We start from the raw sequence: 63,585 nt of genomic DNA, 5'->3' as shown, positions 1-63,585 counted from the left end.
TGTGGTATGCGGTGGCCAAGCTGTGTAGCGATTAAGTTGCCAAGTAAAATATACAAAATATGAAATAAACAAATAACCCAAATGGGAGACATACAGGAGGAACTGCAGGAGAGAATGGTTCTCCGATAACCGGCTGGCGGGTGATATCCTCGCTGTGCAGAACAGGAACGTAGTATCTCTCTCTCAGCATGTGGCTTATCTCGGAAATGAGCGCAGTATTGTTGCTTTCGGCGCGCTGACATATTATCTGAAAATATTTATTTAATATTTTAGTGAATTGCTAAGAAATAATTAACACTACATTTTTTCAGTTCACAAAGGATAAAATAAATTACACTAGGACCTGTTTTCACACAGTTTTGAAATAACACAATGCAAAAATTAAGGAAAAAATAAATAAAATAAACATTAATTTGAAAATGCGTAAAAGTAATAAAACACTGCAATTTCTTTTTTAAATTCCCTGCATCGCCCATACCTACTACATAGGAGTATAATATATGCTAGTGATAGTATTTTGTTATCATGTTATACTATTAATAAAATGAATATACAACATAAAGTAAATAATTTCATCCCGAATTGATTTTTATACAAGAATACCTATCCTATTTATATACTAAAACAATTAGTAATGAGAAAATGTTTAAAATTGCTATTAAAAAATGGATAGTGGAGGTAGGTAGAAGTAAAATGGATTGCATCATTCGGCCAAACCAATTTTAAAATACCTGCTCCACAAATGTAATTTCCTCTTTGTCCATGTCATTATTGAGCTAGTCTGGGCCCCACATAGTGAATCGAAGCGGATGGTCTTTTGCTTTAAACTCCTGAGTCATCTGGACCTTGTAGGCGAATAATCCGAGGTCTTTGTGCAGTATTCTCCTCAGGCTGGTGCGACTAATGGCCAGTTGAGGTCGATGGATTCTGTCTCGGCGTGCGCAATGTCCGAGCTCGGGACCACTTCTGTTATCCGATAGCAAGCCTGTCTCCCGAACTTCCTTCACCAATTTCACTACAGCGGTTCCGCTTGGCGCTTTTTCACAATCCATATTTATTTTTTAAATCGCATGGTTTCGGCTACACAACACTGACGTTGAAAATAAGTTTTTAATATTTCGAAACGCTCCTCAAGTGAAAACATGTTTATTTCGTGCAGCGGAATATCAGACTGACGAGTTGTCCAAATTTCAAGAAAATCGGTCACTCCAGTGTTGCCGTACCCTATAATTTAAAAGCAAACCACTAGATGGCCCACCCTGTACAAAAATTAATGGTTTGTAATATTCTACTCCTGGTTTTATTTTATTTTATTATTTTATTTTTTTTATTCCAGTAAAATGGCTACATAGTGCAGAGCCAATTCTACCATATAAACATAAACATAAATATAAACATAAAACAAAATTTTATATTTGCAGCACTTATGGTGGTCTTAGCATATCCCATTATTTGAATTGTGGATTTGGGATAAGCTTTCAACTTTAAAAGTGCAACATCTTACGACTAGTGTAATGTTGGTTACCAACTTGTGCCAGAAACACAACGATATAATGCAAAATAAAACAAAATATTACTATTCATACGTTTTTAGGCAGATCTCCAAACTTGTTCTTCACATTAAGGCTGCACTGCGGAAAGGACACTAGTAAGTCTACTATTTCCTTAGCACCGTATTTGACAGCAAAATGGAGTGGCGTCTCATTCATTGCTTTATCTGGCATGTTCAAGTATAGATCTAACAACACACCAGCTCTCGTCTGAAAGAAAAAAATTATCCATGTAAATGCTAAAACTTCCATATTCCTTCTCAAGAATATTCTTCATCTTTGTTGTAGTATCGGTTTATTTATTTACTTAAAGACCCGTTTATTACACATTTTTTGAGACATAAGTCCCAACTCCGTGGGACTAAAAGTCCTGTGTTGAGTTGGGACTATAAAACTCAAATAAACTGTTACAAACTCGGCGTAACCCGGTCGAAAAAGACAGACCGAAAGGGTGAATTAAAAGGGTAGACAGGGGGTGAAAAATTCGATGAATAGGTATTTGAACATTGTTTTACTGTCACTCTCTCACAAATACCTCAAAAAATTTACAAAATTGATGTTTTGCTGTCCCATTTTCCACACCCCAAAACTGAGTTGATTTGGTTGGTTTTTTTAAGAAAGAGTATTAGAATTATCGGGTTGTGGTCTCGTGACTAGTGTCTCGGACTCACTGACGAAAGGTCCGTGGTTCGAATCCCACTCTACCCTAACTTGATTCCATTTTCTAATAGTGAGTTATCTACAACTCGTTGAAAACGGCCCTCAAAATTAAATATTTAGGTAAATCATAAGAACGCAAATATTTATTTAAAAAAAAAAAGAATTAAATTTTCTTTGTCGGTATTTTTTGCTTTTTTCAAAAACAGTTATCACATTCGTTTACCGTACTTCTGAAGACGGCAGATAAAACTGGGCGTTTTTAAGGGTTTATGTATGGTCCCATCTTTCGTAAGAAATAATTTATCAAAAAAATGAAACGATAAGGACACGCTAATGGTAAATATCTATTGTATCTTAAAAAAACACTGCTCTAGTGCCATAATCCAGGGAGGAAATACAGGAATACGTCTGTATGAAGAAAAGTCAAACCACCTTTCTTCTGAAGAATTAAAAAATTAAAAATAATTTAAACATAACTTACCTTCGAGCTCTCTATATTCTCATCACCATACAGTAATTGTATGAAATGAGGATCACTAATTGTGGAGAGAAGACAGTCGCACATGAGGGCATTAGAGGACCTCACTGCTATGTGGAGGGAATTGTATCTAGAGCCTTCCTGTGGGAACAAAATACACAACAAATAAAATATTAATTACATCTGCAAAATATGTACTGTGACCCGGGACAGAAATATTTAATTATTTTACTGTTTGGTCAGGTCCTGACTAGCTTGGAATTTCCTGTGTTAAAGCAGGACTTTTTCATTAGATGTGTTTTTATTGAATGATGCTAAAACTAATAATAATAATAAAATTTTAATCATAAATACAAAGTTTGTATATTCACTGTTTTACGCACCCAAAAGCCGTACAAATGTAAGCCAGAATTGCTTGACTTATTTATTTCTTTACGGACATTGTCCATTTATACAATTTACAGGGATAAATATTACAATATAAGAACAGTTGAAAACATAAAAAAAATAAGAAAAGAAGCATTGACAAATATACGGAACATCGAGACAAGATCTGGACTATTTCTATCTGGATTATTTAGTGCTCGTTTAAATTGTTGTAAACTTAAACCAAAAAAGTCCAGATCTTGTCTCGATTTAAGAATTTGACAAAGGCGGGTCATTGGAGAATTGGGGCCATAGTTTGTTCTAGGCTGATCGATGAATAGCACTTCATTGTATGAGATTGCTTCGGGAATAAATGCATAACATCGCTGCTGTTTTCATTATTATCCATATACGTATATCGTATATGTGTATGTCATCACTGTCATTCGTATTATTATATAACTTTTGATTCCATTTTCGACATGTATTATAAATTTTTATTATTTTTATTTTTCTATTATTATTTTGTATATTTTGTATACTGTTTTGATTATTTTGCATATTGTTTTGATTACCTGTATATTGTTTTAATATGTAAATAAATATTTTTGATTTATATATCGAAGAGTCCTGACTTAACACGGAATTTTCTAACAAGTCGGGATATAAAAAACATATAATTGTGTCTATGTAAAATTGTGTATTTTGTGCATTAAATAAATAAATAAAAATTGTTTCTCAATCTACGAGTCGGAGTATGGAATTTTACCTGCCCCAGTAATGATAATATGGATAATTGTCATAATTGGACATAATTGTCTGTACGCAATCGGCAGTTAAGCATATTTTCATTGGCTTTCGCCATTCTCCCTATGTTTGAACATCTATTTATCTACAAAAATTTGGACAAACTCAAGATGTTGTTCGATTCCCGGTAAGAACACAGAAATTATTTTTTTCTCGTGCCTGGGTAATTTACCACTGTAATTGGGCCTCCGGGCCTGTAGTGGTGCAAAAAAAAAAATCAAATAGCATTTTTTTTATATCACTAAAATAAACCAGATCTTGTCTCAGAGTAGTTATTACTATTTTTTTTGTGGTAGCTTTAATTTTCTTTAGTTTTAGTTTAGTTTTTATTGTACATGTGTACAATTTTTTTATGTATTTATCGTAACGGACAGATCAGTCCGTAAATAAATAATATAGCTCTATACAGAACTCACCCGAAGTATTGAGGGAGTGTCTCCACTGCTGACCAGGTATCGTGGGTTGCCCCACACCGTACTCCGTACTTCCTCCACGTCCCCAGATTCTATCAGCTTCCGGAATTGGATCATATCTTGACACTTTGGCCCTTTGAACTGCGATGGCTTCTCGCCTCCAGCGAGCTGGGAAACGGGCTGCATGGCTGGAAAAATTTCAATCATTAATAGAATTCAAAATATGTACAGGTTTTTCACTTAAATTAAATCTTTTTCAAATAAATATAACCAAATTACAACTGATTTACATAAAAAATTGCTATTTCTTTACGGAAATCAAATGCAGGTAAAAAACACATCAACAATGTTTTTAGTATTTATTTATTTAATTATACATTCAACCATATTTACATATTTTTTATTAGAAACTTTGCACAGCTTACAAGAGTACATAGCTAGGCAATTATGTCTAAAAGTTTGTAGATAAGGGATTTCACTCCCAAGTTAAGGAAGTTATCAAGATTCAAATTTGTTGCAACAGAGAGGGAAAACATGTTTTTAAAAGGTTATATGGAAGTTTAGGTATTTACAGGGCCTATGACCTGTCACTGTGTGACATTATCTTGATAAATATCTACTGAGTGAAATCCAGCCATGTATACAAACGTATGAACATACTCAAAATATTGTTGATTAAAGTAAATGGTATAAAAAGAAGTACAAAATTTTTTCAGTCATTGCCACATCACTTGCATTTTAATTTATGTAATTATAGATTATATAGTCATTATTTATTATTTATGAGCTCTTGTGTGGCTATGATATCACATAAGTCTACACAGAATACAAGACTTATATCTATAACTTAAAACCTTACATCTGTAACTTAAAACCACGGGAGTCACATTGAATGAAATGTTCAGGAAACAAGATTTAGGGATTTTTCCATTTCCAAAAGATCATAACTTTTGAACCAAATGGGAATTTCATAAGCAACTTTTAATGTAAGAAAATGATTATTTTGATAATAATAGTGGATAAATATTAAAACAGTATATCTGGGACTATTGATGTCTTTTGCATTGAAACAAAGTAAACTTAAGATTTTTATTTCAACTTGAAAATGCATTTTTATGATGAAAGCGGCCATCGGTGTTTTATTCACATGTAAAATGGCTTATTGCGATAATTTCTGAATTTTAGCTTCAAAACAGCAAAAAAGTGGACTCCCGTGCTTTATCTTCTAAGATACACATAAACAGGGTGTTCTTTAAACCCTGTCACATCCGAAACCAGTATGACCAAGAAGACATATTGACACATTAAAATAAATTTTTAGAACTAATAAAATTTACAAAAATAAAATATTAAAAAAAACAAATGGTTGCTTACTTCTGCAGGGGAGAAGCGAGGGGGGCACGGCCGAGCAGTTAACGGTGTATCAGACTCTTCCCTCCCCTCTCCTCGCTTCTCCCTTGCAGAAGTAAGCAACCATTTGTTTTTTTTAATATTTTATTTTTGTAAATTTTATTAGTTCTAAAAAATTATTTTAATGTGCCAATATGTCTTCTTGGTCATACTGATCATCGTGGTTTCGGATGTGACAGGGTTTAAAGAACACCCTGTATATATCTTTTTTTTTAGTACAACAAACTCAGAGTAATACTTGACTAGAGAAGCCCTTTAGCTCTATTGCATAGAACAAAAGAATTCCAAATTTTTGGTTTGGTTTTTAGACAAACAACAAACGTGTAGCAGACAGTTTTAGTTTGCGCTTGCAATTCTTAAACCGAGTCCCTACAGCCAGTTGTATTGCTGTAATCTGTGGCTAACTTCGTGGTTAATAATTATATAATGGTTTTTCTTCGTATGGGCGACTATATTAGCCAGTGGGTGTTATTACTCTAAGATTACAAAGAAATACAAATGTTTATATAAATTTAACTGATACATTTATATTAATGTTTCCCATTATGTAAAAGAAAAAAAATATTTTGTACATAAAGGGATGTGACGCCTTACAAAAATGTGTTTTTTTTTCGATTAATAAATATTTTCAATGTAAAATATAAATTACAAAAAAATATACAGTATCTCTCTTATTTTTTTTAAATAATGAAGCCGTATTTTGCTCTAACGGGCCTAAGTTAGATAATTATTTTTATAAATTGTGGAAAATAGATTATTAAACAGCATATTATGTGTGTATTATTTTTTTGTTTTTAAATATCTGTGTTTAAAAATATCTCGTCATTTGCTTAACATAACACAATATTACGGCACCGTTTCCATAGGGATTTTTAGCACAGTCTTTTAATAGTTAAAATCAATCATTTTTTCAAGATAAATTTTACAGATTTAAATGAATTTCATTTAGAAAGCATAGCTTAACTACCGTCATTGTTGGCATCGACCAGGAGACTGTCACCGATACTTTGGTTAGTTTTGTCCGAGGAAGGTTCCGCCCCCCTCAGGGCGAAGACAACAGCTTCCCTTCTATTCCGAAGGGCCTTAAATCGAGCTTCCTTGTATTTCTTAGCAACTTTAAGGGCAGCCACTCTATCAGTGTACACGTGCAGCTCATTTGCTTCTGAAAAAAATAAATTGTTAGTGAACATAATTATCATGTTATATTGGTACAGCAGACGGAAAACAATTTTGAGAAAGGAATATGGAAGTCTACGCATTTACAGGGCTTATGACTTGTCTTTGGCTGGTTTAAGTCTTCACTTTATACACTTTGTTACATTCATTATTCTGACAATGTGTTTTTTCAACATTCTGACATTCTAATAATTGTGCTACAATAAAATTGTGTATTACATTAAAAAGCAATGTTTAATTAATTTTATTTTAAATCTTGAAATAGTACACACGTGAACATTCTTATGTGTGCTCTAAAAATGACATGATAAACGCTATGATACATTCTCACCTATCCTATTTATGCTGTATTTGGGGTTTCGCTAACAAAAACCAGATCTCTGAGATTCAAGTTCTTCAAAACCGAGCTCTGAGAAGCATTCTTGGTTTGAAATGGGATTCCCATGTCAAGGATATTTATCGTAACACAAAAATACTTCCTTTCAAGGTAATGGCACTGTATGACATCACTAACACTATTTCAAACATCATAAACTTTTCTGCTCACACAAATTTAAAACTTACATTTAATCATGAAATTCACAACTATAATACACGACATGCAAAAAATCTTCACATTTCTAAATTTTGTTCCACGAAGTTCGGCAAAAGGTCTCTGGAATACATTGGTCGTATACAATTTAATAAACTGCCTGATGACCTTAAAAATGAAATGTCGAGTGGTAAATCTCAAAGACCAGAAATGAAGACCTATTTCTTGAATCTTTTTGAAAGTGATAGTTTTTAGCTCAGTTTCTGTGAATAGTCTATATATTGTGTTTTAGGTTTAAATGTTTTTCTTTTCTTTTTTTAATATTAAGTTCACAGAATGTTTAAATGTTTTTATTTTCTTTTTTAATATTTATTTCACAGAATGTTTAAATGTTTTTCTTTTCTTTTTTAATATTAAGTTCACAGATTGTTTGAATGTTTTTATTTTCTTCTTTAATATTAAGTTCACAGATTGTTTAAATGTTTTCTTTCCTTTTTTAATATTAAGTTCATAGATTGTTAAAATTTGTTTAAATTTTTATTGTTTAAATGTATACTATGTATTGTTACAAGAAATGTACTATTTTTTTTTATGTACCGTCCCAAATGAGTTTTCTCGTACAACTCCTGGGAATATAATATCATGATATTCATGTCTTATATGTTTTATTAATAAATAAAAAAAATATATACTATTTATAAATTATTCCAACACATAGATGTCACGATAAGTTTGAATTCAGATTTTTTTTTCTTCATAAATGTTTTTCCCATTTTGTGATAAATTTTTTTCACCGCCTTGCATAAAATTTAATTTTGTGAGTTCGCCTTCTTTCCAAATGGGAGTCTGATCTTTACTTTTTCTCTGGTATTGTCTGATTGTGTCCAAATTGACTTTCTTTAACATTCATCTTATGTATATGTTCTCCATCTCTTTTGTAATATTCATTTATTTATTACACCTAAGCGGATGCGGCGAATAACTTGAAAATTTAAGAAGAATATTTATTTTATTTAAAAAAAAATTATAAGTATGAAAATAAATGTGCAAATATTACTGAAATTCTCATAGATAACTTTTGGGCGCTTGCGATTACCTAGTTCAAACAATATTTTCCCGAAATCAAACAATATTTTTCCTATTTTAAACGAGTGAAAAGGGGCTTAAAAAACAATATGAATAGATTTAGTTGCTTGAAAATTAATTTGGAATTTCAAAAAAAATTGATTGTCTATTTATTGTTCCTTAATTTTATTGAATAATAGAACATGACAACCAAATACTTTTAAAATCCTAACAAAGATTATTCACTATCAGACAATAGACATGCCCGTTTACGCACATTTGGTAAAACATCACATTCATCGCTCAAGATGTCCAAAGCCTGAGCGTAGCGTTTGACGTGACTAGGGTTCGATTCCCGACATAGGTGACTTAAAAATATTTATTTAAAAAGATGCTTTCACATTGGAATATTGCATAGTCCCTGGACTGGCACCGGAAGCGTGAGACTGATCATCTTACCTTCATGTAACAAAAAAATATTAAGATATGATGCGATTGGTGTGCCAATGTAGTACCCTATGAAACAGTAGGTGCTGAAAGGGAATGATTATGATGAGTAATATTTTCATTCAAATAAAAAAAACGAATAGTATAATATTCCTAATATATTACAATAGAGATGAAGAACCTTTTTTGGAAGTCTAGGCATTTACAGGGTTTATGACCTGCCATTGGCTGGTTTAAGTGGCCACTTTCAGACAAACATTCACCATTCAGACAATGTTTGAACATCTATGTTCCTTCAATTCCTCCACCTGTTGATCTTTGTAAAGTTAAAGAGCTGAAACCTTTATTGATGCGGGTGACATCCTGACCGAATTATTTCACCTACATACTAGGCAATGCCTGAAAATATTTTTCAATTTTTATACTTCTTTTTGAACTAGCTGGTTTTATCATAAATACTTTAAATCCATCGATTTTTTGTAGACAAGAACTGGATTCAATCCCTTTAAGAGTTATTGATATTAAAGTGGCCACTCCAACCAGCCACAGACAGGTCATAAGCCTTTTAAATGCCTAGACTTCTATATTACCTATTACAAAATGTTCTTCATCTCTGTTGTAATAAATAAATATTAATAACTACCAAGAGGGTTGAATCCACTTCTTGTCTATAAAAATTTGGATGGACTCAACATATTTATTTATTCATATTTTTTGTCTTACAAACTATAATTAATAATAAAAATAATGTGACCTCACTGGGGTTACCCGTGCCGGGGATACTTAACAATATATTGTTAAATATAATAGTATATTACTACTAAGCATTGTTAAATAAACATACAATTTTATTTTATTCATTTTTTGCACCATTTAATAAGAGATTTTGGTATATTTTTAAAATATTTTTTTTGTACAACGAAAATTTGCTATAAATTGAAACATATTCTCTGTACCGTCCAGGGCGGTGTACTACGCACCATTTGGTGCAGATAAAAGAAGATTATGATATTTATTCATTTAAATATAAATAATAATAGATAACATTGTTGTGATTATTAGCACATTATAAACAAAATCCGGATTTTTTGATAAGAAAATTTTGTCAAGGATCATATTGATAATGAGTCAATATATTGTAAACACATTAACTGTATGAATGCGTTTGTTTATAACCTATAAAATATGCAGACTAAATCATTTTGTGTTTATCGAGTTAATTTATATATTTAAAAAAAATATATTTGAACGCCTGTAGTTGGTAGCCTTATCGTCGCTTCAGTTCGTTTTTGTTCAACAAACCAACACACAAATCTGCAAAAAAGAGCTGTAAAGCTTTTTTTTTTACTAAATAGGCATAAATAATGACCACAACTCAAGACAAAATTTATTAAAAAAGCCCTTAAAACATTTTTTTTTTCATTTGAATTTTATAAAATAAAGACTTTCTCAGAACTCCCGTACACTTAACTCAATTTTGTTAAAAATGGTCTGTTGGACAAAAACGAACTAAAGCAACGTTATGCGTCATGTACTACAAGACTATGGTTCTGTGAAAAAATTTACTATTTATACTCTTTGCAATGGGAAGAGTGATCATCAATTCTGGTTAATTACTTTAATGCGTTGAATAACCATCGTTGCAAAGTCCAAGAACAATGGGTTGCGGTCCCGTGGTATTGTGGACTCACGGACCAAAGGTCCCAGATTAAAATCCCACTCTACTACAACTCGATTTCCATTTTTCCAGCACAAGTTACTTACGACTTTAAGAACTCAAGTATTTTTCTTTATTTTTTTGAAAATGGCGTTTGGTAACTACTTTCAATAACAATGTGATATTCCATCTTTCCTGCATTCCGCTTCGAGATCATGGCGTTGCAAGCTGGAAAACCAACATTGAAATGACCGATGTTTGATGCTCTGTAAGGAGATATTATCGCATGGGCAAAAGTCATAATTCCTTATTTTAAACCTATGTAGGTAACTCCTCATATCTCCATGTCAGGTAAAGATTTGTATGATCTCGGGGTTGGTGATGACGACGGGAGTTAGCTGCATCTGCCAGCGTTGGGAAAAACATTTTAGTGATGTTGCTTGTAGGAGAAGCGCAGTAATGATCCTCCCAATGTTCCTGCATTTTTTCTTTTATACAGAAAAAATCACTAACAGAGATGGAGTTTTGATATTATGATATATATGTAATTCCAGGCGTTTACAAAGCTTGTTAGTATATCCGCGTTACAAAGTTATCACTTTACAGACTGTACCATTCACAATTCTCATTATGGAGCATCCATATTATATACCTTGAATTTCAAACTAAAATGTCCTCATAAAACTAGAACTCCATGTTCTCTTCTCAAAACATATCCTGTATTTGTTCAGATAAATCCCTTAAAAATATAAAACTTTACTACACAAATTTTGACACAATAATATTGTAAAAAAATCTATTAATAAGATTATTATTACCTTCTCCAATTCTATTCTCGCAGGGGATGTAGACTCCATAGTATACTTGTGAAGGATCTTCACTTTGAGGGGATTTTAGAGCTGGATTAGGCCCGAGTGGACTGAATGAGAGCAAACCAGCCTTTGGACTGAATGATAGCAAACGCGTAAAAAATCCCACGGGCTTCTGTGTGGGAGAAACTGATAGACTGTTGTCTTCACTACCCTCCGGGGCAAGCTGCTCATCCCCGGCACTACCCGACATAATACAGAAATATTTACAAAAACACGAGCAATGATAAACAAACGCTTTGTTCGAAATATGTAAACACAGGGACGCAAAAGCTAAACGTCAGAGACGAATCGTCATGCAATCGCGTGCGTTTTAATTTAAAACAAAACAAACGTTACGAAAATATTATGGCAGACGTTCACAAATTGGCACAAACCGTCTGCGCCCTGCCTTTGCCTCGAAACTAGAAATAAAACAGTTTGTCAGTTTTATTTTAAACGACACATCGCAGAAAGTCCGTTTAGTTCCATAACAATTACACTATGTAAAAAAGAATTTGTAACATTGTCTGCATTCATAGAAATGGTTTTCATTTTTTCGATTTTTTTATGCGGTTCCTCTTAAAATGGCGGCCACAGCTGATGCGACGTTGTCACATCGAATGCTTTTTACTTTTTACTTTACGTAAACGCTGAAACCCAAATCTACACTAAGGAAATGTGACGCATAAAATGATACTAAATCAATGAAAACAGTGCGAAATCGTAATTCAGGAGTTGAATAGAAATTAGTAGCAATGCCGAAAAGTATTTTTTGTGCATCATATGTACACTCGCCAAACTTATTACTTTTTTCTCAATGTTTTTTTTTCTTGTAAACTTTTTAAGAATTTCACTTTTCTGTAGCCTTCGTAGCTGCAAGACTTTTAGAAATATTATAGCTTTCATATTATATAAATAAAATAAATATAAAATTATTTTTAATGAAAACTTATGCTGGAAATAGGGCCTAGATTTTCAACCACCCGTGTGCCCTATAGCTATTCTTAATTTATGGCTGTGGTAATTTGGATTCTATTAGAAAATAATTGATCATAAAATTAAAACTCTTCTTAGTTATCTTTTGTGCAATGTAAGTAGGGGCTAGATTTTTAAACTTCCATGCGTTCCGTAGCTGCAAGACGCGTTTTAATCTTACTCTCATTTAATTATTAAAAATTAACCTGATTTGAAATGAGGAACTAGAATTTCAACCGCCCATGAGCTCTACGGCTGCTAGGCGTGTTGGGATCTTATTGTACAGCGTCCCAGAGATAATGTAAACTATGACTAGTTCAGCGCTCTTAAAGGAATTTTCACAAAAAAAGCGCTGCGTAAATTATCCTTAATAAATCAAATAAAAGAATACTGTATCATGTTAAACAATTTTCTTAAAAATATAGTTAAACACCGAAACGACAATTCAACATCGTAATGTCAGTTGCTTTTTTCGGAATTCGGTAATAAATTGATTTTCATCCGTACAATTTATTATACTTACACTTTTAAAGAACTGTAGATAATAAAATATTTCGTTTGGTTTTTCACATTTCTGAAACATAATCCATCTGTATTTAATACAGGTTGTTAAGTAATTTATTTCATAATAAAATCGTTGAAAATAATCGGCTATCCACATCCACCGTTTTTGATAGCCCTAGATTTTAGATTCTTGCCTTTTTTTTTCAATTTCGCCCTTTATTATCGTTGCCATTGTTGCCAATATTGTCATTTTTGTACAATTAATCAGTGTTGCCATTTGCTCTGCCGATTTTGCCATCGCCAATCTGTTTTGTGTTTTGTAAAGAGATGAAATAATCGACTAAATTTACTAATCGAATGATTGGTAATCGAATGAAGAAAATAATTGAATTAATCATTCGAATGAATCATTTATTTCCGGTATACCATAGACAATAGACCCAGAAATTTATTTAAAGACAAACTCCGTTTTTCGGGAGAAACATCCATGCTTTGGAAATGTTAGGTACTTTTTTTCCTTTATAAGAAAAAGAGCCTTCTATCAAAATGTGATAACATCGGCCAAAAACAAGTGACATAGACTTACAAATTAAAATTAAAAACAACACAAATATAAAGGAATAACAATATGAACACAAGCAAAAAACGATACCCACATTGTATGAAAACTTAGAGTTGGTTACATTCTAGAATATTTTCAAATGTTTTGAATTTTTATTTTACTTAAACTAATAATAATATATGAAAAACAGAAGTCACGTTCTATTACGGATTTTATTTCTAGAAAACCGGGACGTGAATATAAAAAAAAGTCGTGTGTTTATTGTATGTCACCCTAATAAAAAAGTAATTTAAAAAAACTTTTTTTTTTAAAAACAAATTAATACTGATTTTTTAACAAACAAATGGGAAAATTGAGACATAACAACAACAACAACAAACCATCACGCCGTTTCCCCGTAGGGGTAGGCAGAGAGGATAGAACGCCATAACACTCTATCTTGGCATACAGACCTCGTTTCCTCTACATTCATACATCTTCTTATGCACGCACGCCGATTATTCCTACTTTCGACATGTCCATCTTCAAGTATTTGATGGACTTGATCGTGCCATGTCTTTCTCGGTCTTCCTCGTTTTCTGCATCCATCAACATTTGCATCGTAGATCCTTTTAGTCGTTCTTTCGCTGTCCAAATGGAGACATGGTTAGAAAATTAAAAAATACCACCCGTAGAGCAACAAATTATAAACCTACATAGGAGGTGATTTTCACAAAAATGGCGCTATATAAATTATCCAAACATTAGGTACATCAGTTTGTTTTTTTTTACATGGGTATAATTATAGTCTGTGGTTATCATTACTTGATATTTATTACTTTTTATTTATTTATACAACCTAATATTTATCTGCCAAAGAAAGGATGAAAATTAAAATATTTTTGTTCCATATTTATTGTTTAGGTCCTTAGAGTATATACTTTAGGTCACGCATGTAAAACTACAATCAGCTGTTATTGTGTTGATATTTCAGATCGGATGGATTTGATATAAATTTTATAATTATTAAGTACACAAATAGGCTAGCAGCAGACCTATAAACAAACGTCACTTTATTTTATTGTTATTGTAAAATGATGCACTTTATATATTAATTATATTAATATACATTTTTATTTTATCTGTGCTGACATAACTACAAAAAACAAAAGCATTTTAACTGCACATCCGCCAGATCCCAGCGCCCATTACGTAATAACGAATTAGTTAAGCTAGGGTTTCCTAGGACAGCGGTGCCCGTATTTTAACGGCCGTAGTGAACGGTGATGCAGTGGACAGCCGTCGTAAAGGTGATTAGAGAGTGGTTTCCCAGGAAAACGGTGTTAAATGGTGTTGATAACACCGTTTTCCTAGAAAACCACACTCTAGTCACCTTTACGACGGCTGTCCACTGCATCACCGTTCACTACGGCCGTTAAAATACGGGCACCGCTGTCCTAGGAAACCCTAGCTTTAGCGATGAAAGTAGTCGATGAAAGTAGTCGGCGTAAAGCTCGCCAATTGGTCTATTTGAAGTCGAATGAATTTAACGCACGCCTATTGGTCTATTTGTAGTCGAGTGAATTCATTAGTTTGGAAATTACTAATTCATTCGATAGTCAGCGTGAGACTCGCCCATTGGTCTATTTGTCAAACAAACAAACAAACCATCACGCCGTTTCCCCGTAAGGGTAGGCAGAGAGGATAGAACGCCACAACACTCTATCTTTGCACACAGATCTCGCTTCCTCTACATTCATACATCTTCTCATGCACGCGCGCCGATTATTCCGACTTTTGACATGTCCATCTTTAAGTATTTGTTGGATTTGGTCATGCCATGTCTTTCTCGGTCTTCCTCTATTTCTGCATCCATCAACATTCGCATTGTAAATATTCTTAGCCGTTCTCTCGCTGTCCATTCGTTCTACATGTCCAAACCAGCGCAGAGCTCCTTTCTTGATTTTGTCGATAATGCTTGTCTCAGCCTTACATAATGTACGGATCTCAACATTTGTGCATTTATCGTACATAGTTTTACCACACATTCGCCTGAGAGATCGCATTTCGACAGTCGAGTGAATTCATTCTTCTTCTTCTTTTTCGTATTTTCATGGCCTTTTCACATCTCAACTTGGGTGTTCTGGCCAGTGTCGAGTTTTTTTTATTTTTTTTTTTACATATATACACATGTGTTAGTAATATAATATGTACAAGTTAGCATGTTAGTATTTAATATAATATATACATATAATAATAAAACGTATTTACAGCTTAACACCATTTTCAACTAGATATTCACATAGGATTTTAAATACACGTTAATTGGGTGGGGACAGGAGAGTTAGAATATGAATAGGGAATGGGATATTAATATCAGAGAGGTCGGATAGGAAATCAGGATAACAATCATTTATGGGGCATCCAAAAAAAATATGGTTTAAAACCTCCTCATCTAGCTGACATTCGCAAATGGCAGAGTCCCGGACATGGATTCTGAACAGGTGAGAACCATTGCAGCAGTGCCCAATGCGCATTCTGCATATGGAGGATGTCTCAAACTTGTTCAGAATCACTTTGGAAAACCAAGGCTTTTCTGTTACATTTGGTTTCAGTTGGAAAAGATGTTTACCCTTGGCTTGGGAGGAGGCTACCCAATATTCTGAGTGAATTCATTCGACTACATTACTGCATTCGGGCTTTCAGTCGACTACATTTACCCATCGAATGTAGTCGACTACTTTCATCGGTAGTTTTGACAGTTTTGTGAGTTTTGTGTTTGTTGGGCGGGTGAATTGTCACAGTCAATTTCTAATAAAAAGTACCACAAAACTCGTTGTTTAAGCAGACACTGTGACGGTTAGTTTTGCATAATAATAAACTCAACTTTATTTAAATAGTAGTACGTGAAAACACAATACTACATGTATTTATCTAAACAACAACACACCCGCAGTATGAATCATCTTTCAAATTTGTCAGTGAACTGTCACTGACTGTCAAATTCTGATGTTTTGTTAGTTTTCAGTAAATTCAACAATGGAGTGGTTATTTGGAAGGAAAATGTCTCCCGACGAGATGCTTAGGAAAAATCAAAGGGCATTAAACAAAGCAATGCGAGATTTAGATAGAGAAAAAATGAAAATGGAACAGCAAGAAAAAAAGGTCATTGCAGACATAAAGAAACTTGCCAAGGAAGGTCAAATGGTAAATTGTCTGCTTTTCTTTTGATTTTAGTGAAGTAGATGGGAGGATTGACGAAATGTGGGTAAAATTATCACTGAAATCAGTCAATAACATGTCATCATCGACCTATTAATACACATAGACGCCCCCTGGGCCCTCAAAAGTGATGACACTTAACTGATGCCTAAATCTTCAGTAACGCCCGATGCGTTATTAGCCGTTTTTTGACTGCCAGCCGGGTGTGATGTGAGTTTGACATTTAAAACCAAAACCAAAATGCCTCCTTGTAAAAACTGTTCGAATAAACATTACAAATAGGATGGTGTAACTTTTCATTGGGAAGTATTTGTTCATATGTGATTAACAAAGCTTAAAATTATTCTTATTCAAATATGTTTAAATGTGCCTTACTTTCAAGATTCAAAATAAAAATAAATAAGTATTATTTTCAATATTTTGAGTTTGTCCATCTTTTCTATTAATATATTTAATTATAAGTATTATTTACATCGTTTCGGCACAAAATATATATATATATATTTTTTACTGGATATGTAAACTTTTTTATTTTTACTGTGAAAAATTTAATAGCGTACTATGTATTTGGTATTGTTATTTTTTTTAAATGTTCTAGTGTTATTAATATTCATGTACCTATGCTATTTTATCTCCTTAAATGAATCAAATACCAAAACTGTACAATTTAATACCAGCCAAAAATCGTGAAGAAAAAAACCTAATTTCATTAAAAAAAATAGTCAAAAAATTATTAAACAGCAAGTGAAACTTAAGTGTATAAATATATTTTTTTCTTCAATTATTATTAAACTATGTACTTACTTATAAATCAAAAAAAAAAATGTAATGTAACCCGCAGACAAGCTTCGGCTTTGCGGGAACAAAAATACAATTATGTATGTTACTTATTTGTTAAAATGAATAAAACTATAATTTTTTTTTAAAAAGTAGTACAAATTTAACGATCAACAATTTAACTCATTCACCGCGGTGCTCACATATTTCTATTTATTTTATTTTATTTCATTTTATTTGGGATTTTTACAGCTATTACATAAACAAAATAATTAGAAAAATCTTAAAAATACTAAAGCCAATTAAAAAAATCCACTGTAAATATAATGACACATAATATATAAGAAAATAAGTTTAGTAATTGTATTTGTGTGACGTTTGTATTCATGTGTATGTGAATGTGTGTATGCGTGAATGAATGAGGGAGAGGATACATGTGCGTGTGGGAATGAAAGAGGGAGAGGGTGCGTTTGTATGGGTGCGTAAGTATGAAAATAATATATTTGCTTAAAACTTGTAAATTGTATTAAAAATGGTACAATAAAGAGCTTAGTAAAAAGTTAGAAACCTTTTTGTTAAAATTCAAATGACGAAATGATATAAATTGTTTTTTTTTATTTTTTTTAAGTATGTTAAATTTCAAAACCGTATTCTGAAGAAAAAAAAAGCATTTTATTTTTTAAATTTAACTGATACACATCGAATGAATAATGTGGGACGAGTCCTATACAATACAGTAGGTAATCACAAAATGCAGTAAATACGAAATAATGACAACAATAAAATAAGGATTGACAATACGCGAACGTTGATTCAAAACGAACACACAAATGCATATTATATGCACCTACATAATATATAAATAAGAATAACATATAAGTTTAATAGAAATGATTCGGATTATAAAAATCAGGTGTCACAAACAGTTGGCCCGCAGTACGGGGATACATAATTATATTAAAAGATCTTCTCACTATAAAACTTATATATGTTCAGGGATAGAGAGCAACGGAGAGGAGGATGCGGACAAAGACAATTTATTACCTATGGCAGTTTTGATAAATTTAATATTTTTGGTAAATATATCTATTTCGTTAAATTTCCTGTTATACGTATCCATAATACGGTTAATCGTAGCGTTTTTTGACGAATTTGTTCTGCATTTAGGTATGTGGAAAAGTTGTGTATAACGCGTTTGTCTCTGTGGTACCTTAAGATGAATGCGGTTAACCAATTCGGGGGAATCTATTTTATCAGATATTATGTTGGTGAGTAACACTATATCAGCTGTGGTTCGTCTATCAGCGAGAGTTTGGATATTATGAAAAACGCACGCTTGGCGATAATCTGGAAAATTGAGATGTAATCTACGGTTTAAGTTTTTTATAAACATTTTTTGAATTCTTTCAATTTTGCAGGAATGAATTTTATAATAAGGAGACCAGACAGGTGAAGAAAATTCTAGTAAACTACGAACATAAGAAAAATATAATTTTTTAAGAGTATCGGTATTTTGAAACGGTTTGCCTGTGCGTAGTATAAATCCTAGTGTTCTAAAAGATTTTTCAGTAATACCATCGATGTGACGATTAAAAGTTAATTTTTCATCTAAGAGGATACCTAAATCACGGACTGTTTCGACAGATTTAATATTTGTATTATTTAATTTGTAATTAAAATCGATGGCACGGGTCTTTCTTTTGAATGTTATTTTTAGGCATTTTTCAGGGTTAAGCGATAGTTTATTATTTAAACAATAAACCGACAGTCTAGTGAGGTCCTCCTGCATTTTATGACAGTCATTAGTATTTTCAATATTTAAGTATACCTTCATGTCGTCTGCATACATAATGTATTTAGAGTTATTAAAACAATCGCCTATATCATGAACATATACATTGAATAAAAGGGGTCCTAAATGGCTACCTTGTCTGGGTCTGTGAGTGCCTATGACAGCACTACTATGCAGTTCTCACAGCATATCTGAGTAATTTTTTTTATCAAAATGGTTAGTAACTTAAGTATTTACAAAGTATACAGTCTATATATTCACGGTCAATAACTAAATTAGTGTTTAAACTGTTAGATAAAATATGTAAAATAAGTGTTTAAAGTAATAAATAAAATGTGTAAATTTTGAACGTGGTATTAAAAGGGTAAGGGAAAGGGTTAAAATATTATTTATGTTTAAAGCATTAACTTTGTGGTCAAACATTTTAATGGTAAGTGGTTATATACTAATATTTACTAACATTAGTTAACAATTTAACCCCTCAATGCCAAAATTTTTCTAATTCTACTAAAAAAAAATTTTATGTATGTTTTTTTTTATGCAAATACTGGGAAAAATAATGAAAAAAAAAGTTTAATTTTTTTCAGTTTTAATTTCATATTTCTAATTACATCATTGATTTAAAAAATATGTCACACTTTTAAAAAAAAAAAAAAAATTTTTAGAAGCTTTTTGCCGACAGAAAATGATCTTCATTAGACAGTTGTCAAAATAAAAATTTTTGCACATTTAACGATTGTCATTTGCTACCAATATATTTGTCAAGACAGTGTCTGTTCACCTGTTTTTTTTTTTCAGGATGCCGTTAAAATAATGGCAAAAGATCTCGTCAGGACTCGTAGATACGTGAGGAAATTCATGCTGATGAAGGCAAATATACAAGCCGTCTCACTTAAGATACAAACCCTGAAATCTCAAAATACAATGGCCGTCGCAATGAAGGGTGTCACACAAGCTATGATGAATATGAATAAACAATTAAACCTACCTCAAATACAGAAAATTTTACAAGTATGTTTATTTATTTTTATTCAATTGAATACATACTCATTTTTTGTCAGTTTTTGGGCGATTAATGGAGAGAAGTATAAAATAGTCGGTATCATATTACAAGGAAAAGTTGAAGGATAACGCAGTGTAGAAAGACGACATATCTACTAGCTTAAAAACATACAAGAGCGGTTCTGCTGTAGCTCCAAATCGTAATTCGAACCGGCTGCGTGCAAAATAAAAATTGCCGTGATGATAGACCACCTTCTCCGTGGAGTGGCACCATGAGAAAAGGAATTATAATTATTGTTTGTTTGTTTTAGTTTATTTGTTCAGCTGTATTATTTTTATAATTTATTACGTGTAGTTATAAATACATATCCAAATACAACAAAATATGTTAGTAACTGCATATTTTATTAAATGCAAGTTTACCGTACAAAAATTTGACTAGCGTTTATTTTTTTATGTATTTTTTCAGGAATTTGAAAAACAATCAGAAATAATGGACATGAAAGAAGAAATGATGAATGATGCAATGGATGATGCAATGGAAGATGATGATGAAGAAGAAGAGACGTAAGCAATTTTTTTATAATATGATACATAATTATTATTCTTTAATTTTGGCTTAGTTTGATAGAACTGAACTCTCGATTGAACTCGCCAATCAGTAGAACTCAACGAAGACAACTTGTGACGCCACAGGCGGAGTAATTACAAAACTTTAAAAAATAATTGTGCTGAAAGTACTATACATAATTGTTTTTTTTTTAATTTTATGTTAGCTCGATAGTCTATTAACAAATAATAAAAAAACACAACTTCCTCATTGCTGCATAACTTATTGATTTGTTACATGACAAGTAAGCAAGATGACCAGCCGTACTCAGAGCTAGACCTACCACAAGCCCAGTTGTCACAATGAACCGGACACTTGCTCACAAGGCAGGGAAGAACAATATGCTCGTATTAATTTGCAAACGTATATATTCCCGTCCCTTTTAATTAAGTGACGAGGCGCTAGAAACCAATGGATCCGGCGCTGATACTCAATCACCATCACATTAATTGATACTACTGTATTTTTAGGCATAAAATTAGATCCCAAGCTTCAATGGGGTCCACATATAGCTGGTTTATCGAACAGACTTAGTTATGCAGCCTACGCTGTTAAAAAGATTCGACATCTTACTGATGTAGAAACAGCTGGGTCGGTCTATTTCACTTACTTCCACAGCGTTATGTGGGGAAATGCTGCAGATATTGATTCTGTATTTGTGCTGCGGAAGAGCGCTGTTCGAGCAATTCACAATATGAATCCTAGATAATCACTTACAGATAATTTGAAAGAAATCAATATATTGTCAGTCACATATCAATATATTTATATGTACTTAAAAATATTGATGATTTTAAGAGGAACAGATATTTCCATAGGTTCAATGCGAGAAATAAAGATGTGCTAGTTGTGCCCACTACTAGACTGCAAAAAAATATGATTCTTTTGCCTCAAAATGCATACAATTCTACAGGGTATCTATTGAAACTCAGGCTTTGCCAACAATTTTTCAAACAAAATTGTCAAGCACAGGCTGTTTGGAAAAAGCTACTATAGAGTCAAAGAATATTTGCAGGACAAGATAGCTTGGAATTTGATTCGTTTTTATTGATTGATTTTAATTGTATTGTAGATTTGAATTTATTCATTAGTTGAGTTTTTTTTACTAATTGTTGGATTGTATTATATCATCATCATTCCCTTTCCGCACCTTATGGTGCATAGGGCACTGCATTGGTACACCAATCTCAGCGTATCTTTATCATTTTTTGTTACATGAAGGTAAGATGATCAATCTTACGCTTCAGGTACCAGTCCAGGGGCTATGAAATATTCTAGTGTGAAAACAAAATTCATATTAGGTACTGGTGAATAGCAATGATTTCTTAGTGAGGCTCAGCCTCACTTGCTTCATATGCTCCTTCGCCCCTGGGCAGAGGCAATGATAACCGATCGTAATGCATTTCCGGTATGACCGGCCGAAATTGGGTAGTATCCATTAAACCATTATTTTAACGACCCATAACTCTATGAATGTTTATAAAACAGAAGCTGTACAAATGTTAGTCAGAATTCACCCATTAATAGGGCAATTCGCTTGCTGAATAAGGCTTCTGCGGATCAAATGGATCTATTTTTCTGTACATATCAGCAGTTTAGCAGCTATCTGATTTCTATTCATTAACTTCTAACTCATATATACAGTCTGCATTACGTGATGGGTTAAACAGCACGTAAAGTAATGCAGACTACAATGAGGAAGTTCAGTGTCTGTTTTATTTGTTAATAGACTATTAAGCTAAGCCAAAATTATAATTTATTTTTTTTACATATCGTATTATCAGCGCCATGATTTTTTAAAGTTTTGTATTTCTGAAATAACTCCGCGTGTGACGTCAGAGGTTGTTCACTGTTAGTTCTTCCCATTGGTTCGTTTACGGAAAGCCAACCGGATATCCTTCACAGCTGTCACATCACTGGTTGGTTCATATGAACCAGCGACGTCAATCAAAGTAGTGCGTTTTTATTAAATTTTTTATTTATTTTTTGTACGTTTTCCAGAAACTTTGCAGTACAATTTAATGCTCTAATTTTTACCGCGCTCAATAAAACATTTTTTGTATCCAATTGGAGATTTACATGGAAATTGACAATGGTCAAATAAATAAAAACGGGACCTTATCGTACGATTTCATCCCAACTCAACACAAGACTTTGATAATCAAATTATTTATGAATAAATCAATTTATTGCCTCAGGCAAAACCAACACAAGTGCATTTTTTTAAATATAGTTTTTTATTGTTTTAGTGATGCCGTTGTCTCTCAGATATTAGATGAGTTAGGATTACAACTCAACGACCAGCTATCAGGGTTACCTCAGGCCACAGGATCATTATCGGTTGCAGGTGAGTTTTATTGATATTTATAATATTTTATTTCACTTATTTTAATGCTAAATCAATTACATAAAATAAAAATTAAACAAAATGAAGTAAAAAAAACATATTGGACAAAAATTATAAGGAATTAAACAAAATTCAAATTACGTACTCATACATACATACGCAGTTAAAATAACATAAACAATTCTGAATGAGTTTTTATATTATTAGTTACAAATTAAAAATATTTGCTATGCTTTCTTATTGGACCATACAGTATTTAAGTAATAATAATATTGTTCTGCTTTTGTTATAAATTATCTAATGCTGAATAATCTTAATAAATATAAAATATTCAGTATTGTTATTGATTGATTTCTTGTTTTTGGCTAAAATTCTACAAAAATAGTTGAATTGAGAAAAAAAAATCCTTCAAAGATACCAAAAAGTAATAAAATTAATTAATTTATAGTTAAAAAATAATTCAAAACAAAATAATAGTGTCAGGTGCTAAGCAATTAAAATTTTCCTGCAGAGATTATAATAATATAGATTTTTTCCTGTCAGTTTTTTTTCAGTGTTGCCAGTAAGAAAGAACATTCTGGAATAAAAATTAAGTGCCTACTGCCAAAATGTTTTTTTTTCTAATCATAAATTTTTTTATAGGCACTAAAGTTCCAGCGCAGCCAGCCGCTGCCGTGGCAGGTGGAGGGGGAGGAGTCAGTGATGCTGACGCGGATCTCCAAGCGCGACTGGACAATTTAAGAAGGGAATAATTAAAAATACAACCAAAGGCTGTGTTATATCTCTTATATCTACGTTTGAACTTTCATTGGAATCCCCGGCACCGTTAAAAAAACTTACAAAATGTCTTTTGCCCTGATTTTACAACACGATGCCAGTCCATCCAAGCAAAAATATGTATGTTAAAATGAGGAAGTTAAATGCTCTCCAAAAATATTTTTCAAATTTTATTCACGGACATGATTACATTACGAGCGTTTAATTTTACATTGAGTTTTAGGAGTCCTAAAACTCAATGTATTATTTTTGAGGGCTGATATGCCAGTTCATGATTTGCCAGAATATGTACACATGAACCCATGATTAAACGCGAACGCTGAGGTTTCGAAAATGCTCACTTTCGTCCACTTGACTTTTAAAGGCTTGCAATCAAATAAAATAATATATGTAACGCAAAAGCAAACACAATATCTTGAAGAGCAGAAAATTTTCTTTCAAATGACGTGTAACCTTTACCATTTTGTTTTACTTTTGGTGCTCATTTTTAAATTTGGAAAAAAAGGACATAACGTATGTTAACATTTTATATTTTTGGCCCTATGGGGCCAAAATTAATTTTAAAAATGGTGCCCTAGATGTTGTTCAAATTCATAATGCTAATCTGCAGTTTAGCAACTCATATTGTAAGATATTTTGTATATAAATATATCCAGTCTGATTAATTTGCAGAGTAACTCCGCGCCTTATACAATATTATAACATTGCATAATGTTACTTTCAGTATTTTATAGATTTCTTTTTATAATATATTTATATTTTACAATATAGAGTTTTATTATGTATAATTACAATAAAATTTCCACCGTTAATATATATATGCGCTTAATTTATTTTCTCCCTAATAAACTATGTGAAAATCTTTTATAGTTACAATTCAGTCTGAACCAGAGATTTTATCTGCGCCTTAGATCTAAAAGGATCAATGTCAGATTTTATAGTTTTCTTGCCAAAATTTTGTAGAGGGTCACGACGTCAAATAAATATATATAATTAACTCTTTTAACATATGTGGCAATGTTTTTTATTAATATTAGTTTAAGATCCAAGCCACGAATATACAGTCAAACTTGGTTATTACGAGGAAGATGGGACCGAGTGAATTTGCTCATTATAAGCATTACTCGTTACACCAGAGACAGGTTTTTTTAAATCCAATCGCCATTGCATATTGTCACTAAGCAAACAAATAAATATACATATAGTTCATACAGATAATTTAAAAAATAAAACTATTAAGGAAAATTATAATAAATGCTTACAAACATACTACTTTCACTGTGGATAAGAAGATTTTTGAAGAATAATTGCCACTTTTTCACGAATCGAGAGACACTTCCTCTTCCTAAGTAGACATTTTATAATTCAAGGGTTAGTTTTTAACTGATCTGACATCACCCACTGGTATCATTAACTATGCACTGACCATAAAACATTTTAAACAACTTTAAAGCGATGTAAAAACCCCCGAAATAAGGATGTCATTTATAAACTACAAAAGAAGTTGTAAATTGTATTGTGATGCCGAGCCGTTACTCACTGGGTTCACAAAGCTTGGATTTTTTACACGCAATTTCAACCATGTGTGATATTTTTTCAATGTCGGCGAAAACACCAGTTAGGTACTTAGACACTTGCATAGTGTCATGTCATGTTAGCCGCCTGTTTAGATTTTATTACTTGGGTTTTAATTTGAAAAGTTATGTTTTTAAATGATTGAAGAGTTTTTGCTCAACTGTTGACAATATTTTTGTTCGGTATGTCCGAGAAGTAGCTCGTTATAAAAGTGAATAATAGTATGGAGAAAACCATAAACTTAAATGTGGATGAATGTTTCCTCGTTAAATCCGAGATCTCGCTATTTTTGTGATCGTTCTAACCAAGTTCGACTGTATATAACAAGTTCAGATGTGCCGCTTAGAACAATACTGCCGTGACAAATTTTTGACGTTTATATATTATGATAGTTGTCCATAACTCGCATAGACGCTAATATCTCTTTTAAAAAATCCATGGGAGATTCAAAACTTTAAATACCATAAATGTTTTAATGCCTCGTTATTTAATTATAAGTGATAGATAAAAGTCATAAATGGCTGTAATAAGTTTAAATTTTTTCATGAAAAGAAAATATTTTTTTAAAAAAAGGTTACTTTTAGCACTGATTTTTCATTATTACTCATCAAACAAATTTATATTATCAAAGAATTGAAGCTTCTCTATATATATATAATAATAATGTTACATTTCGAAAATACTGAGATGTAAATTTTGGTAATTTATTATCAAGACATGAAATGTAGTAAAAAGGGTTAGCTGTTTTTTTTTAATTTAAACTGAATACACCACACCCTTTTAACAACAAACTTTTAAAATTAAATTTAAATCGTCCTCACATACATAGATCATTGATGGTGGAGAGGAGAGAGAGAGGAAATAAAAAAGACGCTCTTCAGATGGAACACGTTTTTTACTAAGAAGCTGAATGTGTTTTGTAGGTACTTAACCATATTTTATTGAAATTTTTATAAACAACGAATTTCAAATGGGTTGCTTTAAAAAAAATCTTAATTGGTTTATTTAGTTCTTTATTGTAAACCAAAAACATTTCAATAGTAATAAAAAAGAATAAAGAAGTATAAACTTATACTACTAACAATAATAATTGAACACTTAGAAATCAGTTATCTAATAATTCAAAACTTGGAACATTCATACATTTTTTTTCATTCAATCTTTTGCTATTTCTGTAAAGTAAAATGATTATTTTTTTATTTACTTCGAATTTTTAAAACCCGTCATGTCTATAAGGTAAAGTCATATTACGTCTTTTGTGGTTAGTAGTCACCATGTGATTTTTAATTTTTCTGATATAGTTTTTATAGTATTTTCGACTGCCCTGCATTTGTCTGGTATATATGTCGGCATTTTTGGTTATGTATCATCTTGTACATTTCCCATTTTAGTTTTGTGTACAATTTTTATTGTTGCAATTTTTTTCAAGTATTTTATATCAAACTGGCAGATTTTTGGTACAGTTCAGTCGTATAGGTCAAGTAAAATAATTAATAAATTATATAGATTAATTATTTATTTGGATGCTGGAAACATTTCTCAAGTCAAACCCTGTATAGAAAAAGGAATTGAGGTGTGTTCGGTATAATTTTCGGGCGATATGTATTTTTATAATAATACAATAATTAAACTTGAGTTTACTTTTGTTTTAGTTTTGAAATTGACAACTAATAAATAAGTCATTTCTGATTAAAAAATATCATTCCAGAAAATATATTTTTTTTTGTATCAGTCTTATCCTTAAAAATAATATAAAAAATAATGACATCTATACTGCCATCAAAGCAAAAAAGCAGTTATTTGCAAAAGTCATAGTTTGAGATTTAACACTTTTTAATATTTATCAACTTTATGCTAAATTTAAAGAAAAATTAATCATAAGTTAAAACACAGTATGTCAATTGTTTCTAAAGCATAAAACCTGAATCTCTAGGTATTGTGTTATTGCTTAAAAACAAAAAACATATCGATTTTTAACTGGAATAAATTTTTTTACAGCTCTTTGCTATGTATCAAATGGTTCGAAATTTCTTGTAGAACATTACCTCATATTTAAACTCATTTGGTGATTTTTTATTTAAAAAACTGCCTTTTCGCTTGTGACGGCAGTATAATAACAAGATAGTGAAAAAACATTGATTTTTTTTCTTATAAATACACATTGGCTACACATTTTTCTATATGTGGTAATACAAAATACATTATACGCAATATTATATACATTTTATAATATAATGGTCAACATTGAGAAGTCAAAATTTGCACGGCAATTCATGGAAGTACTACAGCAAAAACTTTCAACATTGGACTAAGAGAAAAAAACATACTTCTGTATTCATTTAAAACCAAACATTATGATGTTTGGTGTTAATTGGGGGTACATCGGACTCCCATTCAACATTACACGGAGGTACTTTCCACGCGATATCATGTAAAAAAGTATACCAAAAAGTTAAAAAACTAATACATACTGTTCTGAATTATTAAATAAATGTTTAAAAAAAAACTTTTTTTGCACCGTGTAAAACAGGAGTCCGGTGTATTTTATGATAATTATTTCATATGCGAGATATTTTAGTATTTTTTATATTTGATTTGACAAGACAGTGTGTAAAAGGCCATAATTTTAACTTAAATATTACATATTGTGTATATCGGGCAGTCATGAATTATATAAACTGCTGTGCAATATTTAGCCACACTTAAAACTATACACTTTGTGTCATAGTAGCTAACATATATTCTTAAATCTAGAAAGCTTTGCAAAATTTAACTTAACATACAAGTATATGGATATAATGTTTGTCTGCCGACAGCTTAATTTGACTATTCGCTTAATCATACATTCATTCTTACTACGAATCTGATGGTGTACATTGTCTGCAGTAATAACTTGTGAATGACATGAAGACGGGTGAACAGTCTTACTTTCAAAGTACAGTTCTGAGTAACATTTAAAAAAAATAAAAATTACACAAAACAAATATCATTTAGATCAACTTTAATTTTCGCAAATATCTCTGTAGATGGCAATTTGGAACCTTTCTCAAAGAATTTAAGCTATATTTTTGTTGTTACTCAATTTACAAACATCAAGATTATTATGATTAGGATATATTAGCGTAAATTCTACATTTGGATACATTTTCTATATCTAAACTTATATTAGCACAATATATCTACACCATAATACAGCCAAAATAAATCAAAAAGAAAAATAATTGTGCAGTGAAAACGGGATGACAAAACCATAGCAAAAAAAAACAATTTCTTGACACATTTTTTATAATCGATAACTTGAGAATTTTATAACTTTTTCTTTAGTGTCAGTGTTATTTTTTCTTATAAAATTTTACTCTTTTCAATTAAAAGGGGGGTTAGGAAACAAATAATACTTTCATGAAAAAAGTTATAATATTTTGGCTGTAAGGCGAATATGAATTTTAATAAATCTATTATATTAATTAGATTTAAATCATTTTAATTGCACAAACCGTCTAACAATATATTAAAATATAATAATTACCAAATTGTGTTTATTATTATAAAAATGTAAAAAAATATCAAATAATATTTTCAATCTGTTTTTTTTTATGAAAGCAACACATCTAAAGAAAAAAACCTGAAATACAAAAGCCCTTTACATAATATACAAGCAATATTCACCATAAAATTTGATATACCTACTGGATATTAATATCAATAATGTAGAGTTGAAATTCACCAAGAATTATGATCAACATCAGAGCATGTAGAAGAGATCAAAAATAGTTTTTACATTTAAAATCTATTTTCAAAATATATGCTAGCCATTAAAATAAATTTAATAGCCATTAAAATCATGTCTCACATTTAGGAAATGACAGCTATAGGCGTCAATCCAAGACATTGGTAGTTGAAAGACAAATATAGGCTACATGAAACTGAAGTAATTATAAGAAGAGAGAGAAACAGTCAGCAACAAAAGTATTCCAGAATGTTAGTCAAATAAGATGTAATTCAAACCATCAATGTCAATTGGGAAGTGAATTTTTTTTTTAAAGTTATGATATGAGTGGATCCTATGAGGAAAAAAAGTGTCCGCAAATGTGTCAAGTGGATAGAATTAACATGGCCCTTTGAATTAAAAATAGTTTTACAAATTAATCTTGTTTCAAATTTTATTTTCAATTAATATATGGCAATCATATAATTCATAGATTTAATATGTACAAGTATAAAAAATGACAAATAAAAATTTGTCATGGTATAAAAAGACATAGGGAAAATAGTTCGATCATTTTTAATTTTTCACAGCTGTGTGAATAATTTATAAAAAGAGAGTATTACTAATAAAAATCTATCAAAAAAATTAAAAATCAGTCGGATATAGTGAAAAAAATCGATACGTAATTTTTTTGGTACTAATTAAAAGAAAATAAAAGGCATAAAACCCTTCAATATCGCAACTCATAAATTACAACTAAAATGAATATTGAATCAGGTTTAGAATATTTATGTATTTAGGCTCATTCTTCCAGTTTATCTTAATGGAGTGGGGGACTAGTAAGTAGGATTTGCGTTAACTCAATATCAATGCATTTATTGTAAAAATAAATATAGATATATTCCAGTTAATTTAGCCATGTTTCTACTTATTACGTGATTAATAGTCTCTTAATCTTATAGATTTATATTATTTTGAGTGAGCTCTTCATCGCAAAAAAGGAGTTAGTCCTGTCTTACTGTGGTCAGTATTTGTGAAAAACAGTATGATCTGTACACATTAATCTTTGATATTGTTGGAAATTATTATTTCAAATATCGCTAAAGTTTTCAAATTTAATGAATCAGAGACATCTATTAGTGGGTAATACAACTAACAGTGACAGCTAACTGTATTTGTAGATTTTCGTTGTAGTTTTGGGTAAATCCACATTTTTTTCTTTTTGATATTTTTTGGTTTCCTTTACAGGGGCTGTCTTAAAAGTTTACCCAAAAATGACTACAACTTTTGTGACAGATGACTATTATGAATATTATATAGTCATTCATAAAAATGTACTTATGAATTGATTTACAAATAAAGGTGATAAAAAAGATTTAAAACCATAGATACATTTACATTTTTGTGTTCAAAATTACCCCTGTTTGTTCAAGTTTGTTTAACTAAAATAATAATCCTGTTTTAGAAGATTTATATAAAGTTATGTGAATTAATTTGTTTTCACGGCATTTCTTCTCATTTTGGCACCGTCTCTTAATTTTGCGTTGCGTTCCTTTTTGAATTGTTCCAGAAGTTTTTCCTGCGCCAGTTTGTATGTAGAACTGGAGTCCACAACACTCAGAGCTATTCCGAACTGAGAAAAGTAGTACGACACCATGATTATCAGCTGAAATAAAGAAAAGGAGTCATCAAAATATCGAATCAAATTAGGATTATATTTAATGCAAGAAGCTTAGTTTTAATATGCTTAGCCTGTATTATATGGCACAGGAAATGGTACCAGAACTTATACCATTTCTTATATTAACAAAAATAAACCATGTAACAATCTAGTAAGACAATTAATTTAAAGATGTTAATTAAAATATTTTTGGTATGAACAATGCCAAAATAAAGTAGGTAATTAATTAATGAATTCATTCATTATTTAAATGCGAAAATCTAGGTTTTTTTTATCCGCTGTACAGAGTCCATTTGGAACCATTTTAAAAACATTAATTAAAAATAGAAAATAATCTATAAAATAGTCCACTGTTAAAAACATTTTAAATAGCTATTCATATGGTTTTCTTAGTTATTTGTGTGTTTTGCTGGCAAGTCAACTAAGTATCTTTTATGATTAAAATCTTACTTGAGCATTTGGGATTGGAGCAACGAATCTATCAAATCCAATACAAGCATCGGACACTGCGAAGGAAATACCACCAATGCAGGAACATATCTCTGTCCATGGCCAGCTGTTATCCTCAGACTTGTGGACACGACAAATGGCCGCCAAGATCATAGTGCTTAGGAAGATGCTGTATATCGGTACGCCAACAGTAAACACTCCCGTTGTTCCTGGTATGAGCTTGCTAACAACTGTAATAAAAAAGTTCAATTATTCCAACTGTTGATTTTTGTGAAGTAAAAGACCCGAAACCTTTATTGATGTACGTAAGATGCTTTGGAATTCTTACAGCTCCTTTCTTTTTATTTATTTGTTTATTTTTCCATACATATATTATTTACATAGAAATATAATTACAAAAATACACTATAGAAAAATACATCTTAAAATTAAGCTATAACATAAATTGGAAAAAATGCCCACAAAGACTTCAGCGTCTGAGCGTGGGCCATTCCTTTTTTAATTATTAAAAAGTTTATAGCATTTAAATATGGTATGACATGACCTGAAAAGAAAAGAAAAGAAAAATAAAAGAAAAACAAAATTAACATATTACGAAAACATGATTTATTTGTAGTATGCATTTATTATTTTTAAGAATGTGTATCTATTCCTTCCATGATAATCCAAGACCTCAAACCTTCTTTAAACTGTACTGATGAAGAACATTTAAGAGAAGGTCTAGGCATCTACAGGGCTTATGACCTGTCAATGGCTGGTTTAAGTGGCCACTTTACACACTGTGTAACATTCCCCATTCTGCCCATATTTGAACATCTATAGATTCCTTCATTTATTTAATCTTTAATGTTTGTGAAGTTAAAGAGCTGAAAACCTTATTTATGCGGGTGAGATTCATCTAATTGAATTATTTCCCCTACATACTAGGCAACGCCTGAAAATGTTATTTTTTCAATTTCTATACTTCTTCATGGACCAGGTGGATTTATCAACAATATTTTTAAACTTAAACCAGCCATTGACAGGTCATAAGTCCTGTAGATGCCTAGACTTCTATATAACCTTCTCTTAAATGTTCTTCATCTCTGTTGTAATATGTTAATAATCAATTTAACACGCAGATTCAATTATAAACAAGTTGTTAACCTTTAAGGTGCCCAGTACTCACTCACCCATGTGTTTTTTCCTCAATCATTTTAGTGGTCATAAATTTAATTAATTATTTTATTCTCTACCACGTAAGGTGGATAAGTTTACGACTGTTAGATTAATTTTTAGAATGATCTAATGGATTCATCTCATTAATCTTTTGTAACCTCTCTTTAATCCATGCCTCATGTCTGAGGATGGGGATTACGCTTGATTCCAGACATGGCTCGTCTGCGGACAGCCTTCCTCCATCTGGAATGGTCTTGTGCTCTTCTAAGCTCTTATATGAATATATATTTAGTATTAAGTTTCTAGTGAAGGTACAATATATTTTATACTCCAATACTGCTAGTCTTTAATAATCAATATTGATTACCTCTAGTAAGTCACTAAATTAAAAATAAATTAAAAAATGAAAAGCGTGGGTACGTCCTTTTGAGTTTTGATTATGGGTGTAAAATAACGTAATTTTACCAAAAGGCGCGGTAAAATACCGTAATTTATGGTAATTTTCAGTACAAAACTAATATTACGTACTAATTTTTATTTTTCAAAGACAATAAATACGAGAAGTTTTGTTTTAGGACATTTTACATGATAGTGAAAACCAGGTTTAGATCCATCGGGTGGTTGTTGAGATTTATTATTAGTGTAGGTATTACAGATACTTCAAATAGTGTACTCGTACATTATAATGTAAAAATAATTTTATATTACATGATGCTACTTCAGGTTTGTCTGCTTTACAAGGCATCAGATTCTCGACGTCCTAGACTTCCGCTTTTCAGAAGTATGGGGCGTTCAAGGTCATTCGGTGTGTACTTTTTTGATAAAAAAAGTTATAATGTTTTGAAATTTAACAGGATCAGTGGACATAGGGTCCTTAGTAAAACCTTAAGTTTGTGACCTTGAACAACCACCGCTCATGCCGTCATTTTGAATAAAATCAGTTTTTTGCAATTTTCAGTAAAAACTAATATTACATCCTAATTTTTATTTTTCGAAGACGGCAAATACGAGAAGCTTTGTTTTAGAACCTATAGATTAATACAGGTGTTCATTAAACCCGGTCACATCCGAAACCACGATGATCAGTATGAGCAAGAAAACATATTGCCACATTAAAATACATTTTTAGGATGAATAAAATTTAAAAAAATAAATATAAAAAAAGGAAATGGTTGCCTACTTCTGCAGATACGCCGCCGCCGATAGCTGCGCGACCGCGCTCCCAACGCTTCTCCCTTGCAGAAGTAAGCAACCATTTGTTTTTTTTTAATGTTAAAAAAAAAAAAAAAATTTGTTCTAAATATTTTTTTTAATATGCTAATATGTCTTCTTTCCCATACTGATCATCTTGGTTTCGAATGTGACAGGGTTTAAAGAACACCCTGTATAGAAAAAAAAATACGAAAGTCTGAGAAAATAAAATTTACTAAAAAATCATAATATTATTTTTTTCTTCGGACCAATACTTTCCAAGATACACGTTTGAACATCAAATACATTTTATCAAAATAACGGAAAAGCGGTATTTGCACCAACTTTTTACTAATTATTTGATAGTTGACTAATCTAAAGTCATCATCATCATTCCATGTCCGCTACCTAGTTGGAGCATATAGTGTTCACAAAGATTCTCCAGGCATCTCGGTCGGCTGCCAGCTCCTGTGCATCCTCACAAGTCAGGTTCGCATCTCGTAGTTCTGACATGAACTGCCAACTAAATTTGCAGCGGACGTCCAGGACGTCGAGAACCTGATGCTTTGTAAAGCGGGCAAACCTGAAGTAACATTATTTGATATAAAATTATTTTTACATTATAATGTATACTGTTTGAAGTATTTGTAATACCTATCACCTGTATATTTGTAAATTTCAATACTTCAATCTGTGAACAATCACCTGCAAAATCGCCACTGTTAAATATACTAAATTTTGTAAAATATCTTTTTTTTTTTTTAATTTATTTATTTTTTACGTATTTATTACAGCAATTTACAAGTAATTATTTATGAAACAAATTGATTAAGTAGTAAAAGTAAACATATGTATTTTTTATTTTTGCTGTTGGTTCATCTAAACTGCCTAACTAGGGATAGCTTCCCCGTTCTAAGGCAGTAAATTATGTATTTTATAATAATATCAAAAAGTATTTACAGTTTTATCATAATGTGTGCTTTTTCAGTCTTAAAAGTAAACAATGAATATCCAGAGAAAACATAAATAATACCAAAATCTCTATATCCTAAGTCATTACTAGTAAAACAAGAAACCAGTTTACGTCCTTCTACATCGGACAACAATTTCTCTGACTCCCTCCGACCAATATGGATTAAAAATGCAGTCAATACCTTCCTCAGCCTGGCAATCCCACCACATTTCCACGAACCTGGGATAAGGTTATATACCCTCGGGCCTATATAATATTGCTGCCTTTGAGCCAAAAAAGTATTAACTCCTCTCTGTAGAATCAGATCCTTATTGGAGTGTCTAGTATTATGAACATGACAAACCCTTGAGTATTTTTCCCTGTTGAGATGTGTAACCGCTACTGACCTCAATATATATTGTTGACGAATAGCCAGCACTTGAAATTCTTTGAAGAGCGAATCACTCGGGTATCGGTATGGTTTTTTTAATATAACTCTTAACACTGATTTTAGAGCTATAGCTGCTGAAGCCATGGTCGTTTTAGTGCAGCTTTCCCAGCCAATCAGACCATACGTCAGTATTGAATTTACCAATCCATAATACAATTGTTTTAGTTCTTTAATCCTTAGTATATATCTCAATTCAAAATAAATATTTGATGCTCAAGCGATTGAAATATATTTGTGTACTGCGTTCAATTTGTTGAATTATTCATAAGTATAATAAAAATACATAAACTTTGCACATTGATATTTTACTCAAAAAATATTATGTGCTGGTAAATAACAGAATTATTTGATTACATATGCACATAACTAACAATATTTATTCGGAAAAATATGAGAAACAACTGTTGTAATGATATGCTATGAGACATAAATACATTTTAAATTGCACATTGCCCAAGAATCAAAATAAAATGTCTGTATTTATATTATATCAAAATGAGAACAGAATGTTTGCTGGTCTGTGCAATTAGAGGTAATTACGCAGTATTTATTTTAATTGTTAAAGATATTTACCAACTTATTATCCAATTATTCTATAGTTTAGCAAAGGTGAACCTTTTCCCTTGAACATATGAATGAAAATATTGTAATTATAATAGTCCCTAAATTGTTTTAATTTTCTAAATTAAAAAAAAAATATACTTCTTTCAAAATGGTGTGTTAAACGGTGGAATGGTTTTTTTTTAATGCAGGTATTTGAAAACAAAATCACCCACATGATAAAGGTTTCAGCTTTTCTGCAAACATTTGGACATACTCAAAACATTGTTGAAATATTACACATCCCACTCTCTTACTTCTGTTCACTGTACTTCATAGTCCTAACACTTTTTTAATTTTTATTTTTTTATTTATTGAGATATCAACAGTAACATGTAAGAAAAATATAACAAATAAAATATACAGAGAATAAAACCAATGACATATATCCACAGAAATACATTAAATACATGTACAATACATACTAGTGTGTTTGTGTGAGTGTAAGTGAGTGAGAGGGTGGGTGAGGGGGTGTTATATTGGAATGAGGGTGGACATGTGTGTAAATATTGCACAAGTGTCAAGTGTCGAAAATATAAATATATATAAAATATTAAGAATTAGAGATAAAATAAAATAAAATAAAATTAAATAAAATAAAATAAGATAAAATAAGACTTTATTATTGAAACTTAGTATAAGACAAAAAAGCATGTTTTTAGACGCGCATTTTAAATGTTAGTTTTTTTACAATCAAATGGATCAATAAGGGGAAAGTTCAATTATATTCACGAGCAAAACGTATAAGTGGAGAGTTCTGGGCATAGTTCGTACGAACTACTGGCACATGAAATAGAGAGCTCGACGTGTGACGGGTGCGGTTTGTTTATACTTTTGTGATAGATTTTAACGCTTATAAGTTCATGGTTAACCTCTTTCTTTTTATTATCAAAGCACCCTCTTAATTCCCATCCGCAATTCCTCCTTTAACTCTAGTTTCCATCCGGCTTAACTGTAGAATCATCTCCTATCTACTATCAAAGATGTTTCTACAGTAGCTCTGTTTAAATCACTCCTGAAGAAATTACTATATTGGGGATTTGAATAAATTCTCGCTGCTTTTGTTCAACGTCCCTCTGATTTAATTCACACGGCACCCAATTTCCTTGCTTTTGAATAATTTCTTATGTTTTTAAATAAAAACATATGTAGTTTCTTTCACTTCGGCAGAATAATATTTTATATATTATTATTCTAAAAATGACTGATTGCATCTGTCATGTACGGGCCTGTTTCACGGGTATCGCGCAAATTCACTCGGTCCGGTAAAATTATGCTGGGTCTCTATTAAATAACACCATTCATTTTATTGGTTGGTTGGAAGACATTTATCACTTAACTTGACACCGGCAAAAACATCCAGCTTCTTTGTATAATTGCCAGGTAAACAATAAATAAAAAAGCCATTAGCAATAAGCCCGCCCAATGAACAAAAAAGTTAAATAAATAAAAATATTAAAAAGTACAGAGAAAAAATCGTAGTACACTAAAGTTTATTGTTTATTTTTACTAGTTTCTTATTATGAAATACAAGTCTGGAATAAATTAGCATAACTTAACAAACATGTGCTTCCAAAGCGGTCAGTCTGGTTTTATACAACTGTTAATTAAACGAAAACCTTGAATTGAATAAGTATTTTGGTGATGGACGAATAATGGATGCAATGTGAATAAATTAACTCTACGTTATATTAGTATCACAGATTCTCATCTTTCAAATTTTTATTTATTTAAAACTTAAAAAACTAAAAATATTGTTGATTTAGTCTAAAATTAAATAATAATTTTGATAAAATTATCATTAAAATCGCTTTTGTTAAGTTTTATTATTTTAATCGGATTATGGTCCCGTGGCTAGTGCTATCAGAGGTCCGAACCGAGGTTCGAACCTAACTCTACCCCAACTTGACTTCCATTTTCTAACAGTAAGTTATTTACAACTCGTTGAAAATGGTCACCAAAATTGAAATATTTGGGAAAATCATAAGGACGCTAAATTTTTTTTTTTTTTTTTTAATAATAAATTAACCGGGGTGTTTTTATAGATATTTTTTACTAAAGTCATTTTCTATGATGTTTTATAAAAAAATCGAAAAATATAAGTATTATCAAATTAAAATAGGTACTAACGCATCTAATAAATGTCAATCCACTATAATTTTACTGTGCCGTTTTGATTAAGATGATATGTGGGAAATAGGCTATCCTCCAGAGGGTATCACGCGGCTGATTTGTTTATTTGAAAATTCTTGTAATAAGGAACAGACTTTAGTCACGTCGGGGGTAGTATAATTTTGATGTTTCGGTGGGGATTTTCAAAATTACAAAAAAAATCGAAGCGATGAAAATACGATACACAAAAACCTATTTTTTTGGATTAGTTTAGTAGGGTCTATTAACAAATAATTCATTTTTTAAAACCACTGGACTTTCTCATTTTTGTTGATTTGAGGACCTTGCATCTGATGCCCTGTCCACCTTGGTCATAAAATACATACATAAATCTCAATGAATGATTATGTCCCAATATTACAGTAAAATAAATTTGCAGTAAAAAATCTGGTTACATAAAAGAAATACCGAAAAGACGCATGCTTGATTCATACATAGATAATTTATTCAAAAACTGTTAGAATTTTCGTGTTACCATATTTAATGTTACAAGTTGCTTAGAAGCAGTTTATTACTTCAAAACTAGTATCAAGAAAAAGATGGCCAATAAACTCAAATTAATACAAAGGAAATGGTGGCATAATCTACATTTATTTGACGTGTAATGACTTACTAAAATTTAAGAAAAGCAATAGATGATTCATATATTAAATTTATTGTATTTTACTAATTTATAATGCGAACTAATGATGATTGAAAAAAATAAACCGTTATTCTCCCAAAACAGCTAAAACAGTCACAAAAAATTATTACTGTAAAGAAAACCTAGTTAGGATATTTATTATAATTAATATTTAAAGCATTAATTTTATGGTCAAACATTTTGCTAAATGTTATTAAATATTTGTATATAACCACTACCAACTTTTCTATAACTACCGGTTTCGAGACGTACCCAACGCTTCGTCGGGACACCGATTAAACCAACATGCAAAACCCACTATACACCTTCACCATAGTTGTTGTACAAAAATATAAAACCATCACGACATGCATTTTAATAGGCAACCATTACATGCACTGATTAGGTTATGAAAATATTTTATGTTGTGGGAAAATAGTTGAAAAAAGAAGGGGGTGAAGGGAGGGGCGTGAGTTTAATAGGTATATGGTGACCATTACAATGAAAAAGTATAATGGGCTATTTTGAAACGTTGTTTGATTATTGATCAAAGGAAAATGTTTTTTTAAAGTTTTCCTTACATGAAATATTTCCATATTCAACAATGTTTGAGTATGTCCAAATGCTTGCAGACTAGCTGGATTTCCTCCCTAGGGAGTTATTCATGTTTAAATTTATTTTAACAGAGAGGGAAAACATTTTTTGGAAGAGTTGAGGAAATGTGGATGTTCAAACATGGGCAGAATGGTGAATGTCAGACAGTGTGTAAAGTGGTCACTTAAACCAGCCAATGACAGGTCATAAGCCCTGTAAATGCCTAGACTTCCATATGCCCGTCTCAAAATTTTTTTCCCTCTCTGTTGAAATAAATTTAAATATTTCCATTTTATTTATTTTTAACCCTTTATTATTTGTATGCAAGATTTTAACTTCTGTTTATTTGTTAAAGTCATGATTAAAATTGATTAGGTGATTGGAGAAATTTGGAGAAATTGTTATTGTAAAGACACCTCATATTATGTTCTCTACCACGAATATAAAAAAAAACCTTGGTGTTCTTCCAACGTAAACTGAAGGACAAGAATTGCAATTATTTTATAAACTGTATTTATCTTTATTATAAAGCAATAATTTAGCAATATTGTTATTTGTATAAAAAGCAGGTTTGACATTATTTGATAAAAATTTGGATACATTTTTATGGATACAGTATTTACGTAATGAATTCTTCTCTGTTTACTATCATTATTAGTACGTATTATTATAATTACTCTTACCAGGATATAACAATTGTTTAATTGATTTTTTCTTTGGTATTCTATTTAAAGTCTCGAAACCGGTAGACATAGAAAGTCGGTAAGTGTTTATGTACAAATATTTAATAATATTTAGGGATATCGTAAATTCAAAAATTAAACTGCTTCATGAAACACTGTTTTTTTAAATAACAGTTTAAAGCAGAGTGGGCAAAATCGTGGACACCCTCCCCCAGGAACGTTTGAGGAGTCGCGGCTCGCGGTAACAAGCGAACAGCCATTCAGGGTACGTATTATTATTATATATTTTTTAAAGGAATAACCCGCTGAGCCTCCATTTTGAGGCTTGTCAGCAGGTGGGATAGAGGGGATATGAAAGGAGGTGATGGAAAATACACCACAACACCCAGACCAATTGAGAAATAATTTGAGATTGAGAAGAAATAAATCTTTCAACTGGCGGGAATCGAACCCGCGACGCCAGTTTCACAGTTGGCCGTCTAACCAACTGCGCCACGGCGCCTGTCGATTCTGATGGGAAGTTAAAATTTATCTTAAATTTTATCTACAAAGTAAAATTAAGTTTTCTGTATGAAAAATAGAATATGTTTACAATTTTTTTTCTAAACATGTTCAATTACCGGTAACCGATGAATATGCTTTGAATTTTCATACAAATATTCACACTTTCATTTATTTATTTATTTTTATTTGGGAAAAAAACAACAGTTTTTACATACATTGTATACAGAAAATAAGAATATATATTAACGAAAATTGTGAAAACAGTCAATATAAATTTTCCACAGTGGTGTAAGCTATTGATTGAGTACATTATCAGTATCAAAATAAAAGCAATTGAACAATTAAGAAATGTTAGGCTCTTAGAAGTTACAAATAAAATAAAAATACATATATTTATTAACAGTAATAAAAATAAAGTAAATATAAATAAGATAAATTTAAATTTAAAGAATAAGAAAAGAAAAAAGTTATATAAAAATAATGTAAAAGGTACAAAATATAATAATGAACATACAAGTTTTCGTACATAAATATCGACATTAGTTTATACCGTCTCAGTATATACCGACGAAGATAGCCGTTTATAATCGCGGCCCTGGGGTGATAGTCCAAACGCTCTCACGGCCGCGGCCGTACAAAATCACTTTTATCTCGCGCATTTTGTATGTAAAAATACACGAGATAAAAAAGTTTTCTACGGCCGCGAGAGCGGTTCAGAATAGCACCGTGGGGTGGTATTCTGAACGCAAAAGCGCGCGTAGAAAACGCATTTTAACGCGTATTTACGTACTAAATACACGCTAAAAGAGCGATCTCTTCGCGCGCGATTTCGTTTAAAAAAAAACCAGTGGCGGGTGGTTACTGGTTTTGTCCACGCTGCTCCAAACTGCTATTTAGAAACTGTTGTACGAAAAAAATAATTTGTGAAACGGTAACTGTAACTGTTACTCCTTTATAATGATGTGAATATGCTTGTAGAGTAGGCCACATTTCGGAAGAATCACACTTGTGTATCATTAAACATTATACAGGAAATATTAATAATACACAAGCAAACCATCACGCCGTTTCTCTGTAGGGGTAGGCAGAGGGGATAAAAACACCACATCACTATTTTATTCGCAAACAGACTTCGCTTCCATACATCTTATGCACGCATCCCGATTATTGGAACTTGTGACATATCCATCTTCGAGTATTTGTTGGGTTTGCATGTCTTTCTCGGTCTTCCTCGATTTCTGCGTCCATCGACACTCGCATCGTTAATCTTCTTAGCTGTTCTATCTTTTATAGTAGAAAAAAAAAATATTACTTATACGAGGGCGGATTGATAGTGACGCTACCTAGCGTAGATGGCAGCACAAACACAATTTTTTTTTCCAAATTGCGATCTGTTAAACGGCAGCTGTTAAAATGTCACCCAAATTCATCTATTAGTTTATTTTTTGTAGTCGTTTGAAGTAAACAACTTTCGTGTTTCTTGAAAAATGGAAAAAAGCGAATTTCGTGCAGTGATTAAACACTATTATTTGAAAGGGAAAATGGCGAAAAAGACAAAAAAAAGCTCGATAAACATTACGGTGAGTCTGCTCCGTTAGATTACATGGTAAAATATTGGATTGCTGAATTTAAACGCGGCCGAACAAGCACTGCAACAATACCATCAACAGGAAGGCCAAAAGAGGTGGTTACTGAAGAAAATATCAAGAAAATCCTCGATATAGTTATGAATGATCGCCGAGTGAAGTTGCGTGAAATTGTTGAAATGGTAAACATTTCATATGAACGTGTGTTCAACATTTTGCATGAACATTTGCATATGAAAAAGCTATCGGGAAGATGGGTGCCGCGTTTGCTCAGTGTCGAACAAAAACGAGTTTGAGAGACCACTTCACAGCAGTGTTTGAACATGATGAAGCGTAATTCTGTTGATTTTTGGCGTTGATAAATAACTGTTGATGAAACGTGGGTGCACCACTATACACCTGAAACCAAAAATTAATCGAAACAATGGGTGGAAGCTGGTGGAAGTGCTCCGAAGAAGGCAAAGGCAGTGAAATCGGCTGACAAGGTTATATCCACTGTATTTTAAGATGCTCTCGGAATATTGATCATCGATTATCTTTAAAAAGAATCCACAATCACAGGAAAGTATTATCGTGCATTATTGGATCAATTGAATGATGCGATCAAGGAAAAACGACCACATTTGAAGAAGAATAGAGTACTCTTTCTTTAAGACAACGCACCGGTTCACACAGCATTAGATACGATGCTAAAATTACGTGAAATACACTTCGAATTGGTTGATCATCCACCTTATAGTCCAGATTTAGCTTCTAGTGACTTTTTCCTGTTTCCAAACTTGAAAAAATGGCTCGCAGGAAAAAGATTCAGCTCAAACGAAGAAGTGATTACCGAAATTAACACGTATTTTGAGAGGTTCCCGAAATCGTATTATTCAGATGGTATAAAAAAGTTGGAATATCGTCTTACTAAGTTTGTCGAAGTAAAAGGAGACTATGTTAAGGAATAAATGGTTTTTGAAAAAAAAAAGTTTTTTTCCTACTTAGGTAGCTTCATTTTCAATCCGCCCTCGTATACGACAAATAAATACATCGTTGCTGATACTGCAATTCCACATAACCTGTTTTTTTTACTGAAATAAATTCGTCGTACGGACTAAGAGCCGTTAGTTTTTAATTATTGCTATTTTTATTTTAAATAATGATATAATAGTTTTTCTGATGCTCAAGTGGTATTTTTGATTGTTTAAAATCATAAGTAATATATTAACAGAACGCTTTTTAGGTTCCCCTGCCAAAAAAATAATTGATAGGTATTGCGGTATCATCGGCGATATATTTTTCTAAAATAATAATTATTTACTTAATTATCTGACAGATAATTTACGTACTTTATATTATAATGATCTTTCACCTTTTGACATTTTGTCTTAGTTGATAATTTTAAATAATATATTCTATCCCCCGAGTTCACTTTATTTTATTAACCCTTTGGACTGTATGTACGTTCAAACGAACACGAATGAACAGTTAAGCTAGGGTTTCTTTCCTGGAAAACGGTGTTAAATGGTGTTGATAGCACCGCTGTCCTAGGAAACCCTAGCTTAAGGTGACACATTTGTAGACACACAGGTGTTTGTAGGATGTACCCGGTAAAATTACTGGGCCGGGTGGATTGGCGTGGCATGTGTGAAAAGGGCCTTACTGTTCATTCGTGTTTGTTTGCGATATTTTCCCACTAATAAATCAAAGGATAATGTCGGGTTTTTGTATTTGTTTATGAGGAAGTTCAGTATCTTTTTTTTTATTTGTTAAAAGACTATTGAACTAAGTAGGGATGTAACGATTTCGATACCGATATATCGGCCGATATAATCGGCAGGCTGATATATCGGCATCGCCGATTATATACAGCCGATATTAAGAGTTTGAAAAGCTATAATACTTGTCTTATCAATTGAACTCAGTTGCCTCAGAGCGTCTGTTTTCAACTGCAGGTCTCATACAAAATGATTTGCGAAACAGACTGTCTGCTAATAATTTAAACAAACTTTGTTTTCTTAACAAAAATCTACCAAAACTTAACTTTAATTACAGATTTTATCTTTTGTATCGGTTTACTTTACCACTTAGTGTAATTGAATGATAATTACTTTCTTAATTAGCGCTTTGATTGCTTGATAATATTCTTGATTATTCCATACAAATAAATGTTTTCTTCGAATTTTAATTTAACATTTTGGTTTACAACCTTCTCAAGGTTCAGTCTCTAATAAATATAGGTAACTTTTATGCAGAATAAAGACAATTATTCTTATTTATTTGTTTTATTTTTTCTATTTCTACTAAGCCACCGATATCGGTATCGCCGATTATTCACTCTAATGATCGGTATCGGGATCGTATCGGCAAAATTATGTATCGTTACATCCCTAAAACTAAAGCAAAAAAAATAATTTTTCAGCGCTATGATTTTTTTAAAGTTTTGAATTTCTTAAATAACTCCGCGCGTGACGTCAGAGGAGACGTGAGAGAGTGTGACGTTCTTCTCTGTCAGTTCTTCCGATTGGTTCGTTCATGGTAAGCAAACCTGATATCCTTCACAGCTCTCATACCATTGGATGGTTCATATGAACCAGTGACGTCGTTCAAAGTAGTGCGTTTTTGTTAAATTATTTTTTCGTACATTTTCAAGAAAAACTGCTGTATAATTTAATGCTCTAATTTTTTCCCGCGCGCAAGAAAACATTTTTTGAATCCAATTTCCCGTAGGGCTGAAGTTCCTCATTATGGCATATATTTTGTCCGCTTGGTTTCCATACGTAATCCCGCCTAAAACGGCATTCACATTTTACAGTTCGACTCTCAATAGACCACCTGATTCTAGTGATCGACTGAAGTTTCGGTTACGGTATCGGTTTCGGCCAGTTTTGGCCAATTGAACGAGTTTCAACCGCGGTGTCTGTTTCGGCCTAAAATTGGCCGAAACTTCGGCTCAGCGTACATTGAAGATCTGTTACATATAAATTAAATGTATATCATGACAAAAAGCGCTAAAAAATAAACAAATATACTCATTAAATTTATGCCTTTTAACTAATTGTGTATTATATTTAACACATATTTCAATGAACCCGTAACGTTTAACAAATAAAAACGCCTTATTTTGGGCGTTTTGAAGTGACTTTTACGTTATTTAAATATGTTTCGGTTTCAGCCGAAACTAGAACAGAAGCCGAAATTTGGTCGATACCTGATTCCTTTCATTAGTATTTGCATTATTTAAGTCAAATGACAACTGATCTGTGACCTTAACATGTTTAAATTTATGTAGGTACTTACCTGTATTTTATAAATGTTTTAATTATAATTGATACTTTTTATTTAATAAAATGGATTTAAGCATCCGGTATTTATTTCCCATACTAAAATAAACACCCTTCGAAACCCAATGTATGTTCTAACTAACGTAGCAATAATTTCTCCATAAGAAAAAATAAGAAAAATAACGAAAATATTTGAATAATTATCTCATATCAAATATTTTTTACAACCACTAGATTGAATTCATGTTTGAGGGGATAATTACAACATACATATTATTCAAAGACAAATTGTATTATTTAAATTATATTTTAAAGCAAAAAAAGACAGCGAATACTCGTGTTTAACTCATCTCCAAATGGAAGATGAAAGTAAAAAAAAAAAAACATAATTTAGAACTTACAATAGAGCCATCACAATGTTTTTTTAATTATAAAAATGGCGTCATATAAAAATAACAGGAGCTCAATAAAAATATTGGAATAATTATAAAATGACAAATGACAGGTTTTTAAATGTATACGCATAGAATTATAATATAATATCAAGTTTGCATGCATCGCACGGTGTCCAAAAATTTACCAAATGAAACCCCCCTTGCACGCCATCCCACCTGCGCGCATGCGTAAAGCGGCCGCGTATTTTTTTATTTTATTTTAGTTGCTAATACAATATTATACATACATGTAAGTAGAATTGTTAGTAACATTTAAAACGAATTAATTTATTCTTACAAATTAAGAAGTGCCAAACCACGAAGAATATAAAATAATGTTGTGTTATTTTTTACCAAAAAAATATTTTACCGAGTGGAGTATAAAAAAAACATTTATTAGGCAAACGAAAAAAAAGTATTTAAATAATAATTTAGTAATTAAGTAAAATTAATACAATTTAATATTATACTAAGGCTTATCAAAAGAAAGTCGAGTAAAAAATTCGACTACCCTGGCAATACTAACAAAATTTCCCCCTTATTTTATTGAACACTCTGACAGACAGTAAAATAATCGAATTCTTAAATAATATTATTTGTGAATTCGCTACTTACACATGAAATGTGATCCCACCCTATTCCCTTTTAATCTCAGCAGTATGTTGACACTTAAAAACGACACAACACGGCGTAATTCAATTTAAATCGGCAGCGGCAGATGTCTACAGAGTAACTAATGTCCAAAACGTAAAAATACTCATTTATGCGTAGTTTTGTCGGTTTCAGTGTGATGTGCGTACGCGGTTTCTGGACTATTCTTCTGGACTATATTATAATTATATGTGTATAAGTATGAATGTGTAAGTGTTATGTGTGTTTGTAAGAGACACACAAGAGCCAGTGAACCAAGAAAGATAAAGTTTAATAAAATAGATAATAACTGTCATGTTTTTGTAAAAATTGTACATGAAAAATAGTAAGATGAAACTATCTATTTTGCCAATTTTGACTTTTATCGGTGCAACTATAGTCCTTAAAATGTAACATGATTAGAATGACAGTTGTCAGAAAAGGTGACGACATAACTTTGTAGTAACGTCAAAGGAGTTATTTATACTGGCACACGAAAAATCATTTGTATCTGGCGTGTTAATTTATTTTTTTAATACAATGCTTGAAACATAAATAAACATTAATATATAAAATCAGCTTTAAAACTAAAATAAACCTTATTATTAACGACGTTCTTACAAGGTTACATCATTTTGCAAAAACGTTAGAGATGGGACAAATTGATCAATGTAAAGTGATCGAATAAAAAAATAATTCATTTGATGTTGTTCATGAAAAAAGTATAAATGTCTCATTTTTTGGTGAATAATTGTGTTAAACACACTATAATATGCTTTTTTTGCATTTTTTATATCAATTTTCGGGAACAGAGTTTCATGATTGCATGAAATAACTGATGAAATCGATTTGATCAGTGATCAGTAATTTCCCATCACTAATGAAATTAGTTTGACAGCTGTCATTCTAATCAAGCTATATTTTAAGGACTATAGTTTAAAATAATGTTATGAAATTGATTTCTTTATATATTAATTTATTTGATAAGTACCATAAAACCACTAATAATGTTTTTTCACTTACCATAAGCAGTGAGGACGTAGATGAAAATAGCCCATTTCTTATTAAAATCCCGTAGACCAAATGCCCTGATATAGAAGACATGTCCGATGGCAAAGCAGACCATTCCATAGATGAAAAATTGGTCCCAAACCAGGAACCCGTCTCCGAAGGTTGAGAATATCAACCCAAACATTACCCTCCGTGAAAATGTGTACCTGCAATATACAAATAGTTTCAAATAGTGTACTAGCATACATTCTAATTAATTATTTGTTTTTGGTACAATTTTAAAATGTAAAGAGCATTAATAATAATTTTATTTCAGTGCCTCACTAAGATAACGATTTTGAGTAGTGATGTATAATATAATATTTTTCACGAGCCATTCATAATGTTCTTATGATTTATGAAACAAAATAAAAAAGTTAATTTGATAACTTATGTATAAATGTAAGAAAGAAAATTCAATTGAAAATAGATGCACATTATTATTTTTAACTATTTTTTTACAAAATCAAAAAAGTTAAAACAGTAAAAACAAATCGTATTTCTTAAATACATATATTTTTTAAATGAGTATTTAAAATTTTTTTTTCAACATGGTACTCTTTTTTATATTATTTTATGTGTGGTTGCGAATTATGTGGGTATGCATTGGTCAAGTATTGTCACAACTTCTACAAAACATCCTTTGTACCCACAACCACTGTTCACTTCCCACATAAGTATCACCCGCCACATTAAGACCTCGTGTCGTACATCTCGCGTTTATTTAGTTGAAAGTGTGCCGCATCATAAACTTTGTTTCCACTAACAACCAGTGCTGAGCTTCAGGTCGGGGGCCTGTCCTCGTGTTAGTGCCGCTCGCAAGTGACCAGTCGAAATACAGCAATTCCATCAAGAGCGAGGATAAGGTTAGTGACCTCTATTCCTAATCCATATCTCTTGTTCGGGTTGTGACCGATTGACACTGCTTTACCGCATATCGAAGATACTCACTTATTTTCATTAAAATTAAATACAATCCACTCCACTAAATAATATCATAGAAGCCCTAGGGCTTCGCTCCCCGAAATTTCTCGCCCCGCATCCGCGTGGGAATTCGTTTTCCCACCAATGGGAGTTGCATTATTATTGACATTGCTTTATATTTCCCAAGTGGGTTTTATTTCCTGGCTATCATCCTTATCTGAGCAGTGTTGGAAAAGGGAGGGAATTCTGGATGTGGAACTTCTCAGCATTTGCTTAATGAAGAGAAAACCACAGAAAGCTTATTCAAGATAAGCTGGACTATTGGTAGACATCAGTAGGTCTTCCGTTTCACTTGAAGAGATCACGACATTTACAACATACTAAAACACCTTCCAGAAATCACTGACAACACGATTACATTGTAGGTTAGAACATAATAATTTATATCAGAGAATAATAAAATTCAGAAAAAAACACAGTATAAGCATTCACAACATTAAAAAACCTTCCACATTGTACTGCCTTGAGTAATATTTCTTAAAATTTTGCATTTTAAATTATTTTACCGTTCTGGAAGCTGTTATACTTGAAAGAAGATATTGCAGAGATTTTAGACCATCTTATTCTTCTTCAGCCTTGTTTCCTCTACTGGTAGATAAAGGCATCTTCCAAATGTCTCCACTCCTTCATATCACCCGCTTTTTCATCCGTGTTCAATCGGCTATCGAGGCAATGTCTCCGACCCAGCTTTTTTGTGCCCTTCTAACACCTCTTTCGTTTGCCCATGGTCTCCACTTTATTACTCTGTATGTCCACCTGCCACCATTTTGCCTGGTCAAGTGTTCTGCCCATTGCCATTTAAATTTTGCTGTTCGATCCATGATATCTACGACTCCGGTTCGGCGCCTTATTTCTTCATTTCTTTTAGAAATACATCAAAAACCTGTCTTTCCGTGGATTTTTGCGTGCATTTTAATTTCTGGCTACTTTTCTGTGTCACAGACATGGTTTCTAGTCCGTATGTCGTCACTGGCAATATACACGATTCATAGACTTGACCATAAATAATCTAAATGGTATACTTACTCATCCTTTAATCCAACGCCATGCAGTGCTACGAAGAAAATGAGACTCAGCATTGGCAGGATCTTCACAAAAAGAGCCCATAGAGAAGGACTATCAAATGGAATGAAGAGTACGAAATACACCGCAAGGGATTTGAAAAAGGGAACCAGCTTGGGCCCTTCAGTTTTGAGCTGGAAAAAATGTATATTAAAGACACAACTGAAGGCTGGTTGTTTTATCATTAGTTATAAATAAAAACCAGAAACAATAGTTTAAATTTTAAATCACTATACCTTGATTTATTTTTACTGACCACAAGGCTTTTTGTAAATAATTATTTTATTTAATGCCGGGTACTGTACTTAGGTACTACTTTATAAGGTGTTCTGTAAAAATATGTCATGCTATTTTTATGTTAAATTTTTAAATTAATAAATAATAGATATAATTATTTTTTCACCCTTTTTTGTTCTATTAAGTACATTTTAAATATTATTATTTATTTATTTATTTTACAGGAACAAACAGTCAACAATGATTAAATTACATATTAAAGACAGACCAGCGAAGTTTTTAAATAAAATCATACATATTAAATTTATGGTACATTTTTAAATGTTTGCCTACGTATATACAGGATGTTCTCTAAACCTTGTCACATCCGAAACCACGATGATCAGTATAGGCAAGAAGACATATCAACATATTTAAAAAACTATTTAGAACGAAGAAATTTTTTAAAAATATACTATTTCAAAAAAACAAATGGTTGCTTACTTCTGCAGGGGAGAAGCGAAGGGGGCGCGGCCGTGCGGTTGACGGTGTATCAGACTCCCTCCTCCCCCTCCTCGTTTCTCCCCTGCAGAAGTAAGGAACCATTTGCTTTTTTTCATATTTTATTTTTAAAAGTTTTATTCATTCTAAAAATTTATTTTAATGTGCCAATATGTCTTCTTGCTCATACTGATTATCGTGGTTTCGGACGTGACAGGGTTTAATGAATGCCTTGTATACAGGTTACTGGAACTGAACCCGACATAGCAAATTCGCACATAGAAGAGCTCATTTGCTAATTATTGGATCTTACTTTCCCTAGCTAAAGTTTTATAGTTTGGGAGATATGTTAATTTTTAAACATTGTTGAGATTTTTCCAAAATTTGACCTTCAAGCATTCAGAACTTTAAGTTTTTTCATTATTTTAGTATTTTTTGGTAGTCATCAACACTTGTGATTAAAATAGGTCGCAATTTCCTCAAACTAGGGTTAAAAAATAAAATATTACGCTTTAAAAAAAAACTTAACAATCAAATTCCACCTGAAATAAAAAAAATACTACGGTGTTTCAATAGTTTATTCTAATCGCATGATAGCAAAATCTTGTTTCCTGATCGTTTAGTTCAATGTGACTCCCGTGGTTTATCCTGTAAGACACAGTATTAATTTTACTAATAAAAACTTGAAAAGCATATATAATAAAATTGCGGTTACTATGCAATCACAAAATATTGGTCACTTATACTATTTATAGTTTCCTAGTTATTTAAAAAAACAATTCATTTTTAATAAAAGATAAGCAGAAACATAAGATACTTTGTCTTTTGTATTATCTGAGATAACATAATAGTATATTACATATAAAATTTAAAACAAATTTATTTTTATTATTCATCAGAGAGGAAAAGCATTTTTAAGAAGGGGCTATATTCTATCACAATATAATTTGTGTTACATAAGTATTTTAATTAATAGGTAATAACTATATAGATATGAAACTTTTCTTTAATATATCCAGTCTCTCACGACGTTAATTTTCATGTTTAAAATACTAAATAGTTTAATTGATGTCCCGACTATTCTCTAACAAATATCTCTTAACGTAGACTCAGAAATAATGAAATTCTGTTCCTCGGTCATCGTAAGACTAATTATGGTTTCCATGCGCCTCTACCCAGAATGATTAGATTTATAAACGAAAGTCAAGAACTTAATTATGTTGATTGTAAATTGATTTTTTTTTACAAATAAACTAAAAAAATATTCCCAATAAATTAACTGTATATTTGTAGAATTAACCTGGATTCCATAATGCCTGTCTAATGTACTAACTTGTCTTTGCTTTTATTTGTTGTAATGCTTCTATTATTTTTTACTGTATTATTATTTTTTTTTCCTTATATGATTTGTTTAAATTGGACATTGTCCGCAAATTTGTTAAATAAAATAAATAAAATATGGACAAGCTCTATCTACCCACTAAAAAACAACTGAAATTAGAAAATAAGTTTTATTTTATTGTTTATACATTAAACGCCCAGAGGGCTTTTACAATACAAAGTTTCTTATAAAATACATAATAAAGTTTACAAACAATAAACTTTTCAGTTGTGTATTTTATACATAGGTTACAAAGTAAAGATATGTTTAAAAAGATACAATAGGAGTAATTGAAAAGTATGAAAAATTAATAACTCAATGAATAAATACCGAAATAAAAAGTAAAAATATACACACACACAAACAAATATAGAAAAGTACATTCATCAATACTATAATCACTAAGCGGTAAGAGTGACTAGTTTAAGCATTAATTTTATTATTTTATGATAACTTTTTATGGTGTACTTGACATAATTTTTTATTTAATTAAAGCAGGCAAAGTATTAAATATATTTTTTAAATCCTTGAATTTGCTGGCATTTAGATGAAATCGTCATTTGTGTGTTTATATATTTTTTTAATTTAAGCAATTAGCCATCCAAAGCGCATGTATTTTCGTACTTGACGCGTAGGCATTTACAGGGTTTATGACCTCTCATTGGCTGGTTTAAGTGATCACTTACATATACGGATGGTGTCATGCTAAAATGTGTTAAGCCACGCCAACCTCAAACTGAGATAATTGATGATTAACATCAGGCGTATTTAAAAAAAAAAAGATTAATAATTTTATATACAGAGTGACTGGAACTGAACCCGTCATAGCAAATTCGCATATAGAGGAAGTCATTTGCTAATTATTGGACCTTATCTTCCTTTGCTAAAGTTTTATAGTTTGGGAGATATGTAAATTTGTATACTTTATTAAGATTTTTCCAAAATTTTACGTTCAAGCATTCAGAACTTTATTTTTTTCATTATTTTAGTATTTTTTTTATTATTTGTTGGTAGTCATAAACATTTGTAATTAAAATACACCGGAACTTCCCTCAAACTAGGGTTAAAAAATAAGATACTAAGCTTTAAAAAAAAGGTGACGAACTAGAGAACTAACTTAGAGTAGAATAAATTATTAAAACGTCGAAGTTTAAAAAAAAATTTAGGTGAAATTTGATCATAAAGTTTTTTTTAAATATTTTTTTTTAAAGCGTAGTATCTTATTTTTTTATCGGCCTCGTGGTGTAATGGTCAGCGCGTTTGCCTTCCATGCAAGAGATCTGGGGTTCGATTCCCGACATGGTTGATATGAAATATTTATTTAAAAGGGTGTTTTCACACTAGAATATTTCATAGCCCCTGGATTGGTACCTGAAGCGTAAGACTGATCATCTTACCTTCATGTAACAAAAACTATCAAGATACGCTGCGATTGGTGTACGAATGCAGTGCCCTATCCACCATTAGGTACGGAAAGGGAATGATGATGATGATGATATGTTATACTGTTATAGCATAACCTTGTTATTATTCTGTTGATTGTAATTTACAGTTCTTTTGTTTTTAAATAAAAAAAAATTTAAATGGTTAGAAGCAGAAGTAAGCAACCATTTGGTTTTTTGATATTTATTTTTTTTAAATTTTATTCGTTCTAAAAGTTTATTTTAATGGGCCAATATGTCTTCTTGCTCATAATGGTCATCGTGGTTTCAGAGGTGATAGGGTTTAATGAACATCCTGTATATTAATATTAGTTACTATAGTCCTTAAAATATAGCTTGATTAGAATGACAGCAGTCAAACTAATTTCATAAGTGATGGGAAATTACTGATCACTGATCAAACCGACTTATCGGTTATTTCATGCAATCATGAAACTCTGTTTCCGAAAATTAATATTAAAAACGCAAAAAAGCCTATTATAGTGTGTTTAACACAATTATTCACCAAGAAATTAGACATTTATACTTTTTTCATGAACAACATCAAATGAATTATTTTTTTGTTCGATCAATTTACATTGATCAATTTGTCCCATTTTTAACGTTTTTGCAAAATGATGAACTCTTGTAAGAACGTTGTTAATAATTAGGTTTATTTTAGTTTTCTTTTAGTTTTAAAGCTGATTTTATATATTAATGTTGATTTATGTTTCAAGCATTGTATTAAAAAAATTAATTAACACGCCAGATACAAGTGATTTTTCGTGTGTCAATATAAATAACTCCTTTGACGTTACTACAAAGTTATGTCGTCACTTTTTCTGACAACTGTCATTCTAATCATGTTACATTTTAAGGACTATAATTTATTCGGATTATTTTACAATCGGATGTAAAAAAAACATAAATACCCTGAATCTACGCGGATATTCTAGTGGTTTTGAGCATAGGAATTGTAGGTATTGTTTTGTGTGCATACGAGTATTTGTATGTTCTTTCATAAAAGCTACAAATAGGCAAGTCGTGATGAATTAAAATCATATGATGATTTGAATGCACGACTTGTTTATTTGTATTGTAGCAATCATGAAGGAGGATACAAAAATGTGTTTGGGTAACTCACAAATGCTGATGTTGTAGTAATTACCCCAAGAAATATTACCATCCATCTTTCTCCACCCAGTGGTACATAGGGCACTAAATTAGCAAACAAAATGCAGCTTATTTCAATCATGCGTTACATGAAGGTAAGGTGATCAGCCTTACGCTTCAGGTGGCAGTCCAGGAACAGTGAAATAATGAAGTTAAAAAAACCCCAGTCAGTCCTTAGTCAGAATAAAGAACAATCTGTGTTTTATGAAATGTTTAGGAGAGCTGAAATAAGGCCTTGATTTTTACTACAAACTAAAATATTTTAGCATTTTATTCAGTTTTCAATAATAGGGAAATATCACGTTTTTTCAAACATTTTAAAGTAATAAAGGTCTATGAAATACTGTCCAGTAAAATAAATATTTTTTCTCCTATTATTAGTATCATAAAAATATTTTTTAATTTGTAATTTTGAATTCCCGCAAAAACTGTTATTCCATTGGCCACGCCCTAATACGTCACGATTCATGTTTATTTGTTCCTGCCATTCAAAATTGTTTAGAACGTTTTCACGAATCTTGACGTCACAACTACCAAGGCCAAACATGTTGCGTTTTTCTAGCAACGTATTTGTTTTAAATTTCTTTTTTACATTTATGTATGAAGTCATTTTTCCGCAATATCTATTTTGATTTTGAAAATACAATTAATTATTCTACATCTATTTAACATATTTGTATCGGTATTCATAGTATGTGATATTTCCCTATTCACTGCCTTTTTTAAATAATGTGTGTTTACTGAAATATTTATTAAAACTGATGAAAACTAAAAAACAGAAAAAAAATAAAAAATAATAATGAGTTACGGCCTATGTTAATTATCGAACACGTGAAGGGTTGATGATGACGATGATGAATTGAAAATATTTTATATATTTTGTACTTATTTTGTAAAATAAAACCAAACCTTTGTAATTTTGCAACACGTGATTATTTTTTTTAAATATTCTCATGTGCATAATATGATATTCATATGCAGAAAAAAATCATTAATAAATTATACAAATACATAAAGCATGATGTAATAGGTACCATGATAAATCAATGTCACCAGCCGGTATTGAAAGACTTCAAATTGCATAATAATTTAAGATTTAAAAAAATGGTAGGTACCTACTCTTTTTTGAAGCACCTACTTTTTATTGATACCTAATTGGGATATTATTACAATATTGTACAAAGATCGCGCCAAATTAAAAGGCCCACTTAACACGTATCATCCAAATTTACACGACACGGTAAAGTCAGGGTGGATTGATTTTAAAAAATTATGTTATTTTTTTATTTATTTACTGGCTACCTTTAGATAAAAAAAACCCTGCATAAGAAAATCTAGTGGAGATTAGTCGGCCTCGTGGTGTGCTGGTTATGGGTTTACCCGCCGATAAGTATATAAAAATAATTATAATACAATAAAAATCAATCCAAACCATGGAGTTTGATCGTGCCATGTGGATTACGGTCGCATGGGCCGGGCCATTTTGCATGTATCGTCCGAATCCACACGGCACGGTAAAATTAGAGTGAAGGGATACTTATTTATTATTTTATTTTTTCGTTTTATTTATTTACTTACTCGCAGGTTTTTTTGCAAAAATAAATCGAGTGGAGATTAGTCGGCCTCATAATGTATCGGTTAGTGGGTTTATCCGCTATTAAATAATAATTTTAAAATATATATATACGATAAAAGGATGGACTCCCAAGTTATTTTGTCATGCCTAAACAATAAGGATGTTTTAACATTATTTTACATTAAGGTGGTTCGATTTCAAATTTTTAGGTAATTCAAAACGACCCTATACGGAAAAGACGTTCTATGACGCACAGATTAAGGGAAAAATAAAAAATTAAATATTATCGCATTTTTATTTTATTTTTATACGCAATTTATATATATATATACATATATTTAGTATTTATTACAAAGATAAAACATAAAGAAAATGGATACATTTTAAAAATTATATGTATTGAGCAGTTTCAGAATATTATTTTGTTTATGCTAAAAAAAACATCAAAGATACAGTTGACGGTTATTACTAGTCGTAGAAACACAGGCATCAATTTTTCTTGATTTTTGGCGTTTTTTTATAAACTAGTTTCTTTTTTGGTTTCTGCAGACAGAAACTAATTTATCCTAAACTATTTTTACAAGTCGTGTGGCTTGACTGTGACAGGAAAACCCCTCGATGGAAGGTAGTATGGCCTCCTGAATTATGAATGTGTCTCCGATTGCTTCTGAAATCATCTTATATGTAAATTGTTCAGTCATTCGAGGCTCTGTCAGATTATCTCACTTAATCAAATCCACATAATCTGTTGCAAAAATATCACATTCTGATAATTAGAAGATTTGGATACTTGTTGCAATTGCAGTTCGTTTTATTTTGCAGGCTCTCGGAATTCTCGTGGAAAACATATTTTCTCACGTGTCTTCTCTCCCTCGTCAGCTAGCACTGATAAAAGAACATTCTCAGGATACGAAGTCAGTTTTTCAATAACTGGATTATAATAATTACTCATTTCATTTCACTGGACAAACAACGAGATAAAGCGATTGACTTATACAAATGTTGAACACCATAAACGTTTGATGGTTTTGTTGAACCACATAGGTGCAGTAGGGAATCAAATCCCGCATCAATATCTCAATCCCGCAAGCCTGCGGGATCGAGGACATCAATCCCGCGGATCCGCGGGATTTGCGGGATTGACAAAAAATCATAATTTTTGTTCTAAGCAGTTATATTCATGAATTTATGAAGTGCTGTATGAAATAAAAGACAATTATATTTTAAAAACATACTATTTTTATTCATAATCAGTTTTAACCTTATTATATTATATACTCTAAGGTTTTAACATTTTTTTTTTTAATTAGATGATTTTTTTTCAAAGTTTTTCCAAAGTAATGATAAAATATTTAAAGTTTCGTCTTTTAAATTCGATCTTATTTTCTTACGCATATCAGCGGCGGAAAACGCACACTCGGCTTCAACGCTGTTTGGTGGTATCGACTTTACATAGTTATAAGTTATAAGCAGCTTCTAAGTCTTTTCCTCTATTGCCTCCGCATTAAAAAAGCGTCATCTCACGTTTCAATATTAGTTCAAGTGAATTTTCTCGGGGGACTCGGGCGGGTATATGTGAAGACTCGGCTACCCATCCAATGCGGAGACTGCGCTCTAATTAATCTTCTAATGTAGGCAAGGGTTCATGACTTCTCGACAGATGCGATAAAGACACGTTGTCGTCTTCATCGTCATTAACCCACTGGGTTTCGGTTTGAGGTTGTGGCTGCGCCTCTAAGAGCAGCCTCTTAATCAAACTCTTAATTTCTGTTCTTAGGGTTACTTTGCTTGGAAAAAGGGATATATCATCTTCCTCATTTGTAGACCTTAAATCTTACTGTAGATATTTGATTGGATTTCCAAGTAAAGCTACACGGTAGTCATTGATATGCGGTGTTCTTTTATTCGGCGAGATAAAGATGTTACAAGTTCCTCGCTTAGTCCATTTTTTTTTTAGTTTGTTGATCATGAAACACAATGTGGTTTCCGCAGTAACTAAAGTTGCATCCTCGCGGCATAAAACATTTACAGCAAGTTTTACTGGCTTTAAAGTATGTTCAATATCAGTCAAAGTTATAAACTCTTCATCAGTGAAAGAAAATGAAGATGATGTCAGTTTAAGATCAACAAAAGCTTTAGATATGCATCTTTGACTTGGTTGAACCTCGTTATCATTGCTGCAAGACTGCTCCAGCGCGTTCGGCAATCTAGGACCAGCTGTAACTCCCTGCTAAATTCTGTTTTGATATAATTTTGTACTCGATCATTTTGTGATCGATTATAATCATTCGATTAAACAAAAATGCTGTATGGCTTAGTAGGCAAGGCAAATGTTTTCAACTAATGAATTTAAATATTTGTAGAATGCAAACCTATCATTATTAATACTATTTAATATTCTGTTAATACAACAAAGTTATCTTAAAACACTCATGCCGAAAACGAAAAAAACAATGATTGTGTATACAAAGCCTATCATTTTATCGGCTCATTAATACGCTATAGGGAGACAAAATTATGAGTTCCATCAAGAAGGTTGTTTAATTACCCATTAATGAGGCCGGGACCGGGACGAATTAACATTTAGAAAGACGTCTGGACCCCCTTTTTTTTAAATTACATTTTTATTTCAGTCCCGCAAATCCCGCGTGTGTAATCCCGCATCTCCGATCCCGCAAAAATGGTGCGGGATCCCGTGTACGCGGGATTGGATTCCCTAGATGCATGTACTTTAATAATGAAAGTTATTAGATGGATTATTGTAAGATGCATACAGCTTATGAATCCTGTTTGCGGTTAAAGGCCACTTCGAGTACCAAATGTTTCATCTTACAAAAACATGGCTTTTAAAAAAAAAAACTAATATTGTATTCAACCCCCTCGCGGCAAACCTTACCCTTAAAAATATTTTCTACTACATTCTCCTACTATGGAACATCTTTTCCGCATAGGGCCATTTTGATAATTTCAATTTGTTTTTCTCCATACAAGATCGATCCACCCTATTGTAGATTCAGAAACCTGTAATGTTATACCACTTAAATTGTAATGCACCTCAGTCCTCAGTACGAAATAAATTATTCTGGTTTATAATACAAAATACAATTTTAGTGCGTTGTTTGAATACATGCGATTAAAAGCGGAAATATAATATGCCGTCGAATTCATATTTTAATTTAAAGAAAATTATTAAACAAAATATAAAATTGCGTTTGTTGTAAAAAGTGCCAACAATTTTATTCACAATCATTTCAAATCTTGCAATGGCATTGAATCGGATAAAAACTCACATGATAAATGGTATTATTTCTTTCATAAATAAAGAGTTTACTTTGATGTAAAAAAGTGCGAATAGATTGCCTTTGGCGTGTTTTTTTATGGCACTCAATATATTTTTTATTTACTCTATTCATTTGATCAAGCAAATATTCTGGAAAAAATGGCGTAATATTATTTTTTCAATAGTATGGTAAATGTTTAAATATTCACACTATTATAACAGAAAAGATGTTATTATCTCATTTTGTCCAAGATAAGTAGTTTAAATGATAAAGTAATTACATATTATATTATAAAACGCGAACAATAAAAATAACTGTCCGCCGTCTCAATTTATTTGATAAGGCCATTAAATTGTATTAAATTCACTATATGCGTTCATAAATCATAAGAACGTTTTTTCTCGTAATTCTAATCTACAAAACGTGTTCTATTTTTTTACCATCAATAATTTGTTGTGTAACAGATGGTTGCTTATTAAACATATTGAGAATCTAAATTATTACAATGGAGATCGTCAATTGAATGCTAAAAATAAAACGATACGTTGCTCCTGTTTTCAACCCATTAAAAATGCACATCATCTATCTAGACAATTTTCCATCGAGATTTTCGGAGCAATATTCAATATTGGAAGGATTCCAAGCGGGAATTTTCTTTGTCTGTAAATTGACTAAATACGCGTGAATTATAAATGAAAATATATACGTTACCACTTGCGCTGAAGACGACATATTGCTACTTGCAGACTGTTATAATATCAAAGTACAACAATATATTTAGGAACAATACAGCGCGATAAAGATCTCGATAAAAACGCGGCTTCTTAACAGCGCCCAAAACACGACATTCGCGGGCCGCGCCAAATTCACGATTTTGACAGAACGACAAAACACAAAGCCGGGACAAAACAAACGTCAATTATTTGTTTACAAATGTTACCGAAACGAAGCTAGTCGCTAATTGCGGAAAATGTACAGCGACGTGAGGGTGTGGATTTATTGTTTTTTTTATTGGTGTACCTGATTTTACGAAAGGGCGCCACGTAATTCAAATAATTCGCGCCTACCTATATAGTCTATTGTGATGCAGATTCCTTCGCCTTTAACAAAAAAAAAACATTTATAAATTCCGTCTTCGCAAATTTATTTTACTAGCCTAAATAAGATAAAAATAAAATGAAAAATCCAATGATATACACAACACAAAGAAAATAATTTATCTTATAGTTGGGCATTCTTTTAGGTAAGTACATACATTAGATGTATACAAAATATTCAATACTTTTATTTGTTTACGTTATTTTAGTAGCTGTGTTTACATTAATTACTAAGCTGGCGATTATATTGCAGTGCTATTGAATATATGTAATGAGTTAACAAACATGGATTCATTTTTAAATGTCTTCTGAATACATAAAAATTGACACGAGAAAAAATATATAAATACAAGTATATTTTTTACTAAATCAATTGTAATTTGCATAATGAAAAAAAAACACAGTGTAAAGAAAACATTTTTATTTTTCCAAATATATTTTAGACTCAATTTTTTCACAAAACCACACTAAAAGTAAAATCCACACAAAAATATTTTTTTAATGATTTACAAGAGATACATTGTCATTTCCTTTGCGAACACTTTAAACAATTATTTTAATTATCATTTTTAATCTTAGCAATTACATTTATGGGGGTAAATAATATTATAAAATTGCCATTTTAGCAGTGAAAAGATTCAAATGAAAAATACCTAATATTTATTTAGTTGCAAGCTCTGTTATAATATTTTATTTTTATTTTTATAGTTTATCAGATAATAAATGTTTCCTGAAGGTTGCATTGTCCTAGCGGAATGAATGTTGGTACTAGGACAAAATATGTATTTGTGTTCACTAATAAACTTAGAACCCATTTTTATCAAAACTAGAATATTGTGGTTGTTTTTTTCACCACCAAGACAATTAAATGATTAAATTATATAAACACCTATGTATACATCGATACAAACAAACTTAGAGAAATAGGGAATAAAAATGACAGTTTTTTTTTACCAATAACAGTACAAATTCAATGGTTCCTAAGAAAAGTATATTAAATGTAAATTTGTTGCTTTCGCCTATAAAATTATAATTTCTGGGATCTTGTGATAAACTAATACTAGAATACCCATATAAAACTAATTTGAATAGTACAAAAATTATATATCATCAGTCAGTTTGAGACTTACAAGTTTTAGAAGTTATTCTAAAACTTGTAAGTCTCAAACTTACTTTTGTCCAGCGGAGAATAAAACACATATCACTTCTATTTACTGTACTTCATAGTCCTAACGCTCTTATATACCTCCGTGAAAATTTTCAATTCATAATTCCTCTTTCTTCTCTAACTCGTATAGTTTCCATGCAGCTCGACTGTGGAATCATCTCCCATCCACTATCAAAGATGTTACTACAGTATCTCTGTTTAAACGTACAAAGAAACATGTCCTTTCGCTTCCTTAATCTCTTCTCCTTTCCTCTTTATGCCTTATTCCCAAGTAATTTATTTTATTTATTTATTTATTGATTTACACTCCCAATGGGCTTTTACATATTTTAGAAATTACATTTAAGTGCAGCAGTGAAACATAAGTATGTAAATTTGGTTAAAACAAAAGTAATAGTATTGATTTAAGGTCATTTGTATACAAATACAGTTATTTCTATTTTGTATATCTTTAGCTTTTTTATTTTCTATTGAATATGTTTTGCAACTTAAATTATAACAATAAAAACTTTTATTTTAATGGTTGGAATAAATTGCCATTTAGCAATAAGCCCGCCAGTGTACAATTAACATTATGTAAAAAAAAAGTGAGTAAATCAAAAAATTAAATAAAAACGGTTTTTACATCAATAGCGAATTGTAGCTATTTTTTTTTCCATTATACATGTTTTAAAAATAATACAACACTGTACGAATATTTTTTCGGCCTCGTGGTGTAATGGTCAGCAGGAGGTCTCGGGTTCGATTCCCGACATGGTTGACATAAAATATTTATTTAAAAGGGTGTTTTCACACAAGAATATTTCATAGTCGCCAGACTGGTACCTGAAGCGTAAGACTGATCATCTTACCTTCATGTAACAAAAATGATCAAGATACGCTGCGATTGGTGTACCAATGCAGTTCCCTACGCACCACTAGGTGAGGAAAGGGAATGATGATGATGTACGAATATACAACTTTTATACACACAGATTATTTGAAGTTCCTAATAGAAAATGTCAAAGTAATATTTTAGACCATTTGTGGTACTTACGAATTTTACAAGTTAAGGTGAAATTATAAAATATATAAATTATTATTGTATTTTACCACGTTTTGTAATTTTTAATTTATTTGTATGGCCTACTCTGGCAGCCATTTTTTTACCTGTGCGGGTCTATATGTGTTGTTAAAACGCACAAAGAAATCAATAAAATGTACAATTTTGCCATTTTGAAACACTGTTTATTAAAAAATATGACATTTGAAAAAATGGAAGTACAGATGAATTTTGTTAATTGAATCAGCATTTGATTCGTAAGACTTCATGATAAATAATTGTACGAGTAGGCTGAAGAAAAAAAAAATACACAGCTTGCAGAATGCGAACGAATAGACCTTCGGAATAGCACCAGGTTGCATGTGGAAGTAACATTCCTCCTCTATATGCAGGCGCAGGTTTGAAAGAATTGCGTTCATCCAGTGCATTTTGAGAAGTGGAAGTATGGAGACGAATTTTTAACTGCTGAAAAAGTGACTTCTACTGAGATTCATCGTCGTTTATAGGCAGTTTATAGTGACGATGCTGTTGATAGGTCTACTGTAAATTGATAGGTAGGAAAATTTCGTGGTTGCAAGCCTGGAAAAGCCGAAATCGTTAATGAAACACGCAGTGGACGTCTGATCACTGCCACAGACAATAAACATTGCGTAAATTCTAATGAAATTTGCTCAGTACATACAAACTCTAAAACACCTCCGACATCGAGTTTGTCGTGTTAGGGGCAGCCTGGCGTCAAATCTTTTCAACAAGACAACACTAGTCCACACACCTCGCGCGCAACTGAAGGGGCTCTACGATACCTGAAGACTGAAACGATCCACACCCTCTTTACTCCCCCGATCTTGCGCCTTGCGATTTTTTTTTTCCTCTACTCAATAGAAACCTCAAGGGTTAATCATTACACCTCAGATGATGAGGTGAAGGCAGCTATCAAGTTCTGGATTCGAGAAAAGTCGGAAGAATTTTTCAGTGACAGAATGAAAAAACTTGTCAGACGTTGGGGGAAATGTTAGGTTTGAAATGACAGTGACTATGTTGAAAAATAAATATATGGCTTTGAAGGTTAAGAATGGTACTTTAATATAGTTTTTCCATGATCTTGCTATTTGTTTTTGTTCAAGTATGTGTGCATTACATTTCAGACTACCCTCGTAAACCAATTCTTTTGTTTGAATAATAAAATGTCTGTCGAACCGCATTTTATCATTTAAGTCTCTATAATATTGTTTATATTATTAACTTTTTTAATTTATCTGAATTGTAAAAGGAAATGCATTATGTATCACTTTGAAATAAAAAAATAACCTTGATAATATATTAAAGTATTTATGATAACTTTTGTTAATATTAGCTATCCTTATTGCTGATAGAATAATATTTAAGGGCTAAATAAACTACTGTTTGATTATATTAAAG

The 63,585-nt window shown here is 31.4% G+C and overlaps 3 protein-coding genes across 4 annotated transcripts; 1 reads left to right on the top strand and 2 right to left on the bottom strand.

The window, feature by feature from the left end:
• Window positions 1-20: 20 nt before the first annotated feature.
• On the bottom strand, window positions 21-11,917 carry LOC148282361 (ankyrin repeat and LEM domain-containing protein 2-like). The gene is made up of 6 exons (XM_088225219.1): window positions 11,380-11,917; window positions 6,652-6,846; window positions 4,278-4,462; window positions 2,692-2,829; window positions 1,587-1,760; window positions 21-247 (listed from the first exon to the last, which is right to left on the bottom strand). Exons 1-6 carry the CDS (start codon window positions 11,621-11,623, stop codon window positions 32-34), a joined length of 1,152 nt encoding a protein of 383 aa, XP_088081345.1. The 5' UTR covers window positions 11,624-11,917; the 3' UTR covers window positions 21-31.
• A 4,219-nt stretch (window positions 11,918-16,136) lies between these two features.
• LOC148282360 (charged multivesicular body protein 2a-like) lies at window positions 16,137-24,341 on the top strand. 2 transcript variants are annotated; one of them, XM_088225216.1, is made up of 6 exons: window positions 16,137-16,291; window positions 16,454-16,639; window positions 20,022-20,234; window positions 20,695-20,792; window positions 23,085-23,182; window positions 23,825-24,341. In XM_088225216.1, the coding sequence occupies exons 2-6, from the start codon at window positions 16,472-16,474 to the stop codon at window positions 23,932-23,934; spliced, it is 687 nt and encodes a 228-aa protein (XP_088081342.1). In that variant the 5' UTR covers window positions 16,137-16,291; window positions 16,454-16,471; the 3' UTR covers window positions 23,935-24,341. The 2 variants fall into 2 exon arrangements, with proteins under 2 accessions (XP_088081342.1, XP_088081343.1); XM_088225217.1 differs by having other exon boundaries at window positions 16,155-16,291; window positions 16,461-16,639.
• A 2,624-nt stretch (window positions 24,342-26,965) lies between these two features.
• LOC148282359 (lysoplasmalogenase TMEM86A-like) lies at window positions 26,966-59,933 on the bottom strand. The gene is made up of 5 exons (XM_088225214.1): window positions 59,571-59,933; window positions 49,275-49,444; window positions 47,238-47,431; window positions 31,372-31,601; window positions 26,966-30,906 (listed from the first exon to the last, which is right to left on the bottom strand). The coding sequence occupies exons 1-5, from the start codon at window positions 59,589-59,591 to the stop codon at window positions 30,730-30,732; spliced, it is 792 nt and encodes a 263-aa protein (XP_088081340.1). The 5' UTR covers window positions 59,592-59,933; the 3' UTR covers window positions 26,966-30,729.
• Between the last annotated feature and the right edge of the window lie 3,652 nt (window positions 59,934-63,585).

Source organism: Micrasema longulum, unplaced genomic scaffold (genome assembly GCF_059751315.1).
Source record: "Micrasema longulum isolate JH-2025_06_02 unplaced genomic scaffold, ASM5975131v1 h1tg000335l, whole genome shotgun sequence".
Classification (NCBI taxonomy): domain Eukaryota; kingdom Metazoa; phylum Arthropoda; class Insecta; order Trichoptera; family Brachycentridae; genus Micrasema; species Micrasema longulum.
This window is presented reverse-complemented; position numbering and strand designations above follow the sequence as displayed.

Excerpts from the sequence above, each read along its gene's own strand:
- LOC148282361 (XM_088225219.1), bottom strand. The coding sequence starts at position 11,623 with ATGTCGGGTAGTGCCGGGGATGAGCAGCTTGCCCCGGAGGGTAGTGAA. Across the intron at positions 6,847-11,379 it reads CGAGAATAGAATTGGAGAAG|AAGCAAATGAGCTGCACGTG; the intron begins GTAATAATAATC and ends TATTTTTTTCAG. Across the intron at positions 1,761-2,691 it reads AGAATATAGAGAGCTCGAAG|ACGAGAGCTGGTGTGTTGTT; the intron begins GTAAGTTATGTT and ends TTTTTCTTTCAG.
- LOC148282360 (XM_088225216.1), top strand. The coding sequence starts at position 16,472 with ATGGAGTGGTTATTTGGAAGGAAAATGTCTCCCGACGAGATGCTTAGG. Across the intron at positions 20,235-20,694 it reads AAATACAGAAAATTTTACAA|GAATTTGAAAAACAATCAGA; the intron begins GTATGTTTATTT and ends GTATTTTTTCAG. Across the intron at positions 23,183-23,824 it reads AGGATCATTATCGGTTGCAG|GCACTAAAGTTCCAGCGCAG; the intron begins GTGAGTTTTATT and ends ATTTTTTTATAG.
- LOC148282359 (XM_088225214.1), bottom strand. The coding sequence starts at position 59,591 with ATGTCGTCTTCAGCGCAAGTG. Across the intron at positions 49,445-59,570 it reads TGTCGTCTTCAGCGCAAGTG|CTCAAAACTGAAGGGCCCAA; the intron begins GTAACGTATATA and ends CATTTTTTCCAG. Across the intron at positions 31,602-47,237 it reads CTACGTCCTCACTGCTTATG|TTGTTAGCAAGCTCATACCA; the intron begins GTAAGTGAAAAA and ends TTTTTATTACAG.